The sequence below is a fragment of the Apodemus sylvaticus genome, chromosome 19 (genome assembly GCF_947179515.1).
Source record: "Apodemus sylvaticus chromosome 19, mApoSyl1.1, whole genome shotgun sequence".
Classification (NCBI taxonomy): Eukaryota; Metazoa; Chordata; class Mammalia; order Rodentia; family Muridae; genus Apodemus; species Apodemus sylvaticus.
The window spans coordinates 12112006-12182814 of NC_067490.1; the positions used below are offsets into that span (position 1 = coordinate 12112006).

At 46.1% G+C, this 70809-nt stretch overlaps 3 protein-coding genes across 5 annotated transcripts; 1 reads left to right on the forward strand and 2 right to left on the reverse strand.

The window, feature by feature from the left end:
* Window positions 1–13716: 13716 nt before the first annotated feature.
* Window positions 13717–28664, reverse strand: Snrpd3 (small nuclear ribonucleoprotein D3 polypeptide). The gene is made up of 4 exons (XM_052162986.1): window positions 28537–28664; window positions 27239–27385; window positions 16847–17039; window positions 13717–13940 (listed from the first exon to the last, which is right to left on the reverse strand). Exons 2-4 carry the CDS (start codon window positions 27362–27364, stop codon window positions 13879–13881), a joined length of 381 nt encoding a protein of 126 aa, XP_052018946.1. The 5' UTR covers window positions 27365–27385; window positions 28537–28664; the 3' UTR covers window positions 13717–13878.
* A 628-nt stretch (window positions 28665–29292) lies between these two features.
* Window positions 29293–39740, forward strand: Gucd1 (guanylyl cyclase domain containing 1). Of its 3 annotated transcripts, XM_052162985.1 has the most exons (7): window positions 29408–29495; window positions 31836–31948; window positions 34498–34582; window positions 35309–35474; window positions 36504–36595; window positions 36773–37014; window positions 37642–39740. In XM_052162985.1, exons 3-7 carry the CDS (start codon window positions 34572–34574, stop codon window positions 37731–37733), a joined length of 603 nt encoding a protein of 200 aa, XP_052018945.1. In that variant the 5' UTR covers window positions 29408–29495; window positions 31836–31948; window positions 34498–34571; the 3' UTR covers window positions 37734–39740. The 3 variants fall into 3 exon arrangements, with proteins under 3 accessions (XP_052018944.1, XP_052018943.1, XP_052018945.1); XM_052162983.1 differs by lacking the exon at window positions 31836–31948 and having other exon boundaries at window positions 29294–29495; XM_052162984.1 differs by lacking the exons at window positions 31836–31948; window positions 36773–37014 and having other exon boundaries at window positions 29293–29495.
* Window positions 39741–45612: 5872 nt separating this feature from the next.
* On the reverse strand, window positions 45613–45973 carry LOC127669480 (40S ribosomal protein S27-like). Its single transcript, XM_052163479.1, has one exon. It carries the CDS (start codon window positions 45834–45836, stop codon window positions 45678–45680), a length of 159 nt encoding a protein of 52 aa, XP_052019439.1. The 5' UTR covers window positions 45837–45973; the 3' UTR covers window positions 45613–45677.
* Between the last annotated feature and the right edge of the window lie 24836 nt (window positions 45974–70809).

Below are 70809 nucleotides of genomic sequence, written 5' to 3' on the forward strand. Positions count from 1 at the left end.
TATGAGCTTCCAAGCCTTTCTTCCTCATATGCTCTCTTTCACCCTACCCTCTCATACCCACCTCCATTTAATCCTCCTATAATAGCTTTCTCATTGCGTCATTATAACACTGTTTCCCTTCCTTGAAATTTGCCCTCCTCCGCCCTGGTCCATTAGTGGATACCTTATCTTAGTGGTCATTCAGAATGAAGCACACGTTTTGAAAGCTTAAAAGTCAAGACCCACATGTAAGAGAAAGCATGCAAGATTTGCTTCTTAGCTCTGCCTTACTCCAGAGGACTTTTTGTAGCTACGTCGGTTCATCTGCAACTTTCATTGTTTTTTTTTTTAACAGCTGAATCATATTCCATAGTATAAATGTAGCACACTTCGCTCTCTGAGAAGTCATCTAGGCCTTTTCCAGTTCCTGTTAATTATGAGCAGAGGAACAATAAACTTGGATGAGCAAGTATCTCTGAAGAAGGACGTAGGGTCCTTTGGATATACACCCAAGAGTGGTGTCTTAGTCAGGGTTTCTATTCCTGCACAAAACATCGTGACCAAAAAGCAAGTTGGGGAGGAAAGGGTTTATTGAGCTTACATTTCCACATTGCTGTTCATCACCAAAGGAAGTCAGGACTGGAACTCAAGCAGGTCAGGAAGCAGGAGCTGATGCAGAGGCCAGGGAGGGATGTTCCTTACTGGCTTGCTTCCCCTGGCTTGCTCAGCCTGCCTTCTTATAGAACCCAAGATCACCAGCCCAGGGATGGCTCCACCCACCATGAGCCCTCCCATTCTTGATCACTAATTGAGAAAATGCCTTACAGCTGGATCTCGTGGAGGCACTTCCTTAAGGGAGGCTACCTTCTCTGTGCAAACTCCAGCTTGTGTCAAGTTGATGCACAAAACCAGCCAGTACAAGCGGTATAGCTGGATCATATGGTCAATCAATTCCCAGTTTCCTGAGGAGCCACCACCCTGATTTTCATAGAGGCTGTACACGTTTGTAGTTCCACTATTAATGAAGAACTGTTCTCCTTTTCCAAAATCATTGCCAATGGATACTTCCTTTTTTATTTTTTACTTTAATTGTTCTTGGCCATTCTGACCAGCCAAGATGAAATCTCAATCTCTCTCTCTCTCTCTCTCTCTCTCTCTCTCTCTCTCTCTCTCTCTCTCTCTCTCTCTCTCTCTCTCTCTCTCTTCCGAGACAGGGTTCTCTGTGTAGCCCTGGCTGTCTTGGAGCTCACTCTGTAGATCAGGCTGGCCTCGAACTCAGAAATCCGCCTGCCTCTGCCTCCCAAGTGCTGGGATTAAAGGCGTGCACCACCACAGCCCAGTGTATTTGCAAATATTTTATTGAGAGTTTTTGCATATATGTTCTTAAGGGATATTGGTCTATAATTTTCTTTTAAAGTTATGTACAATCACTAGCAAGCTAGGACATGGGGTCTTATTTTAATTTTCTTCTATCTCCTGAGACTTGCTTCGTGCCCTAGAATGTGGTCAATTTTGGAGAAAATTCTGTGAGTTACTCAGAAGAAAGTATATTCTGTAGGGTTTGGGTGGAATGTTCTGTAGATGTCTGTAAGGTCCATTTGATTTATGATGTTTAGCTTCAAGTTTTCTGTTTATTTTTTCTGGATGACCTGCCTATTGGTTAAAGTGGAGCATTGAAGTTATTCACTGTCACCGTATTAATATCAACATGTGACATTGGCTGTATTAATGTTTACCTTATGAATCTGGGTGCTCTTGTCTTTGGTGCATACAAAGTGGGTTTTTCCTTTGTTGAGTATGGAGTCTCTTTTTCTATCTCTTCTGATTAGTTTTGGTTTGTAGTCTATTTTGTGAGATATTAAAATAACTATACTTGTGTGCTTCTTAAGTTCATTTGGAATATCTTTTCCATTCTACCCTGGTTTAATGTCTGTCTTTGATGGTGAGGTGTATTTTGGAGATGCAACAGAGAGATGGACCATATTTTGTAATTCAGTATTGTCTTTTAGTCTGTGTCTTTTTCTAGGTAAATTGAGACCATTAACACTGAACTATTAATGAGCAGCATTTATCAATTCCCATTGTTTTGTTGTTATGTGTGGGTTCCCTGCCCCCCACTTTGCTAACTGTTCTGGGCTTATATATTCCTTGGTCCTTTTTTGTTCAGTTACCCTTCTCTTCAGACTCAAGTTTTCTTTTCTTTCTTTCTTTTTTAAAGATTTATTTATTATTATATGAGTACACTATAGCTGTGTTCAGACACCCGAGAAGAGGGTATAAGTTCTCATTCGGATGGTTATGAGTCCCAGACTCAGTTTTCTTTCTAGTGCCTTCTGTAGAGCTGAACTGGTGGGCAGAAATTGCTAAGATTTGTCCTTATGTGTAATGATTTTCTTTATCGATTAGGATGGATAATTTTGATGGCTATAGTAGTCTGGACTGGCATCTATGGTCTCTCAGAGCTTGTAGAATATCTGAAAAACTTCATTCAGAGTCTCCATTGCAAAAATCAGGCATTATTCTGACAAACTTGCCTTTAAATGGGACATTTTGTTTTGTTTTGTTCCTCCACCCCTCCCCAAAAGCTTTTAATATCCTTTCTTCTGTACATTTAGTGTTGTTTGTTTGTTTGTTTGTTGGTTGGTTGGTTTGTCGAGACAGAATTTCTCTGTTTAGCCCTGGCTGTCCTGGAACTCACTCTGTAGACCAGGCTGGCCTCAAACTCAGAAATCCGCCTGCCTCTGCCTCCCAGAGTGCTGGGATTACAGGCGTGCGCCACCACTGCTCGGCTATTTATTCATATTCTTAAGGTTCTTGAACATATTCATAATTGATATATTTTTAAAGATTTATTTTATGTATGAGTGTTCTATCTGCATGTACACATGCATGCCAGAAGAGGGTATCGGATCGCATTACAGATGGTGGTGAGCCACCATGTGGTTGCTGAGAATTGAACTCTGGACCTCTAGGAAGAGCACCTGATGCTTTTAAATACTGAGCCATCTTTCCAGCCCACATAATTGATATTCAAGTCCTTGTCTTGTGATGCAGCTAAATTGTTTTTCAAGTCCTATTTCTTTTCTTCTTTTCTTTTCCTTTCTTTCTATTTTTTCTTTTTGAGCAGAATCAGCAGAAAGAAAGTTTATTTTAAAAGCCACTCAGTATCTCAAAGAAACACTGGTAATCCTAGAGAACCAAGACTGAGAATAAGTTTTCAGAAACTATATTAAAATTGTGGTTATTTGAATATGCTTGGCCCAAGGAGTGGCACTCTTAGGAGCCTTGGCCTTGTTGGAGTGGGTGTGGTCTTGTTGGAGTGGGTGTGGCTTTGTTGGAGTGGGTGTGGCCTTGTTGGAATAGATGTGTAGCCTTGCTGGAGGAAGTGTGTCATTGTGGGAATGAGCTTTGAGACCCTCTTAGCTGCCTGGAAATCAGTCTCTTCTCTTGGCTGCCTGTGTATCAAGATGCAGACTTCTCAGTTCCTTTTCCAGTACCATATTAGCCTGACACTGCCATGCTTACAGCTATGATGATAATGGACTAAACCTCTGAAACTGCAAGCCAGTCCCAATTAAATGTTTTCCTTTAAGGGAGTTGCCTTGGCCATGACGTCTCTCTCTCACAGCAATGGAATCCCTTTCTCTCTTGAACCCAGACGAGCCGCCACATGAAGTAAGACACAATACAAACTTTGTTCTGAAATGACAGTAACTCAGTCGCTGGGCGCAACAACTAACATCCTAATTTAGTAAGCCTTATTAAATCTAAATCCTCTGGTGGTGAATCCTGACAGATTTGCCTCTGAAACTGGGAGACACTCTTAGCTACATCTTGTCCTCACGCTACACCTGTCCAAAAAGACCTTCAGTTCAGCTGAAGGAGGCATAATGTTCTTGGGTGTTCATGACTGCATTTTTATATGGGGATATGTGCATTTGGAGTTGTGGTTCCAAAGTGTTTATTGGTGTAGATATCTATGGCTTTGTTTCTTTGAGTGAGTGTTCCATTCCTTTGGTTGCTGTTGCCTACTCTGGATCCTTGGCAATCATGGCAGCTGTTGGGATTCCTAATAGAGTGGTTCTTTGGCCACTGGGGGGGGGGTCACAAAAGAATGGAGATGGGCTAGATAGAAGGACAGGCTGACAGGGACAGCAGCAAAGAACTGTGAGATCCAGGTCTGCACCAAGGCAGTGTCTCTGGGAGACGAAGGTGGGCTGGCGGAGGGGCTCACTTTTTTGTTTCCTTACTTCTACTGTGTATAGATTTACAAGTAAAGTGTGTTTCTGAGCTTGGCATTGTGGCATGACTATAATCCTAGCACTTGTGAGGTTAAGGCAGGAGGATTGTAACTTTGAGGCCAGCCTAAGATTCAGGGATATGGAATGAGATCCTGTCCAAAAAGAAAAAAAATAATGATGATGATGATAATGTCTGCATGTGTCTCTGTGCATCTGTGAGGGTGTGTCTCTGTGCATCTGTGAGGGTGTGTCTCTGTGCATCTGTGAGGGTGTGTCTCTCTCTGTGCATCTGTGAGGGTGTGTCTCTGTGCATCTGTGAGGGTGTGTGCATGCATACAGCAGGTTTCCAGGGATCAAGAGCTTTCAGGTTTGCATGGCAACCACTTTCACCCCTCTTTCTTGAGACGGAATCTTCTTGCTCAGTCCAGATTGGGTCTGGAACTCCAGTTACAATCTTCCTGCCTCAGCCTTCCGTGCATATGTGGAGATCACAGGACATTATTGTACAGTTGATTCTCTCCTTCCACTAGGTGGGTCCCTGGGGATTGAACTTAGGTCATCAGGCTTGGCAGAAATCGTCTTTACCCACTGAGCCCTCTTGCTGGCCCAGCAATGGTTTTCCTTCAGTTATTGAGATACCCCACTATCTTCTTGCTTGTATTGTGTTTCAAATGGGAAAGCTGCCATCCTTACCTTTGGTCCATGGGTCTTATCTTTTATTTGCAGGCTGCTTTTAAAGATCCTTTTTTTAACCACCTGTTGTGAGTTATGATGCGCCTTTTCCTCGTGTCTCATTGGAGTTCATTTAATTTGTTTAGTTTTCATTAAATTTGGGAAAATTCTGGCCATTATTTTTTCAATTAATTTCTTTGGTCTTCCTTTGGTACCCCAGTTACTCCTTTGGCTACACCAGTTATTCCTTTGGTATCCTAGTTATTCCTTTGGTATCCCAGTTATTCCTTTGGTATCCCAGTTACTCCATTGGTACCCCAGCTATTCTTTTGGGTCGCTTGAACTTACCCCACAGTTCACTCTTTTCTCTTTAGCATCTTTTAGTTATGCCTTTTCTCAGTTATTTTGGCATTGCTGTAAATTAAACACCATGTCCAAGGTAACATACACAAGAAAGCACTTAAGTTGGCTGACAGATTCAGAGGGTTAGAGTTCATGATCTCGAGCAAAGGAAACCATGGGGGCTCACATCTTGACCCACAACCACAAAACAGGGAGAGAACACTGGGAATAGAACTAGTGTTTTGAAACCTCAAAGCCTGTCCCCAGTGATACACCTCCAACAACGCCGCAGCCACTGTACCTCCTAAACGAGCTGGGATGAGTTCCACCAGCTGGGGACCAAATGTAGAGATATGTGAGCCTCAGGTGGCCGGTCTTAATTCAAACTACCACATGCCTCATAGTCATACTCTTTCTGTACTTGTGCTGGACAATCAGTCTAGGGCTCCATGCACGCTAGGCAAACCTCTACCATTGAGCTATATCCCCAGACCTTGTTTCCATCCGTTTTTTAAGGTGTGTGTATACGGGGTCTTATGTAACCTATGTTGGTGTCTTAGTTAGGGTTTTACTGCTGTGAACAGACACCATGATCAATGCAAGTTTTATAAAAGGCAACATTTCAATGGGGCTGGCTTACAGGTTCAGAGGTTCAGTCCATTGTCATCAACGCAGAAGCATGGCAGCGTCCAGGCAGGCATGGCGCAGGAGGAGCTGAGGGTTCTACGTCTTTTTCCAAAGGAAGCCAGGAGCAGACTGGGCATGCTCAGGCAGCTAGGAGGAAGATCTCCAAGCCCACCCCCACAGTGACACACTTCCTCAAGCAAGGCCACACCTTCTAATAGTGCCACTCCCTGGGACGAGCATATGCAAACAGTCACAAGTTGGTCTTGAACTCCCTGTGTATTGGAGGCTGACCTTAAGCTACTGCTCCTTCTGCTTCTATCTCCCAAATTCTGGGGTAACAGGCATGAACCACTATGTCAATCTTAGAGCTCTTGATCTTCCTGCTTTTGCCTCCTGAGTAGTTGGGATATTACAGGCCTGAGCTGGCAGGTCCAGCTTTTCTTGTGAAATGAGTAATCTGCTGTTAAACCCACCCAGAGATTCCCTCCGGACTTTTCTTCTTCTTCTTCTTCCTCCTCCTCCTCCTCCTCCTCCTCCTCACTACGCTCACCTTCCATTCAAATGTTTCTATTTCATATTTATTTACATTTATTTTATGTGTATGAATGTTGTAGACCATGTGCATAGTGACCCTGGAGACCAGAAGAAGGTGTTGGATCTCCTGGAACAGGAGCACAAATGGTTGTGAGCCTCCACCTGCTGGGGAGTGAACCTGGGTCCTCTGGGAGATCGATAAACACTGCTGAGTGTTTCTCCAATCCTCTATCTGACCATCTGAAGATACAGGACGCAGTGGGAATAGTTCTACTAGTGTCATTCTAGGCTAAGGTAACATCCGTGTCGCTTTGGACTTCTCTTTACTCTGATTAGTGACTGCGCTGTCCTGTCTTTGGCATGCTACCCATGTTTCAGTGGATGCCAGACATTATTTATTTTGCCTAGATGCTGAATATTTTTACACTCTTCTGACATCTTTTTGGGTCTTATTCCGCTATACACGTTTTTAAAATTGTTTGGTTTTGAGGCAGAGTCTCATTCTAGCCCAAGCAGATCTGGCAATTATTCTGTATCCCAGTGTGGTCTAGAACTCATCTTGATGCTACAGGCAGGAATCGCCACACCCAGCTTATTCTCAGATATATACTTAATTGGCCTATAAAAGCAATTTGATTTTTTTCAAGTCTTGTTTTTATGACTCATTAAGCAGGTCCACAGTGGTGCTTGTGTGGCTAATTGTTCCTTACTTATGAGACCAGGCCCTTTCTGAGTACTGGTAATCAGTCTGTTTGTTGTTTTTTTATTTCAAATGTAACACCCTCTTTATTTTTCAGTTACTGAAGTCAAATATTAAATAATTTAAAGTGTTATTTATACACATAATCCATACAAATAGTATATAACCTGTTGCTTGAAAAATAAAAGATGAAGTGTTATATTCACTTCCATATATATTACCCATAATGCTGACAGGCTTTGTGTGTGTGTGTGTGTGTGTGTGTATGTGTGTGTGGTATATACATGTGTGGAGGTGTGCTCGGCCTATGGCGTTTGGTCTTATTTCCTTGAGACAAGGTGCTGGGCTGGCAGTCAGCAAACCCGTCGTCTGCTCCTTCCAGTGTGCTGCTGAGAGACTTGTATGGCCAAGCCTCGCCTCTCACGTAGATGCTGGGTATTTGGAGTCAGGTCTCCAGCCGTGTGACGTAGGTGGCCTTCCTTCACGGCCATCCTCCCAACTCCAACCAGCTCTCTCAACACTCTGCCGCTGCTGTATGAAAGTATGTTTGGAAAGACAACAGCAGTGCCACTTAAAAGTCACACCATGTCACCAGATAGTATTGTCCTTATAATCCAAACTCAAATTTAAGACTCAACTTTATCCCAAAGTGTAAGGCAGTAAAACCCCACATTTTGGGCTGGAGTAATGGCTCAGTAGTTGTTAGCACTTGTTGCTCTTGGGGGTGATCCAGGTTTGGGTCCTGGAACCCGCATGGCGGTTCTCAACCATCCCTAACTCCAGTTCTAGGAGACCTTCTGACCTCTGTAGCACCAAGCATGCACACGGTACACCTACATACATGGAAGATAAACATTCATACATAAAATATATAATCTAAAAAAATACTGAGCAGATAAACTTTCCATATTAAACAACGAAAAAGAAGAAAGTTAGAGATTTAGCTATAATAAATTGTGATTTTAAAGTGGGAAACAGTAAAAACCATTAAGAAAACCTCTTATTGACAATATTGAGTAATAAGTCAGTTTGGGTGGGTTTGGTAGAAGGAGCTGTTACACAGGCCTGCTCCCTGGATCCCATGGTGGAAGCAGAGAACTGACCCCTAAAAGCTGTCCTCTGTCCTCTATATGCGCCCCATGTCACCCCACCTCCACACTCACAGATTCAATAATAAAAAAGTAAAATGAATAAGACTGCATCTTTTTTTTTTTTAACATTTCCTTGTTTGTGGACATATTTGTCCTCCTAAATACCTGGGGTTTGTCACAAAGAGACTTGATTTTTTTGTTTTAGTGTTCTTTGTGACCAATCTTTTTTCTTTTTTAACTTTAGGAATGTATGCTTTGATATTTTGGGTTGGGGAGAGAGCGTGAGAGCGAGAGAGAGCTCGCTTGAGCTGCTCTCAGCTACCTCCTACTGATTGCAAACTTCAGGCCTGTGGGGGTTTCATATACAAACCAACCAATCCTAGATCCATCCCTTATTTATCTGAATTGTCCACAAAGCCCAGGGCCAACCAAACTTAATCGTTGAAGACAGATCCCATTGAACAGAGCCCATTGAAATTAAACATGTCTCACTCGGAAAACACTGTCAAGGCCCCAAGCCTGTTTCCCCCTTGTCTCCTTTGCTTCCTGACTCAACCTTGGTGCCTGTCCAGGTTTAAAGCTCTGGAATTGAGCTTTCCAGAAAAATCCCATACCTGTGCTAACGATTCAAGACGGATTAACTGTGGAGGTCTGGAATTAGTCAGATCCAGAGCCAAGTCCTCTCCATATATCTTTGGTCTGCTTGACAGCCACCTATCATCCCACTCTGTGTCTGGCCTAATAATCGTGTTACTATCAGGTAGAACTTCCCGGATGTATTGCTAGACCACGAGCCTTCAACAACTCCACAGCTAAGAATGTCATCGGAAAGCATGCAAGATCTATATATAGCAAATTTTCCTGCTTACTGTCTCAATTGCATGTGGACCCATATTCTGCTCAACACTCAAGACCATCCTACAGATATCCTGGGTTCTTTGGGCTTCTATTTATAAGCTTTGATCCTTCATGAAGGCAGGCTCCAGAAAAGCTCAGTTCTTGCTCTCTAGTCCATAGGGTGGAATCTCTTTGTAAAGTGTAAGCTGGACGATGTGTAACTCCCCTATTTATTACAAATTAGTTTCCTTCAATATCAGAGGTCTGAGATTTTGAAAAATAATTTCATGTATTGTCTGCTTTCTTTCTTTTTCAGGGACATTTGTAAACCTAATTTCTTTTGCTTTGGCCAACAGCAGAAAACAACCCCATACTCAATTTAAATATGGGATATTCAGCAAGAAACTTTTCATGCTGGGATAGTTGGTCCTGCTTTGCTGGAGTCCAGACTTTGCTGTATATAGGAAAATAGCAGTTGAGGTCGGAACCAATGTTACATGTGGCCTTTGGGGAGGACTAGTCACTGTGCTATGGCATTAGCTTTTATTCTTTAAAAAAAACCAAAAAAACAAAAAAACAAACAAACAAAAAAAACCTTAAGAGATACAGGCCTCTAATCTCAGCACTCAGGATCAGAGGCAGGTGGACCTCTGAGTTCGAGGCCAGCCTGATCTACAGTGAGTTCCAGGACAGACAGGATTACAGAGAAATCCTGTCTTGAAAAACCAAACCAAACCAAACCAAACCAAACCAAACCAAACCAAACCAAACCAAACCAAACCAAACCAAACCAAACCCCAAACAAAACAAAAACCCCCAAAACCAAACAAACCCAAACAAAAAACACTCCCCCCCAAAAAACCTAAAACACTAACCAAACAAAACAAACCAACAATATACATACACACACACACACACACACATATATAAACACAACCAAAAATATTTATTAAAAATTTACTTATTTTTAATTTTGTTTGAGAGAGGGTCTCACTATTTATCCCTGGCTAGCTTGGAATTCCAAACAAGACCAGGCTAACTTCAAGCTCACGGAGATCTGCCTTGCAAGTGCAGTTAAAGGTATGGACCATCGTATCTGGCCTTGTCATGTTCCCCAGAGAATTTGTCTATTCCCATAAAAGCTTAGAGACACTGTGCTGAGCTCTAGCTCAATGGCAGAGTACGTCTTTAGCATGTGTAGGCCCTGGATTCAATTCCTGGCACTCAAAGTTCAACTAGACTACCCTACACACAGTATTTCTGTTAATATTCCACACATACATATTAGTAATGTATATATACACACATTAGCAATACTAATCTGTTTACTAATGATGAGCAGGCAAGCTAAAAATCTGTAACAAGTAATGCCAAAAAAAGAAAAAAAAGAAAAATTCATGTAAGGAGATAAAAGCATTGAACACATCCATGTTCCCAAAGAGAAGACCATCAAGGAACATTACCCTCAAAACAAAACTTCAGAACTGAAAACTGGGCTGGTTAGATGATTCAGGGGGCAAAGGTACTTGCTCCGAAGCCTGATGACCTGAGTTTGACCCCCAGAATCCAAAAGTTGTTCCCAGACTGCCACAGAAGGAAATTATTAACAAATAAGGCAAGAAAAGTTTCCCAAATATGGGCAGGATCTGGTCTGAAGAGTTCACCAAGGACTTGCACAACACATGGTGAGGACCATGTCTCAAGTATGCTTTATGGTGACATTTCACACCATCTACAAACTTATACAGAACCAATGCCTTCAAAGTCTGAAGTGTTGTAAAGTCCTTGGAAAACAGACATTCTATTTGCACGGAAGCTCATGACACAGGATATTTGGAAGGAAACAGAACCTTCCTGCAGAAGCTCCTTAAATTCAGGAACTGAACAACTCAAAAGGCTTAAGAAAGTCCCTGAAACCGAACAGATTCACCATGCTTCTACCTCCCTCAACATACAGAAGCAGTTAAGGACTGGTAACACACTTAGACAAGCTGAGTTGCCTAGAAGAGGCTCAGACCAGTCCAGCTGAGCTGCCTGGAAAGGACATACTCCTATCTGTTGAACTAGCTCCCTGGTCATGCTGACCAGGTTTTATGACCTGACATAACACCAGGTTTTCAGGTGTTATGTCAGAACCCATGCTGGGGTAGGTTTTGCTGGTTCACCTGTCATTTTCTGCTCCTGTAAGTAACCCTCCACCCATATTCTTATAAATAACCCTAATAAAATGTATTGGTTCACCAAGTTGGATTCGGGTAATATCTGTACTTGGGTCTGGTGTTGTTTTGCTATCTGGGACGAGGACCTGTTGGGTCCTGTCTCCCTATTGAACACATCATTCAATAGGATGGAGTACTGGTTCTAAGTCACTTAGAATTCAGACAGGCAGTCTTGGAACAAACAAACTTTTCATGCATCACTTGTTAATACAATAAAATAAGCCAACAGAAAGAACCTACACAGAAAACAGGAGTTAAGCTGAGGAAGGCGATGACAAGAACTTGGGATGACAGCAGCAAGGTAAACCAGTTCAGAATGGACAGATGAAAGAACTGATAGCAGCTGACTCTAGGTCTTAGAGCTGGGGATATACTGGAACTAAAGCCAAGATAAAGGGCAAGTACGAGCAGATGCCCGCACACACGGACTTACTCCTGGGGAACGTTCTTCAGCAGTCTCCTGCATGACTCGCTAGTAATAATTTAACCAGCCATAATCTAACAGCAAATACAGATGGCAGTGGCAGAATTCCATCAGGAGGACAGGTGACGGGGAACACAAACAATAGCCAGAAGGGGTCCAAGACAGTGCATGGAACTGGGACAGCAGGGGCTAAGCAGACACATTTGAAAAGAGTAAGTAATGAGTTGAAAGATGGCGGCGGGGGTGGGGGAGTGGGGGGTGTAGATGGGTGGGGGGAGTAGATGGGGGGGAGTGGGGGGTATAGATGGGTGGGGCGAGTGGGGATGGACGGTGGTAGGAAGGGCAGAATTGCTGTAAACCCTGACAAGTTTGATTCCTAAGATAGGAGAGCCGACTCCTCAAAGTTGTCTTCTGACTTTTATGTGTGTGTCATGTGTGCTGGCAGGCACCCTCAGCAATAACTAAATGAATTAAAAAAAAAATCCCACAGTATGTGTAACTTTAGATATATATATATTTACATATTAATATATTTATATAACTAAACATACATATTAATATATAAATATATTTACACACACACACTTGAGGAAAGGTGTCTTACCCAAACTGGCCTGAAACTCATTAAGTAGTGAGCCCTGAGCTTAGAGACCCACTCATTTCTGAGTGCTGAGGTTACAGTCTGTACCACTATGCCTAGCCTGAAAGAAATGGTTTCCAGCACACACTAGGGATCCTGTTAGAAATGAAGAGACACTCTGTCCCTTCTGCATGGTGTTCTAGAGGCGAGGGGCTGGGGTGAATTCAAGCTTTGGCTTTTAGCTGGGCATAGTCATGGCACTCATGAAGCCCATGCACGTGCACGTGCACGGAGTCTCAGGCTACTTGGTTTACAGAGCAAGTAGGCCTATGTAAAGAGAATCTGTGTCAGCTGCCAGCCCCGCCCCAGCCATGGCTGAGGCTATCCCACACTGCTGCTGTAGGGTAAGGGTATTAACATTTCACCACAGAAACAGCTTGTGACTATGCTCATCGTGGCCTACTGGGTGGAGTTTGAGGGCTCATGCTGCAGGCCTATGCTTGTACCCAACCCTGAGACCACACATGCTAACTTGGCAGAGTCAACAGAGGAATAAATCAACCCATTGAAGTTAACGTGAAACTGAATGGAAAGGAAAAGCTCTGTAATGTGGTTGGTTACAGCTGTTGTAAAGGAGTGCAACCGAAGCTATCAACAAAACCCACGGAGTCCACTAGGCCAAGGCAATCATGCCTTGGTGGCTACGAGCACTCAGTGTGTAACTGGCCCCTCCTTGTTCTGCTGCAGCGCATCCCAGAGTGAACTTTCTTCCTAAGCGTGGAATGATTCAGGCGCTTTCCCCATTTTGTGTCTAAGTCCAACACTCACCTTGTACATCTTATCCTCCCTTCGATAATAGTTAGTGTGCTAGGGGTTGGAGTGAGAGATGGCTCAGAGGTTAAGAGCACCGTCTGCTCTTCCAGAGTTCAGTTCTCAGCAACCACATGATGCTTTATAACCATCGATAATGGTGCCCTCTTCTGGTGTGCAAGCGTGTATGGAGGCAGAGTGATGCATACATAATAAACCTTAAAAAAATTAGTGTTTTCATTAATGTGGACGTGCTGACAACACTGTGTGGAGCCAGCTGAGCAGTCACGGTCAGGGCTCCCTCAGGAGCTGTCAAATGCTGAGACACTAGGATTACTGTATGAGTTATCCTCACAGGTCAGGCTGCCTGCTGAGGTCAGAGCAGAGCTGTGGTTCAACAATGGTTAACTGGGAAAGCACCACACTGAGTGCACGTGTCAAAGGTGACACGGGGTTCTTCTCTGAGTTAGGCTTTTCTTCGCCGAACTAGAAACTGCCCTGAGAAGTGCCTGAACTCTTTATCACTAACTGCTATTTGAGAAGTACTGGCATCTCCCCAGCACATGTCCAAAGATGTCAGATTCTAACCAGCTGCCAAAGCAAACTACAAAATTAACACACAGTTCTTATTCTTTAAAAACAAACAAAACAAAAGCCTCATACAAACCATAAAACAACCACATTTTATTTAGCTTAACAGTTTCTCTGACACAAAGAGAAATATCAAAAGAAAATCTAGCACATATGCACATGTAACCCCCGCCCCCAACCCCTCCAATAACCTAAGAGAAGAAAGGACAAAGGTCTCTTCAGTGGAGAATATTATCTTCGCTTCTGGAAGATGTTTCCGCGCCCCATTCCACGCCCTCTTCCTCTTGCAGCCACTGAAACACAGAAGGAGAGAGTTAGCAAGGTCAGAGTGCTCACAGCAAGCACTACTGAGGCCTGGGCACCTCTGGAGGGACCCAAAAGCCACTTGGACCAACAGTCCCCGAATCACTACTTGTCATGTGGTAGGAGGGGGCAGAGTGGAAGTTGGCACTGGTACCTGGTGTCAGGGCGGGAGGTAGTGCTGACAGCACAGCAGTCTGAATACCACAGAAATGACAAATTCTCAGCGCTATTACAGATACATCATTACAGATGTGTCAATTCAGTTTGTGTGGGTAAGAGGAAGGGGCATGTGTGTGTGAACATATATAGGGCATAAGATAACCTCAAATGCAGTTCCTTATGTACCATCACTACTTTGTTTCTTTAGACAAGGAGGGTCACTGGCCTGGACCTTGCCAAGTAGACTAGACTGGCTGGCTAGGAAGCTGAGGAACCCATCTTGGTCTTGTCAGTGTTAGGATTACAGGAAGGTACTACCACATGTAGACTCAACTCAGCTACCCACACTGTGTGATAAGCTCATTAACTACTCAACTATACCACCCTGGTTCTCAATTCAGTTTTGAACTCTGAAACAGACATTTAAGTGCTAGCATCTGTTAATTCTGAGTACTATTCTGGGGTATTATTCTTTAAGTTTTTTCTGCATGAAAGAAATGCTTAATAACAAAAACAAAATATCACTACCCATGAGGATGCACAAGACTTCCACTCCACGACCCAATGGACATAGGAGGCTAGAAGCACTATAGGACACTCTGAGGACTGACAACCGAGTCTCATTCTTTTCTGTTCTTTCAGAGACTGACAGGGGCCAGGAGTTGGGAAAGGCACAAGTGACTCAGGGCTGCAGTCCGTGGGCCTGAAGTGCACGGCAATGTGACTGGAGAAGGACGGACAGCTAACCTCACTATGACAGCAAGAGCAGCCCTCTCCGAGGCAAGGGGAACACTTTCTCTTTTTAGCATTTTATTTATTTGTGTGCATTGTATGCATGTAGAGGTCAGAGGTCAACTGTCAGGCTTGTGTGACAACCACCTTCAATACCAAGCCATCACTGGTCCAAGATTTTATCAGCTTTTTATAGAAGTCTTAAAACAAACCAACCCTCCTCCCCAAACTATTTTATCCTTAAGCACAGACCCTCCTCCCCATATAAAACGCTAACATATGCAGCTGAGGATACTGGTGGAGGACCCAGGGCCTTTCACACCATCAGATCTTTCTTCCAGCACCAATGCCACTGCACAGGACTATGCTTTGTGCCTAACAATGTGGCAGAACTTTTCAGGACTCAAATGCAAGCCATAATTGGGCTGCCTTCAAGAGCAGCTAAGAAGTCTCTGGGGGACAGTGTGGTTATAACTGCTGGTATGTGTCTGAGGAGGGATTTACTGTCAAGTTTAAGAAAATGTGAGGGGGCTGGAGAGATGGCTCAGTGTTTAAGAGCACTGACTGCTCTTCCAGAGGTCCTGAGTTCAATTCCCAGCAACCACATGATGGCTCACAACCATTTGTAATTACATCCGATGCCCTCTTCTGGTGTGTCTGAAGAAAGTGACAGTGTACTCATATAAATAATATAAATAAAATCTTAAATTTAAAAAAAAAAAAAAAAGAAAGAAAATAAAGTGTGAAACAGGGGTGGCAAGATGGTTCAGCAAGTAAAGGAGCTTGTTGCCAATCCTGCCAACCCATGTTCAATCCCCAGACACCCCATGGTGGAGAGGGCTGACAAGTTGTCCTCTGATCTCCACATCTGCTCCTACCCCTCAAATAAGCTAATTCAGTTTTAGAGAGTAAACAAAAATAAACAAGATGGCGCTAATGAGAGGGCTGGGATGCAGCTCAGTAGAGTGCCTGCCTGCTGAGACCCTGTGTTCATCCTCAAACCAGGTGGGTAGGCACAGCCCTTGGGAGGTGGAGGCAGGAGCGCTGTCAGGTACACAGTAAGTCAAGGCCAGCCCGGGCACTTGAAGCTCAAATCTATCTGGAACACGTGGAGGTATTAGAAGACAGCACTTGTCTCTGTACTGCTGATGCAGAACATTACTCCAGACCTGTCACAGCTGTTTACACCACGAGATCACGGCAGCCATGGTAAGCTAGAGCAGACCCTCACCTCAGACGCCAGCTGCCCACTCTCCTGACTCTCTCCTGCACCTCCCGGCTGCAGTCTTGGGAGGTGATAAGTACAGAGAAAGTGGATGGTTGACTGACGGGCTCCAGTGAAGCCACAAGAGCCACCAGGCTCCTGAGCAACCCTCAAAGCTCACTGGCTTATCAAGACAGACTTGAGTGCTACTGTCTCTTTGCTTGATACCTCCCCCCCTTTGTCTTGGGTGAATAGGAAAAAAGATCTCTCGTGTGTATATATGTTTTATGGGTGTCACACATAGTTCTGTGAATGCTAACAAACATTTTCAGGCATTAATCCATATCCTCACTAGACCAGAACAAGTTGCCCAGTCTTCCTGGATAGAATTTCTGAAAAGGAGAGACCTTCACTATAGACTATAGGACTTAGGGTTCTCTCCGCTTGCCCCTCCAAGTCTTGCTATGAATATGTAGTTCAGGCTGGTCTCCAACTCACTGCATTCTTTCTGCTTCAGCCTCTTTAAGTGCTGGGATTATATGTGTGAGCCATCCATCACACCTAGCTAGAGATTCAGGACTTTACAGTAAACTCTGTGATAGGATCGAGTAAGACAAGAATGGTAACAGGGAAAGGCCCCATCACCAAGGGTTTCTCAAGCCTGGGAACAGATCAGGACAGGGTATAACAGCGAGCGTGGAGAACAGGGCAGTCAGATTCACCCGTCCCCATGCAACAACAGGGCCCTTCCCTAAAAGCAACAAAGTAAGCAGTGTTGTAAAGCCAGCCGAAGGGACCTACCTTGGGCCTTCAGGATAGCAGCTTTTCCTCGGCCGGCCCCCGAGCCTTGGTTTTTATTTTTCATACTCTTTAACATGGGAGCATTTTTCAGCATGTCAGGCAAAATTAGAAACCGGATCTTGCTGCCACGTATGTATACCTGTTCCAGCTGTGCCACTCGGCCATCTCTGTATGTGACTGTGATGTTGGACATCTAGAAGGGAATCACTAGTTTATTTGCAAGGTCAAAGCATTGGAGCACACAAAGCCAGAGAACTTAACTGGAGTAAGTTTAGAAATACAGAAGCCTGACACCAGCATAAAGAAAAAAAGCAGACAATACAGGTGAACGCGCTAGCAATGGCTGCCGCTTTCTGTATACATCAGGACCGCACACTTAACAGAAATGGCAGATGGAAGTATGAGTTCTCCCATTTTTACAAATTATGGTCAAACAAAACCCACGTCAGACCACTGCCACGCTCAGATGCAGAGCCCCAGCTTGCATCCACCTGGGCCAGGCTGAGAGTGATAAAGCCTTTCTTACTCCATGTCTAACGTGCAGCCTCATGGACCTGCTGCCACTCCAGCTGAAAGGCATCTTCAGGGCCATACACAGGCAGGAGACATAGTTCCAACTTGGCATACACGGCGGGCGACTAGACTAGGACTGAGAAGTGACATGGTAGCGCCTGCTCCTAGTCTGCACAAGGAGAGGAAGACCTGAGCAGGAGCTTCCAGCACAGGTGGACTAAAGCAGCACATCTGGACAGTCCTGAGGACACTCAGAGAGTGGGCAGGCCACTCAAGTTTGAGGACAGAGAAATGCCTACCAGGGCTAAGGCAGTATTTTGGTAGGACAAATGTGCCAACATGAATAAGCGTAGGATGAAGAGAAGGAGGAATTGTCCAGTCAGTAGGCCTACAGGGAACAGGAAAGTGACATAAACCTGCCAGCACCAAATTCACTACATGCCACTTTTACCACAATTGCTTAATTGCCTTCCTGTGGGCCGAAAGGACTAGGCTTTATCTAGAGTGGGTGAACCACGCTGCAAAGATGTGCAGCTCCCAGAGTTCTTTCTTATAAACTTGTAATCATGTATACTGTTACAGTACATTGGACATATTTCCCTACCTGTGTCCCCTCTTTCTTTTCTTGCCTCTTCTCCCCACGGACAGCCTCTTATTCTCCAACAACTCAACGTCTACTTTCATTCTCTATACACATACATAATTTTATGTGAGTATAAAAACTAGGAAGCACAGACGAGAGACAACAGCTCTCTTTCTTACTTTTTTTTTTTTTTTGGATTTGGTTTTGGTTTTTCGAGACAGGGTTTCTCTGTGTAGCCCTGGCTGTCCTGGAACTCAATCTGTAGACCAGGCTGGCCTCAAACTCAGAGATCCACCTGCCTCTGCCTTCCAGAGTGCTGGGATTACAGGCGTGCGCCACCACTGCCTGGCAACAGCTCTCTTTCTAAGACTAGATTGATCTGCGTAAAGAGCATCTTCAGGGCCCTGTCTCGAGGGGCCAGCTCCTCTGCTGCTGCTTCCCCTCCTCTGCTCCTTCTGAAGGGCCAGATGGTTTCTGGTTGAACACCCATGTGAAAACCAAACCCAAAAATCCATCAAAGCTCTCAGGCTGTCCCCACTGTAACTGATCAACAGGAATGGTTTCTAGGATTACAAACCACCGTTCCTGCTCTATATTCAAGGACAAAAAAGGCCCCAGTTTCCCACCAACCAGTTGCAGGTTTCCTATTGCCATTCCCTTAAAATCTCAGTTTCTAAGTTCTTGCCACAGTCCCCAGGACAAGTACCAGAACCTCTGCTACCACAAATAAGTAGTTGCTTACCCAACTAAAAAAGCCTAGATTCCACCCAACCCCCTCAATTCCAGGAGTATTTGTGACTCTGTAGAAGACACTGAAGTTTGCAACCTTCCAGTTGTACCCCTGAGAACATCTTCAGAATTTCTGAGTCATGGTTCCCTACTAGAGGAAACACAATATAACAGCCAGTGTCTCCTGAGCACGAATACAGACAGTAGGTTCTGCCCCAAATGGCTGATTTTAGACCATGAAACCCTACAGGAGACACAAGCCGTCAGAGGCAGATCTGTTCCCAAAGGCCCGTACCTTAACTCGCCTTGTCCTCCTGCATAAAGTCACACTGCTTTCATGTGTTTTGTTCAAACCCAGGTCTCTCTGACCTGTACTACTCCCTACCTTCAAGTGAAACAGACCACTTTCCTTGAGTTGTTAAACAAAAAAAAAAAACAAGCCGGGCAATGTGGTGCATGCCTTTAATCCCAGCACTGGCAGAGGCAGAGGCAGAGGCAGACGGATTTCTGAGTTCCAGGCCAGTCTGGTCTACAGAGTGAGTTCCAGAACAGCCAGGGCTACACAGAGAAACCCTGTCTCGAAAAACCAAAAAACAAGGCAAAGCATGTCTAAATGGTGTCTCAATTACTTAAGATAACAAACCCAGTAATGTCTAATCTGATTTATGACGTCTATTTTTGAGATGTATAATTACTAAGCCTCATTTCCCTCCCCACTCAGCCTTGAAATAGCCACAATGCTATCATATAGATACAACAGGATTCCCCCCTCCCCCCCCCCCCCCCCAGACAGGGTTTCTCTGTATAGCCCTGGCTGTCCTGGAACTCACTCTGTAGACCAGGCTGGCCTCGAACTCAGAAATCTGCCTGTCTCTGCATCCCAGTGTGCTGGGATTACAGGCATGCGCCACCACCGCCTGGCCGATCCAACAGGATTTAAACTAGGTGCTTCTATCAATGTCTATGATGGGTTGGTTCTCAATGTCACTTGACAAATATTCCAGTACCCAACTGTTACAGTTCTAATGCATCCCTATCCTGCTATGGGACAAATGGTAGCACAGTCTCAGGGAAGGCCTGGTGTTTGCATCATAAAGCCAAAGGCATCAGTTCTTATGCACTGTGTTTATCTTAATTACATTTAATATACTTAAAGATTTATTTTATGTAAGTGTAGTGTGTGTGTGAGATGCAGAAGCTGGAGACAGTGGGGTTAAGGCCACCTGAGTGCTAGGGACCCAACACTGGTCCTCTGGAAAAGCAGCCAGTGCTCTTCACTCCTGAGCCATCTCTCCAGCCCCAAGCACTTAGGTTTTACCGAAAGTCAAGCAGGAACACAGTTTAAGGTTTCCTTAAATAGCCAGCCATACAGAGCCACACAGACTAGACATTCAACTGAAATGGCATCTACAGGCCAAGGTGGAGAAAAGCACCATGCAGGATTGTGAAGTAATGCTGGAGTGTACAAGATGGTTTTGTCCTTGGTTATGACCTCATAATTCTTTTTGGTTTTGAGGCCAGTTTCTCTGTGTAGACCTGCCTCTCCCTTTTGAGTGCTAGAATTAAAGGTGTATGCCTTTTTAAGATGGTCCACAACAGCTAGAATTTTCCTTCCCTTGGTTGGTCAGAGAAACAAATTCTGATCTGTCTTTCTGTTCTGGAGTTGTCTGTAAGTAAATTCCCATGACCTTCATTTCAGAACAAGTAATGCCTGCGCTGGGATCAGGGGCAGGGACTTCTCTACCATGTGTGAGGCCCTGGGTCCATTCCTAGTGCTAAGGGAAACAGAAGCCCTGCCTGCCTAGCCTGTTAGCATGAGATTGTAATGCTGTTTTCTTTTCAAATCACTTTTTTATATGATTATATATTTTTCAGTCCTGTCTACTCAATTAAGTTTCCATAAAACATGCTTTAGAGAAGTTCCAGACAGCTGAACATGTGGAAGTCCCTGGAGGATGGTGTCATGAGGAAGCATGGAAACCCAGTCTCCAGGCCCTGCCTGACACATCTGCATTCTTAGTCCCAGTTTCTATGAATACCTGCAAGTGTACTTCCCTGAATCTGGTGAGCTGGTTAAACAAAGGTTGATCAAACATAAGGATGGGACTGTAAGGGCACAAATTTATGCCTGCTCAGACAGAGCCCAGGTTAAAATAAACTGGGACTTTCATTGGTGTATAAAAGGGGACAGTTTTGAGAGCTGAGCCCTCAACCAGAGATACCTGACACTTTCTCTCTGAAGCATCGGAGCTGAGCTACTCGAGGGCACACCCAACTGGTCGGCACCGCACAACTGATTTCTTGGCAGGGTCAGAAGGGGTCCCTGCTGTGAGGAGCAGGAGACGCTGAGCATCAGAAGTGGCTTTTCTGTATGGCCAGGATTCTCATCATGCTAAAACTGTATACACACTTGAGGATAATTTTACACACACACACACACACAGAGCCAATGATGTTACGCCACTATCAAATGATCTGACCTATCTTAGTTCTTAAGAAACACACACAAATGTTAATAGTGCAAAGCAGCGTAAAGAACCTAACTCATTTGAAAACAGTTCATATAGAGTTCATATAGCCTGAACTCCAAGTTTCCCCCAAGCTAAAGAGCTTAGCTTATCTACAGAAATCTAATCACACAGACAGGCAAGGTGCCCTTTGTTTACAGTCCCAGTGACTGGGAAGCTGAGGCAGGATGACCCCGAGTTTCAGGCAGGACAGGGCTGCACAGTGAAACTCTTGTCTTAAAAATAGCATTGCATTGAGAAATCTCAAACTTTGCTGGTGTTAATTACCACAGTGTTTTGCTTTTTCTAAGTCACCCAATCCTGATAAGTTTCTTGTAGGCTAGTATTTTTGTAAGGTAACACTCAATTTCATGCAGATCATTTATCTACAGAGCGGTTGGTAACAGCCAAGCAGATAGGCCAAACAGCACCCTCGTGGTCCCCAAAGTATCATTTTAGTTTCTGTAGAACCACTGACTCTGACACACCCTCCCACACAAATCATTGAGAACTTTATCTCTCAGGTACGGCAAAATACACTTGTCTGTTCCTCTCTCCTTAATTAGATTTACTGCACACATGCTCATCACTTTCTTTTTAAGAAGTTATTGCTTTTAAAACTACAAAGCATCTCTTTATGATGCCTAGGGTGGCCTTGAACTCCCACCTCAGCTTCCTGAGTTACACAGGCTGGTGGAGAACTTGCCAAGCACGAGGGAAGCCCTGAGTTTGAGTCTGTATACCACATAAAGCCAGCCACAAACACAGGTAACTACAGGACTCGGAAAAGCTGTTGCTGTAGCACTTGCTGATATTTGTTTTTAAATAAACATGAGTAAAATTTGATTTTTAGAACCTTAGCTGCTCTGTCAACTTTGGAAACGTATCCTACTTTAACCTGTTGAGTTGGTACTAGATAGAAATTAACAGCCACATGGGTCTAGAAATGTTAAACATAATCTTTCTCCATTTGTATAAGGGTAACACACTGTATTCACCATATAACATCTTATCTATGTATATTTGATTATAGAAACCAATAAAATATTCTATAAACAATGAGAAACCAAACAAAACAGGCATGTTTAGCACATGCCTGCAATCCTGTATCTGGGAAATAGAGATGGTGTGAGTCAGAAATTCAAAGTCTGCTACATTGTGAATTAGAAATACTGGACCTCAGAGTTTTCCTTATTCCTTATTAAAAACATCACTGAAAAGGTTACAGGACAACATAATTGTCTATCATTCTGAACCAGAGGCACCATTACTGTGGTGCTAATTGAGCTGGCATCTGAAAACTGACTAGGTCATTTCCAGGAAGAACACACTAACTGGCAGCCCAGCTAAGACCCCTTCAACAGCACTATCAACTTGTGTTTTCAAAGTTGGATTATTAGTATGATCTCTAAGTAATAATCTGCACATAAAATTACCAATAAGGACAAACTGATGTGTAAAACCCATATAGATAATATAGTAACCTAAAGGATTATGCAATATCCTTGGTATTAGCATCTTGGGATATGGTCTAGAATAAATCATACGGTAAAAATTAAGCTGGTCAAGATGTTACATACATGTGATCACAATACCTCTGGGAGATAGAGATAGAAGTCAATGCCTTTAATAACAGCTTTGGGTTTGAGAGATGAGAAAAACCAAAAGTACCCTCGCCCCCGTGCCCCCTGCCTAGGAAACTACCAAAGGTCAGGTTGGAGAGATGGCTCAGCAGTTCTTCAAGCTCTTTCAGAGGGCCAAAACTCAAGAGGCTCAAAATGTCCTCGTAAAGCTTTTAAAAGTTTTTATTTTCTCTTTTTAAAAATGACTTCTATGTCTCTGTGTGGACACATGCACGCATGTCATAGGTAAGAATGTGGTAGTCAGAATCAATTTTCTCCCTTAGCAACGTGGGCTCAGGGGACTGAATGGCAAGCTTGTTGATAAGTGCCTTTACCCACTGAGCCATCTCACCAACCTAACTTTAAAACATCGTTTAAAACCTTGTGTGTGTGGTGCTATAAACTGACTCGAGGGTTGTAGGTGTGCTAAGCAAGCAGTATCACTAAGCTATACTCCCAACTTGTTCTGGCTTTAAATATTTATTAAATATCTAACTTAAGATTTCCTAAGAAATCTTTCCTAGAGAGACTCTCATGTGTACTGTATGAAAGCACCACCTGTCAATAGAAAGTAGATTGGCCAATGAACTGAGGCTGGAAATAGGTGGGAATTGTGTGTGTGTGTGTGTGTGTGTGTGTGTGTGTATTCAGGTCAGGTAAGGTCAGGTGCAAAAGAGATTCGCCCCAAAAGCCAAAGCTGATGAAGAAGGTTGCATGAACCCGAGGAGAGTTAGCTACCTATAAGGCAAGACACTTAGAATAGAAAAAACTACATAACTGAGCTAGCAGGAACAAGCCAAAGCTTTTGGCTTAGGCAATTACTCATAAATAATTCAGTCTCAGAGTTGTTATTTCAGGAACATGGGCGAGGGTGGAAAAGCCTGTAGTTACATCTTTTCTTCTGATTTTGAAGAAAACCTTAGTTTTTTCTCTGATATCTATTAAGACAAATGCTTCAGGCTATGGTTACTAGACAGAGCTAAAATCAAAGACGGCTCCATTTGAGGAGCCTCTAATTCTAAGTCATCCATTCTCAAGATGGGAAAGAGACTGGGGCCTTTTACATCAGCTACAAAAATTAGCTAAGATATGGAAAACCACAAGGACTTCTGATCACTTCCATCTACCTGGAATATGGACCATCACCCAGCTAACTAATGTCACAAGCTCACCTTAAGTAGTGGGGGTGTATGCAGGAGATCAAATATCTCAATGTTCCTGTCCAAATCTAGATGCCCAAATGTGTCTGACCCACTAAGTTCCATTTCTGGGAACTCACTTAATAAGATCTTCTATTTCTGAATGCCAGAGAAATCTGTATCTCATGCATCTCAAATTGACTTCCTTCTGTCTGGCTTCACACCTGAATGCACCTTTCTTTATTAGATGCACAGGTTTTTAGGCAAGCACAGCTCAGTGGCACCACGGCCCATTTCCTCCTGTGAAGCTACTGTGGGCAGAGCTGTAGAGTGGAGAGTGATGGCTGGATTCTACTCCTAGCACTGCAAAAACATCCCTCTACATGTTTCTAAGCCATCTCTAATTAAAATATACACAACACAGGTAAAGAAGTCTATGTGTCAATATTCATAGGAAAGAAGTGGTTATAATGGAATCCTCTCATATTCCCAAATCTTTGTGATGTGTTAATATTCTGTCTCTTGGTCCTTTTTTTGGAGACAAGGTATCACAAAGTCCATGCTTGCCTTGAATTTGTGCTGATGATTCTTATGCCTCAGTTTTCCCAAATGCTAGGATTATGTGTACTACCATGCCTGGCACTGCCCCAAGTTTATACGAAAATGTTATGCAGGAAAGACAGGGGAGGTATTTGGAAGATATCCTCATTTCTAAAAGACTAGGGGCAAGCAAGGAGACAGCAGGGGAACCTGCAGGAACCATCAGTCCCAGGGAGATACAAGTGTTCAGATTCTACAAGAAAATCAAAATGAGCACTCACCCGCTAGTTTATCACTCACACGTAAGACATACTACTTTCCAAATTGCAACCTGGTGACCAAGATCATGTGGGCTGCACTTCTGGGAAGACCATAATCATCTAGTCAGGTAAATTCAGTTTAGGATGTGTATGCCAAATAAATTCTTACTAAACATGACATCTGGTCTGTTTGAGGCCCTTAAAATCAGCAAGTATTTTATATAAAGCAGCATAACAAACATATTAATAGCCAGTGTCTGAAATCATTCATTCTACTAAAAACCTAAATGCCCTAAAATAGACAGACATCCTAACTGAGAGGGCTGGACCCATGAGCGGCACGTCACAAAGGCAACCATTACAGTCAGGCCTGACAGCACTCAGCTGCACCTCTCAGGACCTTCCTTTGGAAGGAAACCAAGTAGTACAGGACTTTAGAAGGCCCCTCACCTGGGTAAGCTAGCCCCTGCCTGAAATGACAGAACTGACACTGAGGCAGGAGGATCGAGTGTTAAAGCCCAGCTTGGGATCTGCAGAGAGATCTCGCCTGAGGTACTGGCTCCATTCCCAGCAGAGGGGAAGGAGGGCATGCATGCACACAGCACCCAACTCTAAGCTAAATCTTGTTTCAGTTTGCTTCCCACTGCTCTAATAAACATCCCAGCCAAAAGTAAGGTGGGGAGCAAAGGGCAAAGAGTCTACTTGGCATGCACATGGTGATCACAGCCGTCACGGAGGGAGGCCAAAGCAGGGGTCAAGCTGGCAGGAACTGAACAAACTACAGAGGAATGTGCTTACTGACTTGCCCTCCAGGCTGGTGGTGCTCTCTCTCTCTCTCTCTCTCTCTCTCTCTCTCTCTCTCTCTCTCACACACACACACACACACACACACACACACACACACACACACACACACACACACTCCTTGAAGCCTTGGCTGTCCTGGAATTTGCTTTGTAGGGCAGGCTGACCTTGAACTCACAGATCTGAGTGCACTACCATGCCTGGTTTTGTTTTGAGACAATCTGTCTATGTAGCCCTGGTTGTCCTGCCTGTTTCCCAAGTGCTGGGATTAAAGGTGTTGCACCACCATGCCAGGGACTGAGCCAAGCCATTTCTGCCTCCAGCTACTCTTCTTACTTGGGTGAAACTTCCTCAGCATCATGTTGCAGATTGAGGCTCCTTTTGCTCAATCTGCCTTCCTTTCCCTGGACCGAAGACTCGCCTGCCTCGATGATTAATATTATCGACATGATGCATTTGGAATTACTGAAGGAAGGGACAGGCATTTCTGCGAGATTGTCTAGATCGGGCAGACTCAGGGTGATTAGTAGCCAGCCTCCTCATGCTCTTGCCACCACCATTTCTTCTGCATCACATGATACAGTTCATCATACTGTGAGTCAAAATAAACTCCTCCTTCCTTGGGTTGCTTTGGGCAGGACTTTGATCACAGCAACAAGGAAAGTAACCAATCACTTCTGTAATCCCGCTCCGTCACTGGCACCCTCCAGGCCATATCCCCAAAAAGTCTCCTGTGTATTTAATTCTGGGTTGGCAGTTACAGCAAAGGATTCAAAACAACTCCATCCTGATTTTATAGAGGGGAGAACGAATGACCAGGATACCCAAGGTCCTATAATTATGGCCCAACTCAATTTGGAATTCTCTGATTCCAAAGTTCACCTAAAACCCCATGCCAAAACTTTGGTAGTTTTATCAGATGAAATTTTCTCCAAGACAAAAGTAAACACATACAAAATTCGAGTAGAAGGTTCTGCAAATTACAAACTGTTCTGGGAAGCAGACACTGGTTCTAAACCTGACTGACTCTAAGGAACGAAGCAGAACAAGTTAAACATAACTGGTTGTTTTACAGACAAGTACTCAGCAACTGTCTTTGGCTAAAGGCTACCTGATAGTACATATAGACCTAACCCCAGAGAAATCTAGGAAAAGAGGTTGTGCTTTCTTTTTTTTTTTTCCTTCTCTCTCCGACCCAAAGATTTATTTATTTATTTTATGTAAGTACACTGTAGCTGTCTTCAGACAGAAGAATGGGTCCAGAAGAATCAGATCCCATTATGGATGGTTGTGACCCACCATGTGGTTGCGGGGATTTGAACTCAGGACCTCTGGAAGAGCAGTCTTAACCGCTGAGCCACCTCACCAGCCCCAGAGGTTGTGCTTTCAATTCAGTTTTGACCCCCTCCCCCCCACCAAAAGCAGTGTGGTCTTGCTATAAAGTCCATACTGGTCTCGGACTCGAGAATCTACGTCAGCCTCCCAAGTGCTGGGATACACACAGGCTGTCAGATGACTTTTCTGCCTTAAGGCTAAGTCTTTACTGACAATCTCAGAGCCTGTAAGAGTGCCTGACAGGTAGTAAATACTCAGTTAGTAATTGTTCAGGGAGAGTACTTCACTAAGATAAGACCCTTTTATCCCCCAGGAGAGAAGCCCCAGGTCCTTCCCAGCCCCAGGTGCAGAGCAGGGTACCTGACAGTTCATGTTGTCCTCAGCTTCAATGAGCTTCCCTCGGTAGACTTCCCCGGTGTTGGTCTCACAAGTCACTATGTGGCCTTCGGCTTCGTGTAAGACTTTAATCGGCACCCCAATAGACATCTTGGCTGGCCTCTTCCTCTGCTACAGTGAAAGAGAGACAATGGTTATCTTTCAGAGCTTAAGGACTGGCATTCCACAGGTTTTGTAAATTATGTCAGAGCTGCATTTTCTGTGGAAGGAGTCTGGCTCTTGGCTGGAAGGAACCACCATGGCAAATTAGCGCCTCACGTAGGTAAGGTATGGTAGGTAAGCTGGACAAAGAAAGCTATTGGGAACAAGGAATACCTCCTTTCTCATCCCAGACATATGGCCCTGTTTAGTCATTAAAACACACATACGATATGGACCTGGTGTGTAAACAAATCACTGTTTACATGTAGTTAAACAAAATGTAAATGATATTAAACTCCCTCAGTCACACCGGTCATATTCCAAGTACTCAGCAACCGTATTTGGATAAAGGCTAGAGCACCTGATAGAGACTTAAACCCAGAGGAATCTAGGAAAAGAGCTTGTGCTTTTCAATTCCACTTCTTGCCTCCCCACCAAAAAGCAGATCGTAACTGTCAAGGCTACGTGCTACAAACAGGAAATGCTCACCACGCAGGGAAATAGGATAAAAACTCGACATGTCTCGTTAAAAGACAAAGACTATGCACAGGGCTTTTAAAATTATGAGACGGGAAAGGGCTCAAGACCGGAGCACACGACCTATTGTCATGAGAAGACTGTAAGGATGCTAAACACAGTCTCTCTCGGTGAGGAACCATGACTTTCATGATAGGAGTGTAGGTTTCGTGCTGATAACAGTACGGAAACTGCAGGACGATAGCCAAAGGCTCAAAAAAAATTAGTAACATCTACAAAGCGGATCGAACGTATAGCAGAGCAACTTGCTGACACTTCTGCAGCAGCGTGGAAAGCAGGATAGGATCAAGAATGGGAGTGGAGGCAGGGATGAAAGGCACGTTGAAAATGTTGATCCAGAAGGGGGTAATTAGCAGGAAATGACGGCCTGTAAGCTTCGAAAATCAGTGACCTGGCAAGGCACAGAATGTGTAGACTAGGCGTAAATTAATAACTGTTTCAAGGGCTAGCGAGATGATGCTTGGATAGGCCCTGGCTTCCCGCCCTCCGCTAAGCCCCGCTGAGCTCTTCCGCAACGTCCCGTCCAGCTCCTAACCCTCTGCGGAGCCCTGGCCTCCTCTCTCCCGTTAGCCGCCTCTCCTCACCAACTAATTGCAGGCTTTTTTTTCCCCTTCGGTTCCGGCACAAACGTTAGAAGGCGAAGACGTGAGGCGAGGAAACGACAGGCCCGAGTATCACGACTACCACGCGCTCCCAGAATGCCTTGCACAGGCCCCTCCCTTTCCTCTAAGCCTACTTGCCCTTTACTCTCACCTAGCCGGCTAGGGAAACCAGAGCTCTTAGCACTATAGTTCCGGCACTGAAGAGGGCCCGGGGACCGCCGGAAACATCAATCCTCGAGCCCACAAAGGAACATGGTGACTTATGCTTACTGAGTACTGTAGTGACGGATTGGGCGGGATCTGGGCTTGAGCCCAATGCTCTGGGGAGACAGGAAGTGAGGCTTGGAGTAGGAATTAAGCTTTGGATCCGGTCACCGTCAGGTAAGGGACGCACTGAACACTGGGAACTCTTATTACTCATTGTCTAGGTAAGAAGACCTAAAAGGAATGGGGAAAGGAGTCCTTGGAGTCTCGATGAGGCATTTCGAAGGACCAGCGCTTACATCTGAGCCTGCAAAAGAACAGATCTAGCGGAGGGAGAGTGCTAGGTAGTTTGGGGGGAGCCGACGTCGCCGCGGGAAGGACTCTGGGGGCGGGGCTCGGGAAGGGGCGGGGTCACCGGAGCGTTTCAGGGAAGGACCTGCGGGTAGCGGCGTCTGGAAGAGAAGAGGGTGGAAGGGAAGAGGCGTGGCTTATGGAAGGGGCGGGTTTCCAGCGCCCAGACCTGGAAGGGATTAGGCGTGGCTTGAGGCGGCCTGGCCACCGCCTACCCGGCTCTGAACCGCGGTGGCGGCGGCGGAGGAACTCTGCGCTCGCTGGCCGCGCTCGCTGCCCAGCAGAAGTCGCAGCTGCCATCAGCTCCAGGCCGGGGCCATGGGCGCCCTGCGCCACCCGGGTCATGAGGACGGAGGCAGAGGCAGCGGGGCAGCCGCTGGAGCCCGGTCAGTGCCTCTCTTTAAGGGCCTTGCCTTCACCGGGGGAACCGAGGGGGACTCCGCCCTAGAGCCCGGCAGGGTCTGGCCGCGCGCGACCTTGGGTCGTCTGCGGCCTCAGTCTAGCCTTGGAGCTTATAGTGGGTCCAGGCTAGGTGGATATTCCTTCTCATCTCCTGTCCTCCACATACGGTTGATCCTGAGTCTCCCGGGGCTTGGAGCCCAGGGAGTTCTGAGAGCCGTCAAGTGGAAAAGTCCAAGGAGCAAAAAGACACAACCTTGCCCAGAATCGAATAGCCCTGCTTGAAGCACATTGGGTGATCCTGTTCCCCGGGGAACTGTGGAAAGCCTGAGGCCGGGAAAGGGGGTGGGGGTGGGGGGGAGAATGGCCTGAGAGCACTCAGCAAAGGGGCGGGAAAGAGGGGGCAGAGGGGGGGGTAAGAATGTCCTGGGGGCACCCAGCAAAGGGAAGGTCTTTTCTCTGGCTTCCCAAACCCAGCGCTTTTGTCTTGGTACTGTTTTGGTTACTTGCTTATTGCCCCGAGGAAACCCCAGCCCCTTGGCTTACGAAGTGGGGAACAGCAGGAAGTTATAGTGGAGCTTCGCTTAAGGCACAAGAGTTGATGTTAATAAACTAAACCGAGAGGTCATTTCAGGGGAGGGGTCAAAGGGTGTGGAACCCAAACCCTTTAGTGTCAGTTGGAGTGTGGCTTCACGCTCAGCGAGTGGTTCCTTCTGGTTGTAACCTGGAACTGGGCTTGGACCTGTACTGGAATTCCATATTTACTCTTCCAGTTAGCTACCGCTGTGAACTTTGGCTAGATCATTGCCCTTTCTTAGCCTCAGCAGAGAATGGTGCACTTGTGGAGGGCGCTAAGAGGTAGATGCTGTGTCAAAGTGTTTATAGATAACAGAATTAATTTTCATAAATCCCAGCGAAGTAGGCTCCTGCTGTTTTCGGTACCTTTTGAGGTGACCAGACAGGCTGAGAGGGTTAAAGTACCAGGAAGAGTTGACTGTCTTCTTTCTCTTGTGACAACCAGACAGCTGAAGCCAGGGCTTTCTCCAAAGCAGACCCTAGCTCTCAGTTGGAGGACAGTCCTGGCTTAAGGCATCAATATCTGAAGCATTTTGGGGGCTCTGAATGCTAAAGCTGTTATCAGCACAAATACCAAGGCTGCTTCACCCTTATCACCTACCCCCAGAAAGCATCTTCCCTGTGCTAAGTAAGATCAGGATAGTTTAGCAGGGATGTTTGCCTTGTGAGGCCCCAGGATCTAGTGGTTCTAAGGCTGAGTGGAAGAGGAAAGACACACCTGAGTGTCTTAGGACTCTGAGGAGCAACTGTTCTACACCAAAGTTTAGAGGGCACAGCCCAACTAATTAGAAGCAGGGCTCAGGCCCCAGAGTAAGGAGGCAGCCTCCATCAGAGGGTTGTGATCTGGAGGCCTAGAACTAATGGGCACTCCTAGTGACAAGTAGTTATTTCGAAGGGTAGAGCTCTTAAAAGACCAACATTAATCCAAAACCTTTTCACAGCATAAGTGAGTGGTCAGTCTTCTCAGGCTGACCAGGGAGAAAGCAGACGTCCCTTCTATGAGAATGTCGAAGGGCAGAGGGGGCGTGTGTGTGTGTGTGTGTGGCGGGGAGGGGGAGATACAGGATTTGAATAGCAGAGATGCGAAAACAAAACCTGGGTAGCAAACAGCCTGAGAAGGTCAGAGCCATTTACAGCCTCAGTGAGGGTTCTGAAACGGGAAGACACCCATCTTGAGAGTGCCACACCCTGCAGAGAGCTTTCCTCTACCATATTGGGCGAGAACTGTTTTAGTGTGTAAGTCCCCGGAGACTAAGGTTTCTATCACCTCAATAAGTGACTTTTCCCCATTCCTTTTTCCCCCCCAGATTTGTAGCACTGGGGATTGAACCTAAGTCCTGGACAGTGCTAGAGAAGGGCCATCCCCACCCCAGCCTCAAGTTTGATAGTGAGTTAGTACTAAGCATCAGACACTAGGCCAGGAAACAGCCAACAAGACGAGCCAGTTCCCTGGTGTCTCCGTCCATCCGTACAACTGAAAAATTTATGAGCTATAGGAATTTATTTTCTCACAGTTCTGGAGGCTGAGACGTCTAAGATCAAGATGCTGGCTAGTTCAGTACAAGATCCTTCCGTTCCTGCTAGACTCTCTAGATAGGCCTACACGGCAGGAAGAGAGGACAGGGAGAAATGATGTGTCCTCTAACAGCAGAACATGAAAAAGATAAAGAAAAAAAAGGCCATTGGTTGTTAGCTTTCCAAGATTTACTTAATAAAATTTTATGCGTCTTGAGTGTTTTGTCTGCATGCAGGTGCTGAAAGGGACTGGCAGGATCCCCTGAAGTGGAGTTAACAGACAGCTAGCTATAAGACTGTGAGGGTGCTTGGAACTGAATTACGCCTGGGGCCTTTGCAAACGCATCAGGTACTTTTTAACTGCTGAACAAGCTCCAGCCATTTCTTTTTAATTATCAACCCGATAGAATCTATAATGGTGTGGGCATGGAGGCCTAGTAAGGAGCTGTCTAGCTCTGCCTGTGAGGGATTTTCTTACTGGGTTAATTGAGCCTGGGAAGACTCACCCCGACTGTGGGTTGGGCCCCAGACTGATAAAAATGGGGAAGGACAGACGCGTGTATACTCTTTGCTGTCCGTATGATATGACTGGTTGTCTCCAACAGCTGTGACGTCCCAGAAATGATGGGTGTAACCTGGAATTGTGAGCTAAAATAAGCCCTTCCCCCCTAAGTTCTGTTTGTCAGGAGCTGTCATCACTGCAGCTGGAAAGGAGACTAAGGCAGAGCCTGGGTTAGTGTTTCTTGAACTTTCTAAGACCCTCAACTCAGAAACCTCACAATTGGGCCATCACTTCCCCAAAGACCCAATTTCTTTCTTTTATTTGTTTAAAGATTTATTTCTGTTTTGTGTGCCTGAGGGTGTTTTGTTTTGTTTTGTTTTGCTTGTGGGTCTGACTGTATACCATATGTGTGCTCTCTGGTCTCAGAGGACAGAAGAGGATATTAGAGATAGGGTTTGGGGTTGGGTTTGGAGTTTGGTGGGACAGTGGTGGGGTGGGTAGTGGATTATTGCTAAGGTAAGGGATGAGGTTAAGTATAGGGTAGGGGTAGTGCATGTGTGTGTTCCCATGTATATGAGTGCATGTGTATGCATGTATCTGGAAGCCCAAGGTTGACGTCAGGTGTCTTCCTATAGGTTGGGGCAAAGTCTCTTACTCCACCTTGAGTTTGCTGTTTCTCTTAGTCCGCTTAGTTCGCTTGCTCTAGAGACGTCCTGTGTCCATCCTCTCGCTGGGATTGCAGGGCGGTGCGGGCTCTGGGTATCTGAGCTTGGTCATCATGATTGAACTCTTTATCCACTGAGCCATCTGCCCATCCCAAGGACTCTAAGGATTAGAAACGAGAGACGAAACCCCTCTCCCCGCTGTGGGCAGGGATGGAATTTGGGAAGGGGACAGGCAAGATCGAATCTACAAAATGTTCAAAGGTTAGGGGCCTTGGAAAGACTTGGGCTTAGAGGTTCCTGGAGTAAAGACTAGATAAGGTCTTCATTCTGCAGCCATAAGTGTGAACCCAGGTTTAAAGGACTACACCAGAGGGGTGGGGATGACCAGGCTGGGGTTAGGGAAAGCTCTAGAAATGGTGGCCTTTCAGCCAGCCCCTGAAGACACAGGAGAGCAGACGGTAAAGACTCAAGACATCAGACCTCCGGCTAGTGACACACAGAGGGAGTGGTGGGAGAGGGGCTGGCCTGGTAGGCTTTGTACAGAGCTGGGTACCTGGCTCAGGGGAGAGCCTAGAAATCCTCAAAGGGGAATTCTAGTCGACTGGATTTTCAAGTGTCTGTAAGTGGTGGCCAGTATACAGAAGTCCCTCCTGATTGGTTAAGCTCTGGATTCCCCTCTCTCCCTCCTGTGTGTGTGTGTGTGTGTGTGAGAGAGAGAGAGAGAGAGAGAGAGAGAGAGAGAGAGAGAGAGAGAGACCCCTTCCTCTTTAGCCAGATTGGCCTTAAGCTTCTCCTGTCTTAGTCTTGTGATTATAAATTTGTGCCACCGTGGGAAGCTAGACTGAACTTTGTGCAACTCACAGGCTAAGCTCCCACAGGCCACATGTCAGCTTGTCCTCCCTTCAGGGCCTCAGGGAGTGCTGCCTACCTTTGTCATCCGTGCTCTTCTCTCTGAGGCACACCCCATCGCTTTCCTAACCTAAGCTGCTGGATGTCTGCTCTTGGCTACGCACTGGTCTCCACTGCAGCACACGGGCCAGGCTCTTGAAAGATTGGGAATAGTGAAAACTCAATCCAGTGAGAGGAGGATAGTTGCCCAGCCCCTCCCTTCAGTCAGCCAGTGGTACCAGAATGCCTGGGTGTGGCCCTGTCTGTTCCACCTCACAGCTCAGAATGGACAGGCTGAGAGGCTTGCCCAGAGACAGTGTGCTAGCTGGACTTTGGCGGAGCGTCCTGCTCCTCTAGCCTGTGTGACATTTCCTCTCAGTCATGGTCTGTTCATTTACCCACCCTGGAAACCTGAGCCAGGCAGACCTCCTGGGAGGCAGACCTCCTAGGACACTGCTGAGAGGGGCAGCACTTTAGAAGAGTGGGTGTTCGCTTGTGGGAAGCCAAAAGCATCTAGTAAACTGTGTGCAGAGAGCCCCCCTGCCCACCAAGTGTAAGCAGTCATGGCAGAGGCTGATGCTGCCCAGAGTGGGCGGGCACCGGTGACTCGAAGGAGACTGGACCTGCTGGGGCAGCAGCTAACCCTGCTTTGTTGTAAAGTGGGGACCACCATCCAGGAGGATCGTGTGTAGGATTTACTGGCTGTGGTGGGTGTTTAGGAGAACGTGCTGGTAGTGTAAGCAGAGCGAGCTGTGGAAAGGCCCTATAGAGTTTCCGCGGGGGTGGCACTGGTGGGCACCGTGCAGAGCATCTGAGCCCTCACTCCCGTTTCTTTCTTTGCAGGGGACTTTGTGCAGCTGCCGGTGCCTATCATCCAGCAGCTGTACCACTGGGACTGTGGCCTGGCCTGCTCCAGGATGGTGCTTCGGTGAGTGTCCACACCTGCGTGGCTCAGGGGTGAAGCAGGAAGTAGCCTGGGTGGGATCCAGATCTGTGTGGGTCGGCTTTGTCTGAACCCTAGAAGAGGCCCGGCTTCCATTTAGGCCCTGCCATATTCTATGTATTCACTCAGGTGACGCCTGGGAGCTTGGGGCGGTTAAGGACGTCCCAGGTGTGCAGGTTGGGGAGCTGGTGCATCTTCCACCCCTCGGATGTCAGGCCACTGGGATACCGCATAAATATAAGGACCTTGAAAGTTTGAGCCAGGAAGGACTGGTACCTCTTTACCAAGAGTTTTTAACTGGTTGTCTGGAGACCCAGATCATACCCTTTGTATATCTTACATACTAGGCTTCTGGGAATGATAGAGCTTAACAAAATGTCTAGTGCCTGCAATTTTGAAAACCACTTCTGTGATCCAAAGCGCTTCATCTTAGATCCGCAGTCAGTGAAGCCAGAGACAACAGCAGCTTCCCCAGGGTTCACATAGTCTAGAAGGGATGCAAAGACCAAGATGCAGGCCCTTCGCTTCACTCTGGGGGCCAGTGTCCCAGGCTGCCTGAGCCCTGACAGCCTCGGGTCCATGTGGCATGCCATGGGGGTTCGTGATAAAGGATTAGAAGTGTAAGCAGTGACTGTGGCCCTCATAGGTGTGGGGTGACTTGGTCTAGCTTTGCTTCAGGAACAGGCTTGCCCCTTTGCTCCTTGCCCTCAGGTACCTGGGCCGGCTGGACGATAGGGAGTTTGAAAATGCCCTGCAGGAGCTGCAGCTGACCAGGAGCATCTGGACCATCGACCTGGCCTACTTGATGCGCCACTTTGGTGTGAGACACCGCTTCTGTACCCAGACTCTGGGTGTGGACAAGGGTTACAAGAATCAGGTGAGCGGCTGGCCACTGGGTGGGCTGGCCTTCCGGGCTACCCAGGTATCACAGTTATGGGAGAGAGTAGTCAAAGGCTGGCACTCGAGTACATGCCCAGGGGGACAGACTCCAGTGGCAGTGGCAGACGATGACAGACAGGTGGCCCTGAGGTCTAGTCTGTGTGGAGCATCTGCAGGCTGAGTCCTGACCTCTGTCTGCCTTTCTGCATCTTCCTCCACTGTAGGGCAGGTCACAGGTCTCAGGCCGCAGGCCGCAGGCCACAGAGTTTGCTGGTCACGTGACTACCATTGCCTTGTTTTTTTCCTTCTCACCAGGGTAATTGGTGTTCTGGAAGAAGAACATGGATTAGCTTTCTGTCTACTTTTCTGCCTCTCTCTGTTTTCCTCTCTAGAAAAATAAAGCCGTCGTGATGGCTGTGCCAACACACCAGTTTGTTCCGATCCCTCGTAAAGCCAGATCCAGGCTTACCTGCCCTTGAGGCGATCTTGGCCCAGGCGCCAGGGCTTGGCAGAGGAGTCTCTGCCGGCCCTGTTGGCAGAGCGGCTATCACATGGCGGCCAGTGGCAGTCAGCCTAATGCTCAACCTTCCATGCCAGGTAGAGAAGGCAACTAAATCTTAAGACAGAAAAGGGGACCTGGGAACAGAATGTCTTTGGCCTGCCTCCTGGAGCTCCCTCTGGTCACATGAGGCCCCAGCGCCAAGCAGAGTATGTTCTGTGAATCACACTTGGCTACACCGAGCTGTGACTGAGCCGTGCTGCCCGGGGTTACGAGGGCAGCCTTGCCTCCTTGCTCCGTTGCTCTAGGCTCCTGCCCATCTCTCCCAGAGAGTGGCCTGCTCAGTCCTTCTCAGAGAGCTCCTCCGAGGGTCGGCTTCCTTTCTGGGCATGCTGGGTACAGCCACCCGCCCTTCAGTAGGGCTCCTATATGCTCCTTACTCCTGCGTCTATAAACCAGTGTGTGCTTCATCTAAATGGAGTGTGTGCATCCAGAGTGAGTGACTCCAGTCTGTCCTTCTCTCGTCAGTCCTTCTATAGGAAGCACTTTGACACAGAGGAGACCCGAGTGAACCAGCTGTTTGCACAAGCCAAGGCCTGCAAGGTGCAAGTGGAGAAATGGTGAGCCTTCCCAGCCCACTTTCCTGGGTCACGGTGACAAGGCAGGTCATTGCCACCTGCAGGGAGCTCAGGGCTTAGGTCTTGTAACACTGGGGAGTGGGTGTGAACTGGGGCCATCAGTCTGGGATACGGGGATGAGGCCGCACTGGCCCTGGCTGACCTGCCTCCTGCCCACAGCACAGTGAGTGTGCAGGACATCCAAGCACACCTGGCGCAGGGCCATGTGGCTATTGTGTTGGTGAACTCCGGGGTGCTACACTGCGACCTGTGCTCCAGCCCTGTCAAGTACTGCTGCTTCACGCCCAGTGGCCACCGCTGCTTCTGTCGCACCCCCGACTACCAGGGCCACTTCATCGTCCTGCGTGGCTATAACAGGGCTACTGGCTGCATCTTCTATAACAACCCAGCCTACGCTGACCGTGAGTGCCAGGGGCAGGTGGGCCAGGGTGGCCTGTGTTTACTGTCCCCTATGCCCAGACCTCATGGCTTCCTCCCTTTCAAGCTGGTATGGCCGATGTCTGTCTCCAGAGCCCCTGCTCCCCCTGGAGTTCTGTCATCAGGGCTTGGCCCTCGGGTCATACCGACAAACCAGCTGCTGTCCTGGCCACCAGCTCCCTCTCCTCCCACACTCCCAGCTCTGCCTACTGCTCAGCTCCCCGCCTTGATAACTTATGTTCCACAGGCTTCACCTGGGCTTCACCGGCCAAGCTAGAGAGCCTGGCCAGACCTCGCCCTTGTAGACTCCACTGTCCTCATGCCATGGCCTGGAGGAGGACTCCTCTGAGCAGACCAGGACACACGTCCTGGAACACACTTTTTTCTTCCCTTTGGGCCTTGCTTTCTCTATCCACTAACCTGGGAAGGAGTCAGAAGAAAGACTTAACTCATGAAGGCCAGAATGGGCAGGAAGGGTTCCCCAGGGGAGGAGCTGGAGCTGAGAGGTGGCAAGGCAGGTAGAGCCCAGATCCCATGCAGGCCCCCTGAGCACCAGTTGTGGGTATTTACCCCACCCACTGATCCGACTCTGATCTTTCCCACCCCAACAGGAATGTGCAGCACCCGCATCAGTAACTTTGAGGAGGCCAGAACCAGCTACGGCACAGATGAGGACATCCTCTTCGTCTACCTGGACAGCTGACAGCAGGAGGAGCCTGGCATGCCAGGTCTCAGACCCTGTGTTCTGTCTCAGCCAGGCCCACTCAGGATGCCCATGCCCAGGGCTTCTGGGGCCAGGGTTCAGAATTGTAGCCTCAGCCTGTTGGACAGAGCTCTTGGGAGCTCTGTGACTGCTTTGTCCACTAGTATCATCATGTCATCCACCCTAAACACCTCGTAGCTGCTGGAGACAAGTCAAGCATCTAAGGAAGTATCTCTCAAGACCCCAAGTGTGCCTCCAGCTGTGACCAGTGGAAGACCCAAAGTCTTCCTCCAGCTGTGCCCAGAGGAAGACCTCAAGTCTGCCTCCAGCTGTGCCTAGTGGAAGACCCAAAGTCTGCCTCCAGCTGTGCCCAGAGGAAGACCTCAAGTGTGCCTCCAGCTGTGCCCAGAGCAAGACCTCAAGTGTGCCTCCAGCTGGCCTGAGGCAGGAACTCAGGAAGAGAAGTGGGTTTGGGAAGAGTGCATGAAAATCTAAGCCTGTGGCTCTGGGCCACTCTAAGCCCCGTAGTGGATGGCGTCACTGCTCTCTCCTGTCTCCAGTGACTCAGGTCTCTGGGACTGGTTACTAGGATGTTATCACACAGCGTAAGCATACCTCACAGCCACCCTGAGGCTCTCTGACCCCTGGGATGCTGATGCCTTCTTAGCCTCTAGGTACTGTCTGTAGAATGGAAAGGTTTTAGGAGTGAGCAGGGCTGAATAGATGAGAACCGAAGAGAACTTTTTTTTTTTTTTTAGGAAAAGGGAGTTGACAGAGACTCCCCAGAGAGCCCCTGCGTCCACAAGGCCTCCTGGTACCAGCTTGCCTTCCCACAGCAAGATCTGCCCTCTAAGTCTGGGAGCCTTTTGAGGATGGGTGCTAGAGGGTCCGTGAGTCAGACAGGAATAGATACAGGTACTTTGAAACCACTAACCCTTCTTCACATGGGGCACATAGGCCAGTCCAAGTTCTTGGTTAACAAGATGGCCGGTCTGGCCTGGCCAGCAGTCTGCACGCTGAAGCTGCACCAAAGACAGACGAATGGGCCATTTGTAAAGAAAGCAAGGGCCCACTCCTCATGGGCACTCTCTGGTGACGCGTAAAGGGTGCCCCACGGCCGCTCACCGTCACTGTCCTCCAGAGGCCTTGGACTGTCAGTACCAAGGCATGACGTGGCAGAAGCTGCTTCCCCTACCACTAGCTGCCCCCTCATGGTAGTCTGGGGGACAGAGGTGGTCTGTGTTTACAAGGGCAGTCAAGACCAGTCACCCGTGTTACTTGTCAGTGTTAGACGAAGCCTTGGGCTGGAGTGAGGTGCTGTCAGCGAGGCAGCTGCCCTGAGTTTCATTGGTTTCAGTCTGGGCTCGTTTCCCTTGCCTTAATGCTGGGTGGTCAGGGCCCCAAGGAACTCTGGATCTAAGCTCAGGAGCCCCACATAGCAGCTATGGGTATGGGTGTCCTCTGAGGAGGCGCTGACAGAACTGTGAGACTAAGTGATAGGAAGAGGTAAAGCCTTCACAGCAAGTGGATGGGATGAGGCGTGGCACACACCCACGTGAGTGCTCATGGGAAGTGGCCGCCACAGAAGGTGGTCATCTTCATCCTCTAGGACATTTAAAAAATGCTCAGTCCCTGTACCCAGATAATGGCTTCTCAGGGCAAGTCTTAAGTTATCGGGTCCACTTGTCTGTAAGAATAACAAGAAAGCTGCAGTCTTCGAGATCCACCTGCCTGAGGCGGGGCACGAGGCACACTGTGTTATACTGCACGAGCCATGAATTGGGCTGGAGGAAGCCTTGCCATCAGATACTTAGCATAGCATGTAACACTTGGACTTCTCCGCTTCTGGGTAGCCCAGTGTAGGCCCTGAGGCCACATGCAAATTCTAGATGATTCTGATCACTCTAGCCACAGGAGGATGAAAGGGATCTTTTGCATAGCAGAGGATTTTATACATAAATATATTTTGTTTGTAATGAGCCATTCTCAATAAATATCATCACAGTACAGTGGTAGCGCCCTTTGTCCAGCCGTCGTGAAGCCCTGTTAGCCTGCAGAGTCCCTGTCTCCCCAGATCATTGGCTTGACTGCCTGGAACCAGGTCCTTGGAATGCTTGGTGTCTAGTTTTACTGGGACTGGAATTTCATTTTCTGCCTTCCAGGCCTCAGCTAGGCCTTGATGCTGGACAAGGCTGGGATAGACAGAACCTACATATTTCAGAACTCAGACCCGCTCCTGAAGAAGATGGGACCCTTGGCTAAGGTGAGGGAAGGGAGCCTGGGGGTACAGTGGGAGGACACCAACTTTTCTGATTCCTCTGCCCTAGCCTGCAGCCAGATGACAGGTCTCCTAGACTTTCAACATAACCTTCTGACACCTCCGCTAGAGGTGATGATGGATAATCTCAGACAACGTTTAGTTATTCTGGGCTGAGTGAGAGATTCATCAATCCAGTTCCTTCCAGAAGTCCAAGGCAAGCTATCTCCCCAACTCTACCACCAGCAGCAAAAAACAAAACAATCTAGAGCCTTCTTGGACTACCATGCCTCACTGTGCTGTTGGGTCCTTTGTGCGGGCTTCTTTTTAATTACAACGGCATCAGACTTTCTAGAACTGGACTTCCAGATGGTTGGCGCCACCATGGTTGGAGCTGACCTTGGGTCCTCTGGAAGAACAACTTACACCCTTAACTGCTGAGCCAACCCTCCAGCCCTGGTTAATCATTAAAACTGAGTCCCTAGCTGGATATGGTGGTACACGCTGGTGCTCTCAGCACTGAGGCCGAGGCAAGGGGGTTGTGAGGTCAAAGGCCAGCCTTAGAGATGGCTCTTGAAAGCCGCGGGAGTAAAATGGAAGTGGTCTGTACATAGCTACCTGGGGCCAGTGGTATCTCAGCTTTATGTGGTAAAAATCAATCAATCAATCAATCAGTCAATCAATCAGTGGGCAGCTAGCCTCTTAGGGGAGAACACAGCCATACTGAAGACAAAGGCATAGGCCCCAAGGGAGCCTTAACATACTTTCTGCTGCATTACTGATAGCTTGACCAAACTGAAACCGTACCGGTGTCCACCAGCCGTGGTCGTTTACTAAGAGGCAGCCACACCAAACAGAAAGTGGGTGAGTCACTGATTGCTGACAGAACCGGTCGATAGCTCTGGACATAGTATTCCACTTCATTAACTTCATCTTCCCCCTGAATCTCAGGCTGTCGCCAGTGGCCCAGTTTGGTCTGCCACTTAGAAAACCTCAACTGGTATTGAAATTTATTTTTATTTTATCTTTAAATTTTTTTTAAAAAAACATTTTTTAATGTATGGGTGTTTTGCCTGCCATGGGTGTCCATGCACCATTTGTGTGCTTGCTGACTGGTGGATAGGAGGGTCAGGTTTCCTGAAACTGGAATTAGAGACAGTTGTGCGCTGCCATGTAGTTGCTGGGAATCGAACTCTGGTCCTCTGGATGTGCAGCCAGTGCTCTTAACCACGGAGCCATCTCTCCACCCCACCCCCTCAACAACTGGCACTTAAAGACTCTGCTGTTTGGGTTTGTGAATTGGGCAAACTGGCTGTGTTGTTTAAATACATAACGCCCATTCTAAGAGCATGTTTTCCTTTGAACCAGTTGGAATGGGGCTGTTGACCCAGCCTACATAACCAGGATCCTATTTATCACTGGCAACACATCCGTTTTGTGAGCTGGACATACCAGGAATGACTGCCGCCAATCAGAGACTGCCAAGTAGGCCAGTTCTCTTGCAAGCAAAGAGTATGCCTTGTACAAAGCACAGCCCTAAGCTTCTCCAATGTAGTCAGTGACTCTTGGCTCCCAAAGGGTTCTGTTTTGTTGGACAGGGGGTATAAAAGCATCAAGTAGAATGTCCACCTGAGATATATCTCCCATACGCAGAGTCCATGAGAGGACTGGCCCTCTTTTCTTTTAGTGATGATGTCTCCAACAAAGCAAACAGGGTGTAGTCACAGTCTCTGACCACTATTGATACTTTTTAATATTATCGTATTCCAATTTGATCAGCCAGCGCTGATGGAACCACAGGGGCTACTGAACAGATTCACCATCTGCTTTCGGCTTTCTGAGCCATTTACTGTCTGTCAGTGGTGAACTTTTGTCACAGACGTCACTCAACAGTGGCTGACAATCAAGGTATCCACACTTCCTGCTGTCTGTAAGCATCTGGCTCTGCTGAGTACTAGAATGGCTTCCCCCAAAATCAACTGAAAATGGTGTTTGACTTTCTCAGCCAAGAACGATTTACTAGAAATCGCGGGACCCTGTGATGCTGGCAGTCTAGTTTGGGAGACACGTCAGACATGGTCTGCCGTCCATGCCTCAGGATCCTGGGTTCACAGACACGGATCTGGCCATTCATGCAGAAGTCAATTAAAATAGTCATTAAAGGTATGAACAGATTTATGTCAAAACAGTTCTGAGTTATTCCTGAGGGATTACAGATGAATTTTCCCTTCTTATTTATTATCTCACTGCCCACATCTATGAAATGCTGATTTTGGGAAGGACATGCTGATTTATCTTTGGTTGCCACAGTCCCCAGCTGTGACTCCATGCACTCACTAGCTGTTCCCTCGGGCAGTGCACCAGGCACTGGAAGAGTCAGAGCAGAGGCCCAACTCTCAGCTTACAGGCACAGTTTCACAAGACCCTTGGCTCATCCTGGACCAGTGGGTGACCAGGAAGGCTTTCCCCAGCAGGCAGCTGTCCAAGCGGGCAGGTGCTAGCCCTTGGTTCTGGACCGTGGATGCTCTGTGGTGTGAGCATGTGGATGGATGGATAGATGGATGACAAGCGTTGACTAGCTTCCCTCCATCCTGGAGATAGGACTACAGCTCTGGGTCAAGTTCCTGGAGTGAAGAAAACAAGACAAACCCTGAGTTCCCCTGTGTCTCCCTCAAAAACCTGTCTTCTGTGTCTTAAGTCATTTCAGGACTGGGGGGGGGGGGCTGTCCAATGATAAAAGAACTGAAAAGTAGCTTTGCTTGATAGCTCCCTTCTCAAAAGAATTGTGCTAAGCTGGGTATGGCCCCTTGATGCCACCTGCAGTCAGATGAATCTCTAAGTTTGAGGCTAGCCCGATCTACATAACAAATTCCAGGCCTGCCAGGGTTACGAACTAAGACTCTGTTTTTAAATTTAAAAAAGAAAAAAAAAAACTGCAGTAAAATATATTGTCACTCTTCAGGTAAGTTTGGTCTAATTCTGTCCACAGAATTGATTTGTTTGGCCCAAAGCAGGCTCCAGTCACAGTGAACTGTACCCTAGCTTGACGTGTACACAAACTACAGTCTGATCTAAGAGTAAATGCCTTGGTAAACAAGCCACCAGCCAAAGATCTGCCGACTGCTGTGGTCAAGCTTCAGCCAATCATGAGTTGCCAACTAATTGGATCATGCCCATAAGAAGCAAATGGCTAATCACACATGACCATGTATGGCAAAAGCTGGCTGCAGACAGGTTATTTCTTAGAAAAGGGTCTTTGCCCCACTCCCCAACACACACACACACACACACACACACACACACACACACACACGCACGTGTACCATGTGTATATATAACATGATTATGATATAGGGGATTTTAGAACCAGCTAATACTTTCTATGTAGCCAGGCTGGCCTTGAACTTATAGAACTGCCTGCCTCGGGCTCCTGAGTGCCTGGATTAGAGATGGGAGCCACCATTCATGGCCATCTTTTTTGTTTTTAAGATTTTAATTTTATGTGTATGAGTGTCTTGCCTGTGGGTATGCCCCACTTGCAAGCAGGGCCTGTAAAAGTGAAAGAGGGAATTGGATCCCCTGGAACTGGAGTTACCAATGGTTCTTAGCCACTATGTGGGTGCTGGCAACCCAACCCTGGACCTCTTCAAGAGCAGCCAGTGCTCTTAACTGCTGTTCCATCTCTCCAGTTCATGTCCATCTTAATTTTTGAGAGAACATCTCTGGCTAAACTTCCAGTCTTATCAATCAGCTAAACACTCTGACCAGCAAGATCTAGGAGACCTACCTCCTGTCTGTTTCCCTAGCAGAGACTTCAGGTGTGTTACACCGGTGCCGGAAGGTCTTACTGGAGTCCTCATATCCGTGTAGGCTTTGCTAATGACCGGCTTTGTTGACCTTTTTGAAGGACAAGCTATTGGTTTAATTGATTTTCTCTACTGAGGGTGTATGTGCATGCGGAGGCCAGAGGTCAGCTGTCATCTCACAGGGTACCTTCCATCCCCCACCCCCATTTCTGAGACAAATTCATTCACTGGTTTGGGAGTCACTGAATAGGTTAGGCTAGGCTGGCTAACCAGAAAGACCCAGGGATCTTTCTACCTCCCCATAGACAGATATAAATCTAGCACACATTGAGATCCTAAGGCCACTGTTTCTGAAGCACAGTAGGGTTAAGGACAGCAGTATAAACATGGTCAGGCAGTTCTACTGGACTTTGTTAGCCAAGGTGCTATCTAGGGACACCTATCACTGACATGGGGTTGTTTTTTTTACCAACCTGTCTCATCCCCTTTTGGGGAAGGGACCTTCTGGCTGAAATGGGAGCATCCATTTCTCTTGCTCCCCACATCTACTTGACCCCAGTCTTGCCAGACATTTTTCTCTTCCTTCTCTTCCAAACCACACAACCTAATACACCCTTTCTGTTACCAGCCTCCCTGGTGGATCCCCAGGTATGGGACACCCTCTAGCCAAACCCCATTCTCCTTTCAGCATCATGATTACAAAATCCCACCAAATATATCACCTGGGCTCAATTCTCTCTCTCTCTCTCCCTCTTCCTGTCCTTCTCCCTCTTCCTCTCTCTCTGTTCCTCTCCCTCTCCCTCCTCAGGGAACTTAATCCCTTTATCTCCCGATCTTTCTCCTTTAACACCTTCCATATGTGCAGTTGGTTTAAAAGCCCAATGGAACCTATCACTTGGTCCAGGATCTCTGACATATTAACTTGGCAGTGATGCTCTTAACCACTGAGCCATCTCACTAGCCCATTTAGCATGGAACAAAGTTGAAGAATCAGGAAAGAGGTCCAAGTCATATACTAAAATTATACAAGGCCAAAAGATGCCTTCACCGATTTTTTTTTTTTGCAAAGATTAACTTCAACTGTAAATAGAATAGTATCAGATACAGAGGTCAGACAAATAGCAATCAAATATTTGGCTTTTGAAAATGCCAATTCTGAATGCAAAGGGGGTAATTAGACCTTTAAAGGCAAGATCAACACCAGTAGATGAATGGATTAGAAATATGGCTGATACTGGATCTTGACAGAAGCCATCTGGGAAAGGCTATGGGAACAAGTGAGTTTCCTGGAGATGGCCCACCATTTTACATGGCTATGATGGGTGCACTCTGGAGAGGCCTAGCCCCAGAGACTTCATCCCAGGATTGTTTCTAGCTGCTGATACGTCTTTCCTGCCACTCTTAATTGCCTAATAATTCATGGGCATCAGTCAACACTATTGGGCAAATTTCCTGCAGATAAACATGAACTTTCATGAACTAATGTTGTTTAGATGAATTAATGACTTTATAGTTTCCAGATTTGATTTAAATAATTTTTAGAAAGAAAGTTTAAGGAGATAGTTTTAGTTGTTTTGCCAGAAAGATGTAATCAAATTGGAATCAAGAATGGAATGTTTGGCCTTCTCATAGAATAGTAAGTAAAAGCTGTGTAATCAGGAATATATGAGCTTTCATAATTAGCACTAACAAGAGAAATAGGCTTGGGACAGATTTGTAATCAAGGAAAAACATTCATTCTAGGTCAGGTCCAAAGATGAGGCCACGGGATTGCACCAAGACACCATGTAAAACTGTGGCTTTGAACTTTTTTTTTTTTTTTTTTTTTTATCCAAAATGTGTTTATTGGGAAGGTTCCCACTCATCTTGAATCAGGGGCTTTCAGTGCTGCTTTGTCCTGAAGGAGCATCCTTCTGTCAGCCTTGCTTTTCCACCTGTAGGCTGACAGAGGACAGTGGAGCAGCCAACACACAAGACTACCGTTTGTGCATGGCTAAAGACCGTGGTGATTTTATAGCATGCTGGGCATTTCACATCCATAAAGTAGGAATTGGGGCTCTGCACCAGGTGCCTTTTCTTGTGTTTCCTCTTCTCCTCTTCTGGGGAGGGATGAAGGAGATCCTTTGCGAGAGGCGTGTTCTTGTAGGGAGGTCGTCACCGCCGGAAAGGGGCTTTGAACTTATAATGAGCTTATAGAATGAAACACTGCTTTGAACTTACTGTAGACGTCTTTCTCTAACTCCCTTTTTGTGTAACATTTTATCTGTGAGGTAATTTTATAAAGAACTTTTGTTTAAGAAGATAAAAGGCTGAGAAAAAAATGAAGTGTGACTGTTGGGGGGCTCTGCTCCATCCACAACACACACACACACACACACACACACAGACATATACACATACATATGTAGGTATATGTGTATTATAAGTATGCATGTGCACTTGTAAAATTGATGAAACAGGTAGTTGGGCCCAGCCAGTGTGTGTGTTTGACCTTTCTTTCTTTCTTTCTTTCTTTCTTTCTTTCTTTCTTTCTTTCTTTCTTTCTTTCTTTCTTTCTTTCTTTCTTTCTTTCTTTCTTTCTTTCTCTCTCTCTCTCTTTCTTTCTTCCTTCCTTCCTTCCTTCCTTCCTTCCTTCCTTCCTTTCTCTCTCCCTCTCTCTCTTCTTTTCTTTCCTCCCTTCCTTCCATTCTCTCTCCCTCTCTCCTTTCCTCCCTCCCTCCTCCTTCCTTCTTTCCTTATTGGCTCAGAAAGAGTTAATGAACTCTGAGCCTCTCGCCTGCTCAGTGAGAACACCCCACCCCCAGTCAAAGCAAAAGGAGCCCGAATAACTAACTTCCTTTTCTCAATCCTCTGGCCAGAGGCCATCTGTGGGGGATGTGGGAGCCAACCCTGTGAAGGAAAGAGTGGGATGGAGGGTGAGGGGCCACAGGCTGCCTCAGTTAGATTCTTCAAAGAGTTCTGATCTGCCATACATGGCATTAGATCTAAGATGGCTCCCAATACACCAGTAAGATAGCAAAATGGAACTGAGGCCAGGGCAGTCTTCATGGAAGACCTCACAGGTGACAACATTCCTCCATTTCCTGAGTTACTTCATTAGGCAGGGCTTTCCTTGGAGCATGGTGACAGTGAGGTAAGATGCATATTGATAGTAGAGAGGCTTCAACGCTCCACTCTCACCAACGGACATGCCATCAAGACAGAAACTAAATGGAGAAATAATGAGACTGACAGGTATGAATCAATAATGGACCTAACAGATATCTACAGAACATTTCACCCAAACACAAAAGCATATACATTCTTCTCAGTGCATAGTTGTTCACAGAAAAAGCCTCAACAGATATGGCAAAGTTGAAATAACCCCTTGTATCTTATCAGACCACCATGGATTAAAGCTGGAATTCAGCAACAACAGAAACACCAGAGAGTCTACAAACTCATGGAAACAGAACAACTCTCTACTGAATGACTACTGGGTGAGGGATATAGGTGGACGGAATGGTCACAGCGTTTGGCTAATGCGTGGTTTACTGATGGTCCATCATCCACTGATGGAACCAAAACTAAGGGAAAACGGCAACCTATAGACCAGGGGATGGAATGACCAATACTGAGGAAGGGCCACAAAATCAGTTCAGCCCTATCAGCTATTAAGACAACCATCTACGAAAGCAAAAAGAAAATATCTTCTCCAAATTCATAATGTATGTACAATAGTATAGCTGTGTCATCATCAAAATGGAAAACCACTAAGTGAGCAAATTGGTACTTTTAATTAAGACTAGAGTATTGAAATTTTTCAGGGAACAAACTCAGAATAAATCAGCAAGAATGTTAGATCACACATTCAAAAAACTTGAAAGTTTACCCCACCAACATTAAAAAAATAATAAGGGGAAATGGAGAACTAGAGTAAACCAGGACAGCCCTATGAGAATATTGTTAGGAACACAATGCCAGGTGGTGGTTTGCACCTTTAATCCTAGCACTTGGGAGGCAGAGGCAGAGGCAGAGGCAGAGGCAGAGGCAGAGGCAGAGGCAGAGGCAGAGGCAGAGGCAGAGGCAGAGGCAGAGGCAGAAGCAGCACATAAGAATTACAATGGTTAGCCAGACAGTGGTGGAACAAACTTTTAGTTCCAGCACTTGGGAGGCAGAGGCAGGTGGCTTTCTGAGTTTGAGGTCAGCCTGGTCTACAGAGTGAGTTCCAGGACATCCAGGGCTACACAGAGAAACCCTGTCTCAGGAAAAGAAAGAAAGAAAGAAAGAAAGAAAGAAGAAAGAAAGAAAGAAAGAAAGAAAGAAAGAAAGAAAGAAAGAAAGAAAGAAAGAAAGAAAGAAAGAAAGAAAGAAAGAAAGAAAGAAAGAAAGAAAAAAAAAGAAAGAAAGAAAGAAAGAAAGAAAGAGAAAAAGAAAGAAGGAAAAGAAAGAAAGAAAAGAAAAGAAAAAAAGAATTACAATGGTTTAAATTTAAAATCTTCCTCTCAAAGATAAGCTAAAATTCAAAGTAAATGTCCTTTATGATTTAAAAAATAAATACACTTAAACCTTGAATTTATATCCTCACTCTCCAGGGCCAAATAGGCCTGTTGGCCTCTTTGTGCTACCAAATTGGTGAGGATTACATTTGCTAATGGCAGAGAGAGAGATGGTCCTTGTCTCTTCCTCGGGGAAGAATGCTGATTTATAGCAACCAGTCAGGCATAGTAAAAGATAAGATCCTACCACTCCAAATGGATCTCCAAAGCCATAGAAGACAGCTTAACGCCTCTGGCTGTGGAGACCATTAACAGTCTACTGTTAATGGAATTGGACACTACCCACCCTTCATGTTCCTGTTTCCCCTCCTAATCCTTCTAATCACGTCTTGTCTTGTCTAGATTTTTTTCAAAATCAGATCTGAAAGATGTCTAGCCAGACTAATCAGTTGTTATTACAGCTCTGACATGTGCAACTCCGATGGTACCCTAACAGCGAAGACTGAACTCATCCCGCAGACCTCTACACCCACATTGAGCAGGGAGTAGTCTAATGATAAAACATTGCCCCCTTTCTCCAACCCTGGCACTATTATCAGTAACAAACAAAAAGGAGGGAATGTTGGCTATTAAGCAGTATATTCAAGCGGGAAGGAGAGGTTTCCCTGCCGTGGACTCCCTTTATATACTTCATAGACTTTGTAAACTCTCAAGGCGGGAAAGTGGCTATGCCCCACCCTGAGGATCTCCAGGAGCCGATCCCCTCCCCCGGACCTCTCTAATTGTCAAAATGGCATTTCCAGCATCTGTAACTATCATACAGGCCCTCAAAAGGACCCTTTCAAGATTATACTGCTGGGCGGTGGTGGTGCACGCCTTTAATCCCAGCACTTGGGAGGCAGAGGCAGGCGGATTTCTGAGTTCGAGGCCAACCTTGTCTACAGAGTGAGTTCCAGGACAGCCAGGGCTACACAGAGAAACCCTGTCTCAAACAAAACAAAACAAAACAAAAACAAAAAACAAAATAAAACAAACAAACAAACAAAAGATTATGCTAATTTTAGGCGAAAAGTCTGTACAAAAAAACCACCAATCCCTGAGCAGGAGAACCCATCAATCCCTGAACAGGAAAACCCACCAATCACTGAGCTCCCCAAGCTTAGGACTTGAAATTCCACCAATCATCATTCTGGAAATCCCTGCCCTGGAAAGCTCCACCCCCTAAGAAATCTTATATAAAGGTTGCATCTGCTCAGCTCCCTGCTGTCTTCTCCTGGGAGCAGAGGTGGTCAGCTGTGGATTTGTCCCTCTATACCCTGCACCCTCCCAATGAATCTCTTTTGTGAGATTTGCTGTCTGATGTGACTTGCCAACAAGCAATGAAGAGAAGAAAGGAAGAAGTGGAGCAGGGCTGAGGTTCCAGAGCGCCTCAGCTCAATGGGGGAATCTCCCCTGGGAGCTGCAATGCCTCTGCTGAGGAGACTTCCTCTCTGAGCTGTGTGGTTCCTGGGCTCCTGTGTCTCACGATACCCTTCCATTGGGATACCTCCTGTCTTTGTGTGGTTCCTGGACTTCTGAGTCTCAGGACACCTTTTCTTCATACAAGCTCTGATGAGGCAGAGAGACCAGTCCGTTCCCATATGATGCCCATTTAAGGAACAAGGTGACTTCCATGAAGGATCCGTACCCCAGTCACAGACTCCCACAGTCCATGCCAGGACACAGAGGAGAGTCAGTGCTCCCTTCCTCGGTGTCCAGAGAGCAGGCACAGGCTGTGGAGCAGACCCTGCCCAGAGGAAGTAGGCGGAATGGGGGGGGGATGATGAGGTTTACCAACAGGAGAGTTCATGATCATACCTCCAGAAGTAATCTCATTGGTGTAGTGTTCCTGTGTGTTATGTGCAACGCTAAAATCAACCTCTAGGTGGCAGCACCAGGACAGTCTTTCCAGATCACTCAGCCACACCAAGAGCAGCAAGGAGCCCAAGCAATAAAACTAAAAGTGGTTCTCAATCTTCCCAATGCTGCGACCCTTTAATAAAGTTCCTCATGTAGTGGTGACCCCCAAACCATAAAATTATTTTGTTGCTGCTTCATAATTGTAATTCTACGAATGTTATGAATCAATGCAAATTTCTGTGTTTTCCTATGGAGGGCTGCTTACTGTGTAACTGCTTACCCCCAGTGGCTGGCCCAGCTTGCTTTCTTATAGAACCCAGGGTCACCAGCCCAGGGATGGCGCTACATACAATGAGCTGGCTTTACACATTAACCGCTAGGTTAGAAAATGCCCAACAGGCTCGCCTGCAGCCTGATTTTATGGAGTCATTTTCTCAACTGCGGCTCCTTGCCATCAGATGACTCTTTAGCTTGTGTCAAGCTGACATAAAACCAGCCAGCACAACTGACCCCTGTCAACTTGACACACAAGTCACCGCCAAAAGCCAACCTTTCCTTTCTTGGGCATCCCCAAGATCTTATATATATATATAACTTTTAAAAAATCAATCTTGAATTCAAACAATTCAGTCTCTTTGAAATAGCCAATCTCTTTTAAAATCCAGAGTCTTTTACAGTTTAAAGTCTCTCAACTGTGACCTTCTGTAAAATCAAAAATAAATGGAGTGCTTTCTCATGTCAAGGATTGGGGCACAGATAGTCACAATCAAAGCAAAACAAACTCTTGAGGTGTAAATGACTCAATGTCTAATATCTGAAATTCACTCATAATTTTCTGGGCTTTCCTAAGGAACTTGGGTCACTTGTCCAGCTCTGCAGTCTGCAGCACACACAGTTTGTCTTCTAGGCTACAGCTGACTCCACTCCACGCCACTGCTGATCCTGATGGTCATTCCATGGTCCTGGCATCTCCAGAACGCTGGGGTCTTCTGTAGCAACTGGGCTGCACTTTCACCAATGGCCTCTCCTGTCCTCTCACAGTGCCAAGCCTCAGCTGCTCTCCATGACCCCTTCATATCTTCAAAACCAGTACTCTTACCCATCACCAAGTACAGCGGCCAGCACGAGGTACAGCCATAGCCGCCTGTGGCACACAGCTTCTGTGTGCTCTTCAGGAAACACTTCCAGAAGATGTCACTTCAACCATGCTAGTCGACTTCTTAAGCACTGCTAATTTCTCAGCCCCGGCTGACCAACATCGAGTATCCCTGCAAAGCAAAGGTTTCACGTTAGTAGTTCTGGTATCTTTGAAGCAGCAGATTCCTCGGCCCCAGTAACCAGAACCACAGAACCTTCATTCCCGAGCCAGGCCTCCACCATTAGCACTTCTCTCAACATCTTTCTCTTCCAAGCTCCACAGAAGGGTTCATCAAACAAGGACCACCCAGTGGCTCTGCTTACATGACGTTTCAAAGTCCTCGTGCATTCCTCCCCAAAACAACACGGTCAGGTCTGTCATAGCGATATCCCACTCCCTGATACTGGCTTCTCTGAAGTTAGGGTTACTATTGCTCTGACGAAACACCATGACCAAAGCAACTTGAGGACGAAAGGGTCTATTTGGCTTACATTTCCATAGCGATGTTTATCATTTAAGGAAACCAGGACAGGAACTCAAACAGGACAGGAACCTGGAGGCAGGAGCTGATGCAGAGGCCGTGGAGAGGCACTGCTTACTGGCTTGCTCCTTATAGCTTGCTCAGTCTGCTTTCTTATAGAACCCAGGACCACCAGCCCAGGGGCGGCACCACCCACAATAGGCTGGGCTTTCCGCCCATCAATCACTAATTAAGGAAATGCCCTACAGGCTTGCCTACAGCTGGATCTTAGGATGGCATTTTTTTTTTTATGGTTGAGGCTCCTTCCTCTCAGATGACTTTAGCTTATGTCAGGTTGACAGAAAACCAACCGACACAGTTAGAGTCTCCACCCATTTGCTGCTGGGTTGTCTCTTTCTTTTTGATTCAGAGTCCTGGGTTCCATTTCTGAGCGAACTCAACAAACCCTTCCCTTTTCCGAGTCACAGTATATCTCAGTATTCGTCTACCATGCTATCCTCTTTGTACGGGGGTGGGGGGGGTGGGGGTAGGGGGGTGGGGGGTGGGGGGGTGGGAGTTGATCAAAGCAGGGACTCGGACTTAGTAGCCTCCCCCAACGCTGGGCTACACCCCAGGGCTTGATTTTGGAAGGTGAGGGTCTCCTATGCTATCCAGGCTGCCCTTCAAGTCAGGACTGTCCTGTCTTTATTGCTTGATTGCTGGGATTACAGGCAAGAGCCCCTACATCTGGTTCTAGGTCTCTAGTGTTTTTGTTTTTTTTTTAATTTAAATGTCAAAGAAAATCTAATTTCAAAGCAAATTTAATTTCAAAGAATTAGGTTTCATTATGGCATTTTTCAAACAAAATTTGCTTCTGCTGTTTCTCTCCCCTCCTTTCTTTCTCCCCTTCCACCTCCATTCTGCTTTGATTTCACGTGTGCCCCCCCCCCCAGCCCTCCCCTTTTCTCAATATCCCACTCCACTCTGGAGTCTCCTGTCTAGTTTCGTGGGATGTACTCAGTCTCTCGGGACCTTATGTACACACATGCTGCGATGGTCACTGGTGTCAACCTACCGAATCCCGAATCACACAGAAGACAGGCCTGTGACGGATCATCTAGATGCAAGTTAGCCTCCGGGAAGGTCTGTCAAGAATTATTTTGATCATGTTAATTAATATGGTAAGCATTTAATTTTAAGCAGAACCTTGTCTGGGTCGGGCCTCCCGGGCTGTGTGAAGTGGGGAGCCGGAGCTAAACGCTGGGCCATATCTTCGTCTCTACGTCCCCTCCGTTGTAGTTGTGTGTACAAGTTGCCCTGAACTCACAGAGATGGACTGGGGCTCCATCTGTGAGGAGAAATAAGCCTCTCCCTCTCCTGTTGCTTTCCTCAGGGTATTTTATCTCAGCCACTGGAAAAGAAAGTGAGACACACAAACCACACCTGAGGGAGGAGACACGAGAGTTTTATCTGAGACCGAGTTTCCTGTTTTATCCATTTTCCTGCAAGTTCCATTTCTCTTTACAGCTGGATAGATTCCAGTTTAATGGTCCGGTTTCAGTATTCATTCTTCCATTGACCGGCATCTAGACTGGTCTCTTATCATGAACACAGCAGCAATAGACATGAATGCACATGTAGAACTTAAGTCCTTCCTGCTCCATGCTCTGAGAAGTAAGACTTAGACTCAGAATATATTTGCAAATACCTTGGCCATATAGCTAGGCTCTACTCTGACTAGATCATAAGTTAGAATAACCCAATTATTTTAACCTATATTCAGTCACGTGGCTAGTCACCTGTGCTCAGGTACCACGTGTCTGTCTTATCACATCTGCAGGGGCAATCTTCCACCAGGCTCTATCCTAGAATTGTTCTCCTCCCGGATGTCCCACCTCCTATTCCCTGACTAACCCATAGGACATCAGATTTATGATTGATAGGTACCACATCCATTCAGACATAAGATATTCTCTCTACATGTGCAAGTGTCTCGGTGGTAGGATGTAGAATCCTTTGGGTACTATTTGATAGTTCTACTTTTATTATTTTTTCAGGAATCATCACATGGTCACCTCTTGATAGTTACATTCCCACCAGGAGTGGGTGAGGATTCCTCTCTCCCCATAGATTCACTGCATTGGTTGTCATTTGGTTTCTTGATCTTACCCATCCTGACTGGGGTGAGATGGAACCTCTAAGTAGTTTTAATCTGAATTTCCCTCAACATTTTAAAACACATTGGCCATTTGTGTTTCTTCTTTGGAGAACCATCTGTTCATTTCATTGCGGTATTCTTTAATTTTTGGTTTCTTTATATATCCTAGATATTAACCCCTTGTCTGGAGCATAGATGGCAAAGATTCTTTTTTCTTATTCAAGAAACTATTCACTCCACTGACAACCAGGGTGCAGAAACCTTTTAATTCATGCACCCCAGTGTGTTGATTCTTGGAACTATGTCCTGTGCTCCTGGCATTCTCCAGAAAGTTCTCACTATACCTATAATTTCACTTATGTTCCCCATGTTTATTCCTCCCCTCCACAGGTTCAATGTTTCAAATTTTACATGAAGGTTTACTCCTTTTAAAAAGTTCGGACAGTTCTATGGGTGTGCTATTGTTTTTCGTTTGTTTTGTTTTAAGATTTATTTATTATATGTAAGTACACTGTAGCTGTCTTCAGACACACCAGAAGAGGGCATTGAATCCCATTACAGATGGTTGTGAGCCACCATGTGGTTGCTGGGATTTGAACTCGGGACCTTTGGATGAGCAGTCGTGCTCTTAACCACTGAGCCATCTCTCCAGCTCTGGGTATGCTATTGCTGAGAAAAGGAAGAGAAGCTGGCACTTGGAGTCACCTTGCTCCAGGGTGAGCAGGGCACCATTGGTGCCGTTGGCCCAAGCAGGCGGTGACCGCTGCCAGCAACCGTCTCCAGGGCAGGCAGGCAGGCAGGCAGGCAGGCAGGCAGTCAGGCAGGCAGACCCCCCGCCCCAGGGCTCCTCGGTGCAAACTGCAAACGGATGAGCTGTTTGGAGGAGGATAGAAATGAAAGGGGGAAAAAGCCGTTGAAAACAAAAACGTCCTTGGTGACCCTTCACTCTTGACTTTCAGAATATCGGGAGTGACTCAAATGTCCCCAGGGAATAAAACCTCCCATGCTGATTTCATTTCTTGCTGTCATGGGTTCTGATTTCCGTTTTAATGGCCCTTTTCCTGTTCAGATAAATATTCCAGCATAAATTTCCAAAGAAGGGTGTAAAATGGAGGGTGGGGGAGGTTTTTTGAGGATTCTGGTCTGAGTTAGCCTGGGTGCATGAGCACAGGGAAGGTGTGTGTGTGTGTGTGTGTGTGTGTGTGTATGTGTGTGGTATGGTGTGTGTGTGTGGTATGTGTGTTGTGTGTGCGTGTGTCATATGTGGTGTATATGTATATTTGTATGTGGAGTATGTGTGTGATGTGTATGAGTGTTGTGTGTATGTCTTGTGTGTGTGGTGTATGTGGTGTATGTGTGGGATGTGTGTGTGTGATATATGTGTGTTTTGTGTGTATATGGTGTATATATGTGTTTTGTGTATGTGGTATGTGTGTGTATATATGTATGTATATGTATGTATGTATGGTCATTTCTGATGCTCATTTGCTACCTCAAAAGCATATATATTTCTCTTTCTGCAGCAGCTTCTAAAGATTTTCTGCTCAGACTGAGCTTCCTGAATGGGCAGGGGAGATGATTGTTGAAGAGCTGTGCTATGTTTAAGAATTCCTGTCCAGGCTGGGTAGTGGTGGCACACGCCTGTAATCCCAGCACTTGGGAGGCAGAGGAAGGCAGATCGCTGAGTTTGAGGCCAGCCTGGTCTACAGAGTGAGTTCCAGGACAGCCAGGGCTACACAGAGAAACCCTGTCTTGAAAAACCAAAAAAAAAAAAAAAAAAAAAAAGAATCCCTGTTCAGGCTGGGAGTGTGTTGGGAATGTACAGTGTGGGCTTAGCATGTGACATGTACAGTGTGGGCTTAGCGTGTGTGAAGCCTCAGGTCAGACCGAGACTAAAAAGAGAAAACTCTCCACCTCTCTGTTGATTATCAGACAAAGAACTGGGGCGTCCTGGCTCAAAAGCCTTCAGCACGGGGCCTTCGGCCTGCACAGACGATGGACTCCGGTATAAGTGGCTGCTACTCAGAGAGTGAACTGGGAAGCCGTAGTAGGGAGGAGGCCTGACTAGGTGTGGCAAAGGGAGGGAGCTTGGTCCCACTAGTGACCGTTTGTAAGTACTGACAGAGTACTTATTTGCAGACATTGAAGTGAATGGGGCCAGCACAGACAAGAGAGAACTGGCGCCAGATAGCATTTCCAAACCAGAATCAGAGGGCTATGCTGAGCCTACAGGCTGAGCTGGCTGCGGTGACAACGGGGTCTAGAGAGAGTGGCTCCAGAGGATGAGGGGCAAGGACTGACTCTAAAGGAGGAGCCTACACCCACTTTACCCCTCAGGAGGTGGAATTTCTGTGGGGGACTCCTGGGGTCTTATTCCCTGTTGTCCCCCAGGGGACAGCTTTATGCCCGGTGCTGGGTGGGTGCTGGGTGGGTTGGAAAGGGTACAAGTGTAAATGTTTGCCCACCTTTGTGGTTCATCACGCACTGCTAGAGGATTATTTACTTTCTACCACAGAGACCAAGGCTCAGGCGTCAAATACCTCCTGGTGCCCAGTGCCATGTCCGGGGCTGGGGTGAAACCCAGGGGACACAGTTCATGGCCCAGGGCCAGGAAGGGCTTACCATCTAAAGGCAAAATGATTATGAAATAGCAAGAACACATCAAAAAAAAATAACCTGACAGGCATTACCTAATAATAATATTTCTCTCCTACTTTAAGTCACTCTCTTAAAGACATTTCGTTCAAAATCACAGCCCTGTCAGTCCAAGCCCCCTGTCTCCACCCCCTGCCAGGAGCTTCCCTGACAGCTCTGAGCTGGGTTCCGCCCCTGACAATCAGCCTGCTTTTCAGCAGTCAAAGCTCCCTTTCCTCTGGTGGATCAGAAATAACTGCAGTGCCCACACCTGGCCTCCCCTCACAGCGATGCCTCAGAGTCTTCCCACCCTTGGGTGGAGGGGCCCCCCTTATGGGTGTCAGTCTCTGGGAAGTTGTCCTTGGTGAAAACAGCCACACAGCTTTCCAGAGACTACCTGCTCAGGACCTCTGAACGCGACAGGGAGAAAAAAACAGGAAAGGCTTTGTGTGTTTATTTCCCAAAGGCTATGGGGCTCAAGAGCCAGGCTGCCCTTCCAGAGCATCCTGTGGGCTCAGTCTGGGACGATGGCAAGCCTGGCTCGCTGGTGGGCATCTCTATCACACCCCGTACCTGTCTGCTGTCATTTAGGACCAGCCATTGTTCTAGTCCCCCTTCCTTCCTGAATTCTAGCTGAGTTCAGTGATGCCCTCACCTCAGCCTGCGGTGAGACTGGGCCCTTGGTCGTTCCCAGCTCTCTGCAGACGCTCAGTCTCTTGAGCCTGAGGGGAGGTAGGCCAGGCTGCTCCACACTCCAGGCCACGGCCTTCAGGGCTTACCTCTCCTGGGGTCTCCACTGATGCTGTCAATTTTCTCTCATCTGTCTTTTTTTTTTTTTTTAATATTTATTTTATTTATGAGTACACTGCCTCTGTTTCCAGACATACCAGAAGAGGGCGTCAGACCCCATTACAGATGGTTGTGAACCACCATGTGGTTGCTGGGAATTGAACTCAGGACCTTTGGGAGAGCAGCCAGTGCTCTTAACTGCTGAGCCATCTCTCCAGCCCCTTTCTCATCTTAAGCGTTCCTTTCCTTCCTCTATCTAAGATGAACCTTCTCACCTTGTTCCAATGCCTGTAAGATTCAGATCTGTACCCCGTAGTGAGAGTTCGGGTTTCTTAAAAAACCCAGTTATACGTTTTAATCCCAGGTGCAGGATGCGGGGCTGCTTCAGTTTGTCCACAGCCGTTAACTATGTCTGTCTTGTGCACTCACAGGGGTGTGATCGTTGCCAGCTGCAGATAGTTTAGTTCTGGGAACTCTGGAGAGGGAATAAATGCCAGAGCCCACAGCAAGAAGGCAGAGCTCAGGAGGAGGAGAAGAGGAAGGGAAGGGGGAGGGAAGGTGAAGGGGAGGGGAAGGGAGGGGAAGATGGAGGGGAAGGGAGGGGAAGGGGAGGGGGAGGGGAAGATGGAGGGGGAGGGGAGGGGGTGAGGCAGGGGAAGAAGGAGGAGGAGGAGGAAGAAAAGAAGCAGAAGAGGAGGAGGAGGAGGAAGAGGAGGAGAAGGAGGAGGAGGAGGAGGAGGAGGAGGAGGAGGAGGAGGAGGAGGAGGAGGAGGAGAATGAGGAGGAGGAGGAGGAGACTCTCTTCCCGTTGCTGCTGGTTCATCCTGCTGCTGAGTTATCTATTGCACTGACTGCTCTTTCAGAGGTCCTGAGTTCAATTCCCAGCAACCACATGGTGGCTCACAACCATCTGTAATGGGATTGGATGTGTGTCTGAAGACAGCTACAGTGTACTCATATTAAAAAAATAAATAAATAACTCTTTAAAAACAAAATAAAACAATAATAACAAAAAACCTGCATACAATACTCAAGCTAAACTATGTGCTGGTATATATAATAAGCCTGCTCCGAGCACACCAAAGGTCTGGCTTGGGGGATGCTGTGGGGCCCTGTCATAGGCCGAGTGTGTGTGTCTCCCACTCCCAAGACACATATTGAAATCCTATTCTTCAAGGGAACTTTGGATATAACTTGGGGCATGAGTACTTGGCCCTCACAAAGAGCACTGTTTGTGAAAGGACTCATTACGAGCTAGAATTCTTTTACAGTCTCTGGCCTGCCCTTTTCCATGTTGCTCTTTCCTCTCAGTTTATTTAACATGGGAGGATCACAGGATAGACAAGCACCCCAACAGCAAATGGTGATTATTCTCCTCCTGTATCACAGACCTGGATGGGTACACCTGGGAAGCAAACGTAGACCCCCTCCTGAGCCCCGACGGTTCTGAGACAGACAGAATGCCCCCAGAGACACAGCCTCTAACCCCTTTCACAGAGAGGACTCTGTGCCTTTCCTGTCACCAAGAAAGAAGAAAAAGGCTTACAGAGAGCCTTCTTTGGATCTTAGAGGCACAACTTGGGTGTGTTACTCTGGCCATATGCCAAGTGGCTTGAAATCTTCTAGTTTTGAGCGGGGACCAGGCAGCAGAAGGCTCCTGTAACTGGTTCAGGCTGATCTTCCACGTGGGACATGTGACCCACCGACCGACCTGGTAGCATTTGAAATACCGGGGGCAGCTAGGGTTGTGTCGGGATCCGAGGAAACTCTGAGCGAAGCCCTGAATGGGAATTGTTGATGTAGGCGTGGCCATGTCATGGATAAATGCTTCTGCCTTAGGAAGTGGTAAAGCATTCTCCAGCGGGGCTCAGAAGGATGGGGAGCCTTCCTTAGGGGGTCCAAGTCACAGAACCCCAGTGTCCTCACTTTAACTACAGACACTCCTCAAGGGTGAGACATAAACTTGCATCAGAAATAAACTAAGTGATAGGTCCTTGTTCTTAACTTTGGACAATCTTAGCCCCATGGCTGGGGAAGGTCATATCTCTGGGCTCATTTTGTCCTTTGTTATTTTATCCAGCAATGCTCTCAATAACCAGCAGTGTTTCTTAGTTCTCCAGAAATATCTAAAAGCTTTTTATATAGAATCATCAAGTCCCTTGCCTGTCACCAGTGGTGAATCAGGAGTACCTTCGTCTTATGTAATTCATTAAAGAGTTCTCCACGCAGACAATGCCCCCTCTGTTATCAAGAGGAACTTTTTGTAACTGTAGGCACAGCCAAATTATAGTTGGCTCCAAAAAAAAAAACAAAAAAAACAAAAAAAAACAAAACAAAAACCTTACTGGGCATAGTGGAAACATTTATGTTACAATTCTATTCCTTAAGAACCCTTTTTACCAAAAAAATCTGTACTAGTTAAGGTTCTCCAGAGGAGCAGAACCAATAAGGTGTGTGTTTGAATATGTGTGTGTTTGTATTTGCATGCTTGTGTGCATGTATGTGTGTGTATGTTTGTGTATAGATGTATGATGTGTGTGTACATGTTTATATATGTATATGTGCGTGTTTGTATGTTCTTGTGAGTGTGTGCACGTGGCTTTGAAGAACAAAGAAGCTGGTAGCCTCTTCATTCACTCAGCTGCCTCACTTGTCCCTGTCGGGGCGGGGCGGGGCGGGGCGGGGCGTGTTAGAAGGCCAGAGAGGCTGGGTTGTGATGCAAACAGAGGCCAGCAGCGGCTGTGATGGACATCCCTACTGAAAAAGAATAAATGAAGTCAGAAAGGCTTACATTGTTTCTTTTCTTGGACCTCTTTCTGTGTAGCGTCCCACTGGGAGGTGCTGGAGACTTCCTTTCTCGGCTGACTCCTATCTGGAACCGCCCCTTCGTGGACCTACCTAGAGGTTTGTACGCTACATGACCAGCCAAGGCCAAATGCGCATGAGCACTCAAGTACAAGCCCTGAATTGTTTGGGAGTGTTCCTTTAGACGCCGTGGCTATGGTTCCTTTGCTTTTTGAAGCTCTACACGGACTCTTGTCATCCTGGTGTGTCTCACACCTTGCCGCAGCTGTTGCTGCAGACCAGGAGTCCTTCTTCTGCTCAGAACACGTATTAACCAACCACTCTGAAATATCCCTAAATACCCACAGGAGGAGATACAGAGACAAAGTGTGGAGCAGAGACTGAAGGGAAGACCATCCAGAGACTGCCCCACCTGGGGATCCATCCCATATACAGTCACCAAACCCAGACACTATTGTGGATGCCAACAAGAGCTTGCTGACAGGAGCCTGATATAGCTGTCTCATCAGAGGCTCTGCCAGTGCCTGACAAATACAGTGGTGGATGCTCACAGCCAACCATTGGACCGAGCACAAGGTCCCCAATGGAGGAGCTAGAGAAAGGACCTAAGGAGCTGAAGGGGTTTGCAGCCCCATAGGAGGAACAACAATATGAACCACCCAGTACCCCCAGAGCTCCCAGGGACTAAACCACCAACCAAGGAGTCCACATGGAGGGACCCATGGCTCAAGCCACATATGTAGCAGAGGATGGTCTTGTTGGACATCAAAGGGAGGAGAAGCCCTTGGTCCTGAGAAGGCTCAATGCCCCAGTGTAGGGAAATACCAGACAGGGAAGCGGGAGTGGGTGGGTTGGTGAGCAAGGGGAGGGGGGATGGGATAGGGTGTTTTTGGAGGGAAACCAGGAAAGGGAATAACATTTGAGATGTAAATAAAGAACATATCTAATAAAAAGAAAAAAAAAACTATCCCATAGTACTCACCACATACTCCCAAGTCCCAATTAGAATGAGAAAGTAGCACCCCAATTAGATGGCTTTAAGTATTACAACTCCGTAGCCTACTACTGTACATTAAATATATGCCTTCGTTAAGATTGTTAGTGCTCTGACGAAACACCATGAACAAAAACAACCTGGGGAGAAAAGGGTATATTTTGGTTACACTTCCATATCACAGTTTATCATCTAAGGAAGACAGGGCAGGAACTCAAACATGGCCGGAGTCTAGAAGCAGGAGCTGATGCAGAGGCCATGGAGAGGTGCTGCTGACACACTTGGTTTCTTCAGCCTGCTTTCTTTATAGATTCTAGGACCACTCGCCCAGGCATGGCACCACCCACAGTGGCTGGGCCCACCCCATCAATCACAAATTTAAAAAATGCCTTACAGGCTTGCCTATAGCCTGGTCTTAGGAAGGGATCCCTCCTCTCAGATGACTGTAGCCTGTGTCAACTTGACAGAAAAGTAACAAGCCCAATATGCCTGAAGAAATCCTTACTAAATGGATAAATGAATACCAAGAACCTTAGAGGAGTTCAAGCTACTGATGTTTGGGAAAATACTCCAAGATTATATTTCTTTTTGGATTAAAATTTTTTTCAGCTAGGCAGTAGTGGCGCACGCCTTTAATCCCAGCACTTGGGAGGCAGAGGCAGGCAGATTTCTGAGTTTGAGGCCAGCCTGTTTTACAGGGTGAGTTCCAGGACAGCCAGGGCTACACAGAGAAACCCTGTCTCAAAAAATAAAACAAAACAAAAAATAAATTCAAACTTGAAATATATCTGGTCTCAAGCATTTTAGGTAAGGGCTAGTCTACCTCTATCTACCTAAAATCATTTTATTGTGATAAAATGTGTTTTGAGGTAATTTTTTTATAAATTCAAGTTTTCTTTTTCTTAAGTATTCTTCTTTTTAAGGTTTATTTATTTTATGTGTATGACTAAACTACCACTGTCTTCAGACACACCAGAAGAGGTCATCAGATCTCATTACAGATAGTTGTGAGTCACCATGTGGCTGCTGGGAACTGAACTCAGGACCTCTAGAAGAGCAGTCAGTGCTCTTAACTGCTGAGCCATCTCTCCAGTCCCCTAATGTATTCTTTTTCACGTATATTAGTTTGGTATGTTATAGTATGCCAAAAAGTTACTGCTTTCTTATTTGGGGAAAGTTCCTTGTTTTAGTTAGGGATCCCATTGCTGTGAACAGACACCATGACCAAGGTAACTCCTATAAAGGACAACATTTAATTGGGGCTGCCTTACAGTTTCAGAGGTTCAGTCCATCATCATCATGGTGACACAAATGGTTCTGGGACATAGTGGCCACTGAAGAATGAATCCATAACCTTATGTTAGACACATTCACTACCACACCCCTGGCCTTTACTCTTATTTTGAGATGTACAGGTCTTGCTAGGCTGAACTTCAATTCATCATGTATCCCAGGATGGCTTTGAATGTACAGTCCTTCTACCGCAGCCTCCTAATTGCTAGGGTCACTTGAGTATGTTACCAATTATTTAAGCATAATTTACTTAAAAATCAATGTGTTGGATATTACAACCATTATATGACCACAATGGGAGTGTGCTAGTGGGAAAATTAACTGGACGACAAACCTACTTAAGTAGGAAAAATTGCTTAACTAATGAAGCCTCCTGGGTAATACGATGGCACAGACAGGATGCAGTGAGAAAGTTGACCATGCTAGACACTGAGAGAGCCAAGGAGGGACAGGACACACGATGTTTCAAAGGACGCATGACAGTAACGGGCTTAAAGGAAGAACAAAGGAGAAGACTGTAGTTTTTAAATATGGGAAAGTCAAAGAAGTGTATCGTAGGAGGAAGATAAATTCGTTTAAAAGTACAGCGAGTTTAATATAAACTCTTTTCCAGGAGAATATAATGGGCTTCCATGTGGTAGGATTCAGAAATGAGCCCTTTAGAACTGTCAGCGGGCAAAGTTGAGTTGTATATGAAGAAAGAACTTGAAAATACTTTAATTATACCTTGTGCCAGTTGAATGGTATTTTTCTATATTTTCATTTTCTTTTTCCTCCCTCTTGATCTCTGTTAGCAATTCTGATTTGCATATTCCTCTCCACAGAAGAGAGATATGATTATGAAGTATCTAGCTGAAGTTCAAAATGCAATAATTTATCCTAGAGTGATTCCCAAAATGCACTTTGGCTTTTCTGGAACTTTGAGTTGTTTTAGAGTTGCTCTATAGTCACACAAGAAATCCAGGGCCTGGGACGTGACTCAGAAGCTGGTACTTGCCACCAAGCCTGATGGTCTGAATTTCAGTCCCAGAATCCACTTGGATGAAGGAAAGAGCCAGCTCCTGATAGTTGTCCCTTGATTTCCCCAAGTGCACCACTGTGACACACACACACACACACACTATCTATCTATCTATCTATCTATCTATCTATCTATCTATCTATCTATCCATCCATCCATCCATCCATCCATCCATCCATCCACCCACCCACCCACCCATCCATCCATCCATCCATCCATCCATCTATCCATCTATCTATCTATCTATCTATCTATCTATCTATCTATCTATCTATCTATCTATAGATATAGGGTTTGGTGTTGGGGTATTATCCCCAGGGCTCAGTTTAGCTAAATGATATTTCTAAGCTTGGAAACTGAACTGTATAGTTAGAGGGCTCTCACAGCCTATCCTCAGGAGTCTGAGAGAGGGGATTTGTCTGCCCATGTCTTTGTAGTTTTTTATGTTTTCTGAAAAAAAAATTAGAAATATGTACTGGCTGGTTTTGTGTGTCAACTTGACACAAGCTAGAGTTATCACAGAGAAAGGAGCCTCCCTTGAGGAAGTGCCTCCATGAGATCCAGTTGTAAGGCACTTTCTCAATTAGTGATCAAAGTGGGAGGGCCCATTGTGGGTGGTGCTATCCTGGGCTGGTAGTCCTGGGTTCTATAAGAAAGCAAGGTGAGCAAGCCAGGGGAAGCAAGCCAGTAAGAACCATCCCTCCATGGCCTCTGCATCAGCTCCTGCTTCCTGACCTGCTTGAGTTCCAGTCCTGACTTCTGTGGGTGATGAACAGCAATGTGGAAGTGTAAGCTCAATAAACCCTTTCCTCCCCAACTTGCTTCTTGGTCATGATGTTTTGTGCTGGAGTAGAAGAAACCCTGACAAAGACATAATATAAATACAACATTCTGTCTCACAGTAGCACATGCACTCTAGTCAAAATGCTTAAGGCCATCTTCTAATGGTGATGATGGTGTGTGTGTGTGTGTGTGTGTGTGTGTGTGTAAGCACACACCTCTACCTATCTGCTCCTATCTGGAGGCTACAGATCAACACAGACTGTCTTCCTCTATCCCTTTCTGCCTTAGTTCTTTGAAACAAAGCCTGCCATTGAACCTGTAGCTCACCCATTGCAGAGACTGACTTTCATTTTCTTCGGTTCTGGAGTCACTGGTGCATCACTGCTGTCAGCCTCAGGATTGGGACTCGGGTCCTCGTGCTTGCTAGTTCTAAGGCCATGCATGGACTGAGGCAGAGAAGGGGAACCCACCTTTCCCTTGGGGAACTGAGTAGGTATTAAGCATTGCTAAAGCACGTCTGAAATTTGTTAAAAATTAGTTAATAGTTCGATGATGTTTGTCAAATATATAGTTATATACAATTATAATATAATGTTAATAATAAGTTCTTTGAGTTTATATTGTAAATATTCCTGCTATTTATTTTTCTGTAAATGGGTAAAGTCACTGACTCTTTAGCTTTTAGATTCTCCCTGGCTGCTCTGGCTGCTGTTATAAAATGCGCTATCAATTTAATGCCCCACCAAACTACCCTCTGTCACATTCTGTCTTAGGGTTTTATTACTGTGAAAAGATACCTTGGTTTTTTTTTTTGAGACAGGGTTTCTTTGTGTAGCCCTGGCTGTCCTGGAATTCACTTTGTAGACCAGGCTGGCCTCAAACTCAGAAATCCACCTGCCTCTGCCTCCCAAGTGCTGGGATTAAAGGCATGCACCACCACCGCCTAGCTGACAAAGGCAACCCTTATAAAGCACAACATTTAATTAGGCTGGCTTACAGGTTCTGAGGTCCAGTCCATTATTATCATGGTGGGAACATGGCGGTATCTAGGCAGGCACTGAAGGAGCTGAGAGTTCTACATCTTCATTCAAAGCAAGCCAGGAGTAGACTGGCTTCAGGCAGCTTCAAGGATCTCAACGCCCACCCTCACAGAGACACTCTTCCTCCAACAAGGCCACACACATTCCAACAAGACCACACCTACTCCACACCCCCTAATATGGCCATTCCCTGGGCCAAGCATAGTCAAACCACTATATGTTTTTACATCCAAACGACTGCAACAAAGCAGTGGTTGTGTTTCACAGGATGGGAGTCAGTCTCCAAGACCTTCAGTCATGGAGAGAGGGGCCCTGCATTAGGTACAAAGACATAAGAAATGAATCTACAGCAGTGGTTCTCAACTTTCTTAAAGCTATGACCCTTTAATATCATTCCCCAAGCTGTGGTAACCCCCACCACAACTATAACTATAATTTTGCTACTATTACGAACCAATGTAAACATCTGATATGCAGGATACCTGATATATGATTCCTATGAAAGGGGCACTTGACCTCCAAAGGGATTGTGACCCACAAGTTAGGAACTGTTGATCTAGGGTCTCAAGAAAATGACACGATTCAAAGTATTTGTCTTAGTTGACTCTCTATCACTGTGATGAAACACCATGACCAAAACCAGCTTGGGGATTCAAGTACTCACTTCAACTTCTATATCACAGTCCATAAGGAAAGGCCATTGGGGAATGCTGCCCACTGGCTCTCTCTCCAGGGCTTTCTCAGCCTGCTCTTTTATACACCACCCTCCAGGACCACATACCCAGGGGTAGCACCACCCACCATGGGCTGCACTCCTGTACATCAATCACTAATCAAGAAAATGCATCACAAACTTGTCCACAGACCAATCGCATGTGGGCATTTTCTCAACTGAAGTCCTCTTCCTAAATGACTCTAGGGTTTGTGTCAGTTTGACAAAAACCAACCAGCACAGAATTTTACCAAGGCAAGAAGTTCTACAGAAGGTTGAGTAGCTGTGTCAAATTAAGCAAGCAAGCAAGCAAGCAAGCAAACAAGCAGTTCATTCCTGTGCCTCCCCCTCTAACTTGTTAGCACTTAGCCTCACCTTCTTACCCTGTTGACTAACTTGAAATGATGCAGTTGATAGGCAGTATGGAATGCATCCTTGGGCATGTGTACTGACTTCAGGAAAATGCTGTCTCAGGAAAGATTTTTGATAAATGACATCCTATTAGGGCTCCCTAGAGTATCAGAACCTATGAAATGAACCTCTCTATATGTAGAAAGGAGATTTATTAGAATGACTTACAGGCTATGGTCCAGCTAACCCAAAGATGGCCGCCACCTATGAACAGGAGATCCAGGAATCCAGTGGTTGTTCCGCTCATGAAATGGATATCTCAAATGGTCTTCAGTATTCCCCAGAATCCAGAAGGCAAAGGTTCTAATGCCAGTGAATGGATTTGGTAGTTGAGGAGAGCATGCATACAAAGATCAGAAGCTTCTGTCTTCCACGTCCTTATATAGGCTTTGGGCTGAAGGTGTGGCCCAGATAAGAGGTGTGTCTTCCCACTTTGAAGATCTGAATTTGAAGTGGATCTTCTCACTTCAGGTAAGGCAAAAATCCTTCACAGGTGTGCCCCTCCATTGTGGGGTTCTAGTTGATTCTGGGTATAGACAAAATAATGGCCATCAAAGACATTTTCTTTTAAAATGGTGCCTGCCTTATCTTATCTCACCATTTTGATAGAAAAGGCATTATATCTCATTTACATTTCCCATACAAGCTAGCTCCAGGTTCCATGAGAGGGACTCTCTCTCTCAAAGGAAGAAGATAGAGATTGATGGAGCAGGACACACACACACACACACACACACACACACACACACACACTAAAAGACAAGAAAACCTCAGCACAATACCAGCAGAAACGTTTTGTAATCAATGTATTTCAGAGGACCCTGCAACCATTTGCATTTTGACCAGAGGGAGAGCACATCCCATGGTCTAACAGAGATGCTCTGGGTGGTGCTAAGACTGTGATTGGTCCACACGCAAGTCTTGATGACTCTGGTTGGCAATAAGAAGCAAGGCCCCAATTGGTTCAAAACACGACAAGCCTCAGTGACTGATTGCTACTAAGAGACAAGACTGTGATTGCCAATGGTTCTCAACCTGTGAGTTTGTGACCCCTTTGGGGGGTGTGTGTCCCACATTTAAATATTCTATATATCAGATATTTACATCATGATTCATAACAGTAGAAAAATTACAGTTATGAAGTAGGAATGAGATAAGTTTATGGTTGGGGGTCACCACAACATGAGAAACTGTATTAAAGGTTTGCTGCATCAGGAGCGTTGAGAACCACAGGGAATTAATCTGCTTAGGCTAGCCAGTGAGTCAGTTGGGACAGACTCGTGTGTTACCCAATGACAGGCTTCTCCCCAGAGACCATTTCTTCTCTGTTTTCAGTGGTGTGGGTTGAGCTGGTGACATGGGGAAAGTAGCAAGAGAGACAGATGGCTTGCAGCAGAAGAGAGACAGACTTCTGGTGGTGGCAGACACGCTGCACCCGATCAATCCTGGCAAGAACCCTGAAGAGTCCTGACTGTGGAACCGTCATCTCTGGTCAGATGCCTGACAGCTGAAGGAACGGAGCCACCATTTCAGAGCAGCCAGCCCAGAGAGGAGAAGGACAATGGAAGTAAAGGGTTGGGAATAGAAGGCAGAGAACTGACACTATGTAAGGATAAAAAAAGCTGTAAGAAGCCAGAGAAGAGAAATTGTAGGCATTTGTCACTGGAGGAGTTCCAGGGAGCTGTTATATTTCCAGGGCTAACAGTTTTAAATCACAGACTGACAGCTTTTAATACAAGGCCCTGCCAAAGGCCCAAGGCACAAGAACTGTAGCATCAGAGGGTGCTTGCTGCTTGCAATAGCTCTGGCCTGCTAACTCCCTCTGCTCAGTGCTGCCAAACCTGAGAGGGGAATGGAATCTGCCGGAGTCCAGCGCTTGAAGATCTGATAGCTTCCCGCCTGTCCATAATGTCTAACGTGGTGGAACAAAAGACCCCTCAGCCAGCTGATGCTTGATTCCCTTTTGAATTTGTGTGGTCTGATTGATTTGGAGAATGATGCTTTAGGTCTTATTAAAAGAAGCTGCTGCGTTTAAAGGTTCTGTTTGTGATTTCCAGTCACCTCTTTATTGTCTGGCTTTCTATGGTATGATTTAACAAATCAGTTAATATACCTTACACACAGTGAGAGAGTTGATGAATATAGTTAGTTATTGGACACACAAGGTTCTGGGGTACTCAAACAGTTCCATGACAGTTTACTTCCCATTGAAAGGGAGGGTCCTACTCTTAGGTTCAAAATACCACTCTTAGTTTCAACTTCTGAATATTTAGGTTAGAGAAGAGTTAATTCCAAGTATCAGGAGATCAACTATATCTTTTTTTTAAAAAAGATTTATTTATTATATATAAGTATACTGTAGCTATAGCTATCTTCAGATATACCAGAAGAGAGCATCAGATCTCATTACAGATGGTTGTGAGCCACTATGTGGTTGCTGGGATTTGAACTCAGGACCTCTAGAAGAGCAGTCAGTGCTCTTAACTGCTGAGCCATCTCTCCAGCCCCTCGGCTATGTCTTACCCGAAGCCAACATACTGGCTTGCCTGATATTGTGGTTTTGTATTTGATGTCTGGAGCGAAGCAGAATAGCCACCTCTTCATGCATGAGGATGGCCTTCAAAGGTTTACATATTTTCTAACTATTTTAATGCCTTAATTATTTAGAGATAGGAGCCCTCTCTTTCTTCATATGACTCCATAGTATGGCTCATCAAAGATGATATTTTGAGTCAGTATAAATGAGTTTAGAGCTATTGATTTGGTTTCTTGAGCAAAAGATCCCCGCCATCTTGAAATGATATCTAGTATCATCTAAGTGGAAGGTTGGATCAATATTGCATAGATAGTACTTGTCTTCTGAGATCTGGAAAGCCATTTCCAGATGGTCTGACAGATCTGATGTGTGTGTGTGTGTGTGTGTGTGTGTGTGTGTGTGTGTGTGTAAACAGCATCAAATACTTGCACACAATTCTGGAGTGGGGGTCAGAGACTTGGAGTGGAGGGGATTTAAAGCCATTGTTGTTTAAAGAGTTACATTGGGTTATCAAACTGTGTGTCTGGAATATTTACCTAACCTCCTAGCAGTCAGCCAGTATCCGTTCTTTTGCATCTGATGGTGTTTCCCAGGCATTCACAGAACAACAGCCTGTTTGTAGATCGTGGTCTATGGTAGTCTTTTTTTTTTTTTTTTAAAGATTTATTTATTATATGTAAGTACACTGTAGCTGTCTTCAGACACCAGAAGAGGGCATCAGGTCTCATGATGGATGTTTGTGAGCCACATGTGGTTGCTGGGATTTGAACTCAGGACCTTCGGATGAGCAGTCAGTGCTCTTAACCGCTGAGACATCTCTCTCTCTCTCTCTCTCTCTCTCTCTCTCTCTCTCTCTCTCTCTCTCTCTCTCTCTCTCTCTTTTGGATTTTTTTCCCGAGACAGGGTTTCTCTGTATAGCCCCGGCTGTCCTGGAACTCACTCTTGTAAACCAGGCTGGCCTCAAACTCAGAAATCCGCCTGCCTCTGCCTCCCAGAGTGCTGGGATTACAGGCATGAGCCACTACCGCCTGGCTGAGACATCTCTTAAATTTAAATTTAAGAGATATCATCATTTTTGTGTGTGTGAATTCTCCACCATATAGTTCTCATCATGCAAATGAAGACAGTCCTGATTGGCCAATCTTTGACTCTTGGCGGCGGTGGTGGGAGGGTTTATAGGGCTATAGCGCTATAGTACTCCATTATGGTTAATTGGATTGTCCATGTTAGGCCATGTGACCCTCTACTCATCTATGTGCAGAAAGGAACCAGTGTTTTCTTTTATGGCATTATTGGCAGTGCTCCCTGGACCAGTTTGTACTGTGGAAGGTCCTTAGTAGGCACCCATCTCTTTTTTGGTCTCCCCACCATGGTTTTCTGTCTACATAAGTGATCTGCATGTTCTAACAGAGTTTCCTGTTTTAATTGTAATATTTAAAAACCATTTGCTAGTAATATTTAATATTGTAAATAAACATTACAATTATAATATTCAAATATCAAATATTATAATTATAAGCCATAAATATTTAAATATTACAATTATAGCAATTGCAATATTTAAAAACCTTTACTGAGGGGTGAGAGGTCTGTCCATTAGAACTGACTGTTGCAGGGGCGGGCTGGAGAGATGGCTCAGTGTCAAGAGCACTGGCTGATCTTCCAGAGGACCTGAGTTCTCTTTCCCCAGCATCTGCGTGGTGGTTATTTCTTCTTGTTGTTTCAGATATTTCAGGTGTATCACTAAGTTACTACTATGAGATCTCCCCAGTTTTACTTGTTTGTTTGTTTGGTTTTATTTTAACGTAGGCTCCTAGTGCTATAAACTTCCCTCTTCAATGCCTTCATCATGTCCCTTAGGT

Coding starts and splice junctions, on each gene's coding strand:
- LOC127669480 (XM_052163479.1), bottom strand. CDS start 45,836: ATGGATGTGAAATGCCCAGCATGCTATAAAATCACCACGGTCTTTAGC.
- Snrpd3 (XM_052162986.1), bottom strand. CDS start 27,364: ATGTCTATTGGGGTGCCGATTAAAGTCTTACACGAAGCCGAAGGCCAC. Junction 17,040..27,238: donor AGGACAACATGAACTGTCAG/GTACCCTGCTCT, acceptor ATTCCCTTCTAG/ATGTCCAACATCACAGTCAC. Junction 13,941..16,846: donor TGCTATCCTGAAGGCCCAAG/GTAGGTCCCTTC, acceptor TCTGTGTTTCAG/TGGCTGCAAGAGGAAGAGGG.
- Gucd1 (XM_052162983.1), top strand. CDS start 29,453: ATGAGGACGGAGGCAGAGGCAGCGGGGCAGCCGCTGGAGCCCG. Junction 29,496..34,497: donor GGGGCAGCCGCTGGAGCCCG/GTCAGTGCCTCT, acceptor CTTTCTTTGCAG/GGGACTTTGTGCAGCTGCCG. Junction 36,596..36,772: donor AAGGTGCAAGTGGAGAAATG/GTGAGCCTTCCC, acceptor TCCTGCCCACAG/CACAGTGAGTGTGCAGGACA.